Source organism: Cherax quadricarinatus, chromosome 96, assembly GCF_038502225.1.
Source record: "Cherax quadricarinatus isolate ZL_2023a chromosome 96, ASM3850222v1, whole genome shotgun sequence".
Lineage (NCBI taxonomy): Eukaryota > Metazoa > Arthropoda > Malacostraca > Decapoda > Parastacidae > Cherax > Cherax quadricarinatus.
In genome coordinates, this window is record NC_091387.1 from 6,569,093 (window position 1) to 6,641,181 (window position 72,089).

Genomic DNA, 72,089 nt, shown 5'->3' on the forward strand with positions numbered 1-72,089 from the left:
GGACCAAGTAAACCAAGTTCTAACCGATATAAGCTGGGAAGATATACTAAGCAACACAGACCCCAACTTATGCCTAGAACAGATTAACTTGGTGGCACTCGATGTATGCACAAGGCTTATTCCTCTAAGAAAAAGGAGTAGATGTAAAATAGAACGAGACAGGCGCTCCCTTTACAGGCGACGGAAAAGAATAACAGAGCGGCTAAAAAGAGGTCAATATATCTGAAATGCGTAGGGAGACACTGGTCAGAGAAATAGCAAGCATCGAACTTAAGCTAAAGGAATCTTATAGGAGTCAGGAATCGCGGGAAGAACTAAAAGCCATAAATGAAATCGAAAGAAACCCAAAGTATTTCTTCTCCTATGCCAAATCAAAGTCGAGAACAACGTCCAGTATTGGGCCCCTACTTAAACAAGATGGGTCCTACACAGATGACAGCTAGGAAATGAGTGAGCTACTCAAGTCCCAGTATGACTCAGTTTTTAGCAAGCCGCTAACCAGACTGAGAGTCGAAGATCGAAATGAATTTTTTATGAGAGAGCCACAGAATTTGGTTAACACAAGCCTATCCGATGTTATCCTGACGCCAAATGACTTCGAACGGGCGATAAATGACATGCCCATGCACTCTGCCCCCAGGGCCAGACTCATGGAACTTCGTGTTCATCAAGAACCGCAAGAAGCCCCTATCACGAGCCTTTACCATCCTATGGAGAGGGAGCATGGACACGGGGGTCATCCCACAGATACTAAAAACAACAGACATAGCCCCACTCCACAAAGGGGGCAGTAAAGCAACAGCAAAGAACTACAGACCGATAGCACTAACATCCCATATCATAAAAATCTTTGAAAGGGTCCTAAGAAGCAAGATCACCACCCATCTAGAAACCCATCAGTTACACAACCCAGGGCAACATGGGTTTAGAACAGGTCGCTCCTGTCTGTCTCAACTATTGGATCACTACGACAAGGTCCTAGATGCACTAGAAGACAAAAATAATGCAGATGTAATATATACAGACTTTGCAAAAGCCTTCGACAAGTGTGACCATGGCGTAATAGTGCACAAAATGCGTGCTAAAGGAATAACAGGAAAACTCGGTCGATGGATCTATAATTTCCTCACTAACAGAACACAGAGAGTAGTCGTCAACAAAGTCCGAGGCAGCTACGGTGAAAAGCTCTGTTCCACAAGGCACAGTACTCGCTCCCATCTTGTTCCTCATCCTCATATCTGACATAGACAAGGATGTCAGCCACAGCACCGTGTCTTCCTTTGCAGATGACACCCGAATCTGCATGACAGTGTCTTCCATTGCAGACACTGCAAGGCTCCAGGCGGACATCAACCAAATCTTTCAGTGGGCTGCAGAAAACAATATGAAGTTCAACGATGAGAAATTTCAATTACTCAGATATGGTAAACACGAGGAAATTAAATCTTCATCAGAGTACAAAACAAATTCTGGCCACAAAATAGAGCGAACCACCAACGTCAAAGACCTGGGAGTGATCATGTCGGAGGATCTCACCTTCAAGGACCATAACATTGTATCAATCGCATCTGCTAGAAAAATGACAGGATGGATAATGAGAACCTTCAAAACTAGGGAGGCCAAGCCCATGATGACACTCTTCAGGTCACTTGTTCTATCTAGGCTGGAATATTGCTGCACACTAACAGCACCTTTCAAGGCAGGTGAAATTGCTGACCTAGAAAATGTACAGAGAACCTTCACGGCGCGCATAACGGAGATAAAACACCTCAATTACTGGGAGCGCTTGAGGTTCCTAAACCTGTATTCCCTGGAATGCAGGCGGGAGAGATACATGATTATATACACCTGGAAAATCCTAGAGGGACTAGTACCGAACTTGCACACGAAAATCACTCACTACGAAAGCAAAAGACTTGGCAGACGATGCAACATCCCCCCAATGAAAAGCAGGGGTGTCACTAGCACGTTAAGAGACCATACAATAAGTGTCAGGGGCCCGAGACTGTTCAACTGCCTCCCAGCACACATAAGGGGGATTACCAACAGACCCCTGGCAGTCTTCAAGCTGGCACTGGACAAGCACCTAAAGTCGGTTCCTGACCAGCCGGGCTGTGGCGCGTACGTTGGTTTGCGTGCAGCCAGCAGTAACAGCCTGGTTGATCAGGCTCTGATCCACCAGGAGGCCTGGTCACAGACCATGTGAACCAAAGTAATAATAGCAGTGGTTTACAACCTTCACTGAAGAAGAGTAAACCCAGGCAAGAGAATAATAAAAACAGCCACAATACACAGAAACACAATACCATGACTGGAACAATATACTGTGAACAGTTGTGGAGGTTCGATCCTCCGTCCATGAGTGACACAGAAATGCTTCTGACCTTGTTGAAGGAATGGAATACCTCCCAGGGTCACACTGCTGGCTTAAATACACACTTTTAATCTCTTTCCTTCATAAATAATAAAATTCCCACTCACGTCTTCATAAATTTTGTCAAGGTTCCCTTACCTGAAAAATACTATTTAATTCTCTAAAAATGTTCTAAAAACATCCTTGATATGTATATTTTTAGTTTATAATGTCTACAACATTTTCTCGTGGTAATTTAATAAAGGAGAATTATTTGTTTTTATTTCTAAGCTCTTTCCAAGATGTAAAATAGCATAAAAATGTTTAAATAGGTCTTGTCACTAACCTTGTGCAAAATAGCGCAGTTACACCTACAATAGTTTGTTTACGTCTCACGGGCCTAAATATAATTATTTTTCCAGTACAATTTTATGAATCAATTCTCACTTTCCTCACCTCTTCTTTACGAACATTAGAAAAAAATTGTCTTAGCGATAACAACAATTCCGGAGAAACAATGGGATTGAGAGAAATATAAAAATTTGGAAGGTGGGAGCTATTGATATAATATTGGGTAGTAAATATCTGAATCAGTGTGTAATGAGGCGTTGGGGGGGAAGGTTGCACCTGCTCCTCTCCCACTGTCACAATAACCAGTCTTACCTCTGATCTAAGAATGTATTTCACAGCTTTGGTAAGCTGAGTGGAAAGCTGGAGATGCTGGAGTGACCTTGCTTGTGACCTTCAGATGTGACCTTGCTTGGTTTGACCTGTGACCTTGCTTACTTTGACCTTCTGATGTGATCTTGCTTGGTTTGACCTTCACATGTGACCTCGCTTGCTTTGACTCTCAGATGTGACCTCGTTTGCCTTGACCTTCAGATGTGACCTCGTTTGCTCTTTCAGATGTGACCTCGCTTGCTTTGGCCTTTAGATGTGACTTTGCTTGCTTTGACTCTCAGATGTGACCTCGCTTGCTTTGACCTTCAGATGTGACCTCGTTTGCTTCGACCTTCAGATGTGACTTCGTTTGCTTTGACTCTCAGATGTGACCTCGCTTGCTTTGACCTTTAGATGTGATTTTGCTTGCTCTGACCTTAAGACGTGACATCGCCGACTGTGACCCTCAGATGTGACCTCGTGACCTTCAGTAAGAGTGCAATGATTTGGGCAAAGGACTCATCTTCCAGAGAACTTAAGCTACGATCCTGTACCTCGAATCAAACTCATATCCTCTCATTAATCAGCCGCTGTGCAATCTCGATCACTACTACTGCTACTACTACTGCTACTACTACTGCTACTACTACTGCTACTACTGCTACTACTACTACTACTACTACTACTACTGCTATGCTGCTGCTGCTGCTACTGTATATATTTTCCAGAAATTCAGTATTTATATGTAAATAGATGGCCATACTGTATTTAATAATATTTGTCATAGAAAACGGAAAGCCTGCGTCTGCGCAGACGAGACTCGCCATCTTGGTTTTGAATTTTGTACAAACGTTGGTATAATGGGAAGAATTTTTCGTGCTCTAGAGGTTAAAATTGTGTTGACACCTCTCAAATAGGAGGCAAAATTGTTGGATGTGCATTGCTGCATAACTTGAGAAATCAGACGACTGGACAAGACAGCTCCAGGAACCTCAGATAAGCTCTCTAGATTTGTGTATAATTCTGGCCAGCATTATTTTCATAGATTTAGTTAGAGTGAGGTTTTCTGAGTGATACACATTAATCTCCAGTCAAATTGGCGAGTGATATTAAGATATATTTTCCTTCTGTTATGTAATTGTGTATATATATAACCATTTATTATTTTTAATAAACAGTCCACAAATTTATATATTTACCAACATTCCTGGTGATGTATATTTCATTTAATAATAGGTCCAGAGCAACTTGTGGATATGACAGTGGTAGGTATAGAAGGGGAACATTTTTTGCGACCTAGGTGTCCCAAATTCCTACTTGTCTAACTGATAAATAATAATTATCTTTGTTCATTTACTGTTATGTATATAATGATACATTCAGCTAAATGCAAATTTCCACAATACTAATTACTATTATGACAAGGTCCTGGATGTCCTAGAGGATAAACAAAACACAGATGTAGTATACAGAGACTTTGTGAAAGCCTCGACAAGTGTGACCATGGTGTAATAGCACACAAAATGTGTGATAAAGGAATAACAGGAAAAGTTGGTAGATGGATCTATAACTTCCTGACAAATACAACAGAGTAGTAAATAAAGTCTGAGGCGGCTACGGTGAAAAGCTCTGTTCCACAAGGTACAGTACTGGCTACCAGTGTTCCACAAGGTACAGTACTGGCTACCAGTGTTCCACAAGGTACAGTACTGGCTCCCAGTGTTCCACAAGGTACAGTACTGGCTACCAGTGTTCCACAAGGTACAGTACTGGCTCCCAGTGTTCCACAAGGTACAGTACTGGCTACCAGTGTTCCACAAGGTACAGTACTGGCTACCAGTGTTCCACAAGGTACAGTACTGGCTACCAGTGTTCCACAAGGTACAGTACTGGCTACCAGTGTTCCACAAGGTACAGTACTGGCTACCAGTGTTCCACAAGGTACAGTACTGGCTACCAGTGTTCTACAAGGTACAGTACTGGCTACCAGTGTTCTACAAGGTACAGTACTGGCTCCCAGTGTTCCACAAGGTACAGTACTGGCTACCAGTGTTCTACAAGGCACAGTACTGGCTACCAGTGTTCCACAAGGTACAGTACTGGCTCCCAGTGTTCCACAAGGCACAGTACTGGCTACCAGTGTTCCACAAGGCACAGTACTGGCTCCCAGTGTTCCACAAGGTACAGTACTGGCTACCAGTGTTCTACAAGGCACAGTACTGGCTACCAGTGTTCCACAAGGTGCAGTACTGGCTACCAGTGTTCCACAAGGTACAGTACTGGCTACCAGTGTTCTACAAGGTACAGTACTGGCTACCAGTGTTCCACAAGGTACAGTACTGGCTACCAGTGTTCCACAAGGTGCAGTACTGGCTACCAGTGTTCCACAAGGTACAGTACTGGCTACCAGTGTTCTACAAGGTACAGTACTGGCTACCAGTGTTCCACAAGGTACAGTACTGGCTACCAGTGTTCCACAAGGTACAGTACTGGCTACCAGTGTTCCACAAGGTACAGTACTGGCTCCCAATGTTCCACAAGGTACAATACTGGCTACCAGTGTTCCACAAGGTACAGTACTGGCTACCAATGTTCCACAAGGTACAATACTGGCTACCAGTGTTCCACAAGGTACAGTACTGGCTACCAGTGTTCCACAAGGTACAGTACTGGCTCCCAATGTTCCACAAGGTACAATACTGGCTACCAGTGTTCCACAAGGTACAGTACTGGCTACCAATGTTCCACAAGGCACAGTACTGGCTACCAGTGTTCCACAAGGTACAGTACTGGCTCCCAATGTTCCACAAGGTACAATACTGGCTACCAGTGTTCCACAAGGTACAGTACTGGCTACCAATGTTCCACAAGGCACAGTACTGGCTACCAGTGTTCCACAAGGTACAGTACTGGCTACCAGTGTTCCACAAGGTACAGTACTGGCTACCAGTGTTCCACAAGGCACAGTACTGGCTACCAGTGTTCCACAAGGTACAGTACTGGCTACCAGTGTTCCACAAGGTACAGTACTGTCTCCCAATGTTCCACAAGGTACAATACTGGCTACCAGTGTTCCACAAGGTACAGTACTGGCTACCAATGTTCCACAAGGCACAGTACTGGCTCCCAGTGTTCCACAAGGTACAGTACTGGCTCCCAATGTTCCACAAGGTACAGTACTGGCTCCCAGTGTTCCACAAGGTACAGTACTGGCTCCCAATGTTCCACAAGGTACAATACTGGCTACCAGTGTTCCACAAGGTACAGTACTGGCTCCCAATGTTCCACAAGGTACAGTACTGGCTCCCAGTGTTCCACAAGGTACAGTACTGGCTCCCAATGTTCCACAAGGTACAATACTGGCTACCAGTGTTCCACAAGGTACAGTACTGGCTCCCAATGTTCCACAAGGTACAGTACTGGCTACCAGTGTTCCACAAGGTACAGTACTGGCTCCCAGTGTTCCACAAGGTACAGTACTGGCTCCCAATGTTCCACAAGGTACAATACTGGCTACCAGTGTTCCACAAGGTACAGTACTGGCTCCCAATGTTCCACAAGGTACAGTACTGGCTACCAGTGTTCCACAAGGTACAGTACTGGCTCCCAATGTTCCACAAGGTACAATACTGGCTACCAGTGTTCCACAAGGTACAGTACTGGCTCCCAATGTTCCACAAGGTACAGTACTGGCTCCCAGTGTTCCACAAGGTACAGTACTGGCTCCCAATGTTCCACAAGGTACAATACTGGCTACCAGTGTTCCACAAGGTACAGTACTGGCTCCCAATGTTCCACAAGGTACAGTACTGGCTCCCAATGTTCCACAAGGTACAGTACTGGCTACCAATGTTCCACAAGGTACAATACTGGCTACCCCTGGCTGTCTTCAAGATCCCTGACTGTTTTCAAGGCCCCCGACTGTTTTCAAGACCCCTGACTGTTTTCAAGAAATCGCTGGACAGGCACCTAAAGTCAGTACCTGACCAGCCGGGCTGTGGTTCCTACGTTGGTTCACGTGCGACCAGCAGTAACAGCCTGGTTGATCAGGTCTTGATCCACCACGTTGATCCCCGAACCCCCCCCCATCCCTCCAGGTATTCCATGAGAGTACCCTGATTTGGGTAAAGGACGTATGATCCAAGGAACTAGAGCTACGAGCCAGTCCCTAAAATCAAATTGATATCCCCTCATTTACCAGCCACTGTGTAATCCCAAATACTACTACTACTAATACTAATACTACTACTACTACTAATAATAATAATAATAAGAATTTGAACAACTACAGACCCATACTATCCAAAATATTTGAGAAAATAATATAGAAGCGAATTTACTCCTACCTTACATCCAAGAACATAATTAACCTCTGCCAGTTTGGATTTAAACCCCCAAAATAAGTACGAACGGCAGTATTATAGAAATGCTTGACCTAATATACACAGCTCTCGATAAGAATGAATATCCTCTGGGGCTCTTTATCGACCTAAGAAAAGTGTTTGACACAGTTGACCACAATCTCTTGCACCTCTAACTAAATCATTACGGCATAAGAGGACATTCTCTTGACTACCTAAAATTCTATCTTAACGACAGACACCAGTATGTACATGCAAATGGAGTCAACACCGCTATCCAACCTATCCACCGCTATCCACCGGTGGCCCGGTGGTCTGGTGGCTAAAGCTCCCGCTTCACACACGGAGGGCCCGGGTTCGATTCCCGGCGGGTGGAAACATTTCGACACGTTTCCTTACACCTGTTGTCCTGTTCACCTAGCAGCAAATAGGTACCTGGGTGTTAGTCGACTGGTGTGGGTCGCATCCTGGGGGACAAGATTAAGGACCCCAATGGAAATAAGTTAGACAGTCCTCGATGACGCACTGACTTTCTTGGGTTATCCTGGGTGGCTAACCCTCCGGGGTTAAAAATCCGAACGAAATCTTATCTTATCTTAACCTGTAGCTGTAGGAGTACCCCAGGGTAGTGTCCTAGGCCCACTTCTCTTTCTCATCTGCATCAATGATCTCCCCAGTGCATCCCAACTCCTTACACCTGTTCTATTCGCAGATGACACTGATGTCTACTCCCATTCAGACTCAACTGTGTTTGAAAACACTTTAAACAATAAACTGCTAGAGATATATGTTTGGATGATGACCAACAAAGTCACACTTAACATAGACAAAGCTTACTTCATTCTGGTTCAGCCTGGTTGATGAGGCGCTGATCCACCAGGAGGCCTGGTCACAGACCGGGCCGCGGGGGCATTGACCCCCGAAACTCTCTCCAGGTAAACTCCAGGTAAGCCTCGAATATTCAACTCAACATACTGTTAAATGACTCACGAAATCGTAATGACACGATTGCAAACAAACCATACCACGGGCGGGATTTGAACCCGCGGTCAGAGAGTCTCAAAACTCCAGTGGCTAACGCGACGGTCTGGAGTTTTGAGACTCTCTGACCGCGGGTTCAATCCCGGCCGTGGTATGGTTTGTTTGCAATCGTGTCATACGATTTCGTGAGTTATGTTGACGGCAGTGAGGGGACTTGAGCTAGAGTTCGTCACGGCCACGCTAGCTGGAGATTCGTCTGTAAAAACTTGCATTTGTGGTCACAGTGGTGGCGTATGCTAACCTTCCTATGGTGTAGAAATATACCTAGTTGGAGGAATCTTATTGTGGCTAGCTGACCCAGTGGCTAACACGACGGTCTCGAGTTGTGAGACTCTCTGACCGCGAGTTCAAATCCCGAAAATTTCCAAATTAGTAGGAATCCTCTCGAAGATACGCTATTATATACCACAAACGACTCTCCTTACCTTGTACCACTCTCTAATATATCCTTACCTCACCTATGGTATCTGTGTCTGGGGCTCTACCACAGTCAACCACCTTAGACCCTTAATAATCCAACAAGCTGCTGGCCGGGTGATAACCAGCTCCTGGGCTAGACAACACACACTACTTTTCAGAAGACTCGACTTGCTAAATATACAAGATATACACTCTTATTATTGTACCTACTACATACACAGAACATTAAACTCCACTACAAACCCTTCCCTAAAACTACTCCTTAACAGTTACGACAGAATGCTGAGTCACAATACAAGGCATAAGGCACTTTTCAACATCCCTCGAGTCAGACTCTCACTATGCAACAACACTAGGCACATAAAAGGCCCAAAGGTCTGGAACTCGCTATCTGGTGGCCAGGTGGCCCGGTGGCCCGGTGGCCTGGTGGCCCGGTGGCCTGGTGGCCTGGTGGCCCGGTGGTCTGGTGGCTAAAGCTCCCGCTTCACACACGGAGGGCCCGGGTTCGATTCCCGGCGGGTGGAAACATTTCGACACGTTTCCTTACACCTGTTGTCCTGTTCAAGCACCTAAAGTCAGTTCCTGATGAGCCGGGCTGTGGCTCGTACGTTGGTTTGCGTGCAGCCAGCAGCAACAGCCTGGTTGATCAGGCTCTGATCCACCAGGAGGCCTGGTCACAGACCGGGCCGCGGGGGCGTTGACCTCCGGAACTCTCTCCAGGTAAACTCCAGGTTCACCTAGCAGCAAATAGGTACCTGGGTGTTAGTGGACTGGTGTGGGTGGCATCCTGGGGGACAAGATTAAGGACCACAATGGAAATAAGTTAGACAGTCCTCGATGACGCACTGACTTTCTTGGGTTATCCTGGATGGCTAACCCTCCGGGGTTAAAAACCCGAACGAAATCTTATCTTATCTCTTAACAGGTCAAGGATCCCCAGACAACTAAAAAATCATCTAATCTCACAATATGATCACGTGACCTCCTGGCTCTAAATTCTACCATAACTTTGTACTTAGAAAATCAAAATTCTAATTACACATCGTAATCTTTGCAAACAAATAGACTTTATTAATAATAATAATAATAATTATTGATAGAAAACGTAAATAATAGGACACTAACAGGGGTGACTAATAAATTTTTCGTCAAAAATTTTTTCGTTCAGAACGGTATAAGAAATCAGAAAAAAATGGCTTAAAAGATTCGTGAGAGCAGGAGGTCAGAGGTTCAAAGAACCATTGAAGGTTCTCTTTCTCCTGTGAGTGGAACCTGTTACTTCCCTGCTGGGAAGACCCTGTGACACTTGCACTCAGCTCACAACAGAGTCGACCTGATGTTCGATTCCCGGGCGGTGGAGGCGTATTGGTGGCACTTGTGATACCTGCTGCCACTGTTCACCTAGCAGTAAGTAGGTACCTGGGTGTTAGTTACCTTACACCTGCTGTCACTGTTCTCCTAGCAGTAAGTAGGTACCTGGGTGTTAGTTACCTTACACCTGCTGTCACTGTTCATCCTAGCAGTAAGTAGGTACCTGGGTGTTAGTTACCTTGCACCTAGCGTCACTGTTCTCTTAGCAGTAAGTAGGTACCTGGGTGTTAGTTACCTAGCAGTAAGAAGATACCTGGGTGTTAGTGGACTGGTGTGGGTGGCATCCTGGGTGTTAGTGGACTGGTGTGGGTGGCATCCTGGGTGTTAGTGGACTGGTGTGCGTGGCATCCTGGGTGTTAGTGGACTGGTGTGGGTGGCATCCTGGGTGTTAGTGGACTGGTGTGGGTGGCATCCTGGGTGTTAGTGGACTGGTGTGGGTGGCATCCTGGGTGTTAGTGGACTGGTGTGGGTGGCATCCTGGGTGTTAGTGGACTGGTGTGGGTGGCATCCTGGGTGTTAGTGGACTGGTGTGGGTGGCATCCTGGGTGTTAGTGGACTGGTGTGGGTGGCATCCTGGGTGTTAGTGGACTGGTGTGGGTGGCATCCTGGGTGTTAGTGGACTGGTGTGGGTGGCATCCTGGGTGTTAGTGGACTGGTGTGGGTGGCATCCTGGGTGTTAGTGGACTGGTGTGGGTGGCATCCTGGGTGTTAGTGGACTGGTGTGGGTGGCATCCTGGGTGTTAGTGGACTGGTGTGGGTGGCATCCTGGGTGTTAGTGGACTGGTGTGGGTGGCATCCTGGGTGTTAGTGGACTGGTGTGGGTGGCATCCTGGGTGTTAGTGGACTGGTGTGGGTGGCATCCTGGGTGTTAGTGGACTGGTGTGGGTGGCATCCTGGGTGTTAGTGGACTGGTGTGGGTGGCATCCTGGGTGTTAGTGGACTGGTGTGGGTGGCATCCTGGGTGTTAGTGGACTGGTGTGGGTGGCATCCTGGGTGTTAGTGGACTGGTGTGGGTGGCATCCTGGGTGTTAGTGGACTGGTGTGGGTGGCATCCTGGGTGTTAGTGGACTGGTGTGGGTGGCATCCTGGGTGTTAGTGGACTGGTGTGGGTGGCATCCTGGGTGTTAGTGGACTGGTGTGGGTGGCATCCTGGGTGTTAGTGGACTGGTGTGGGTGGCATCCTGGGTGACAAGACTGAAGGATCACAATGGAAATAAGACAGACAGTACTTGATGATGCACTGACTTTCCTGGGTTATCCTGGGTGGCTAACACTCCCTACCCTGGGTTATCCTGGGTGGCTAACACTCCCTACCCTGGGTTATCCTGGGTGGCTAACACTCCCTACCCTGGGTTATCCTGGGTGGCTAACACTCCCTACCCTGGGTTATCCTGGGTGGCTAACACTCCCTACCCTGGGTTATCCTGGGTGGCTAACACTCCCTACCCTGGGTTATCCTGGGTGGTTAACACTCCCTACCCTGGGTTATCCTGGGTGGCTAACACTCCCTACCCTGGGTTATCCTGGGTGACTAACACTCCCTACCCTGGGTTATCCTGGGTGGCTAACTCTCCCTACCCTGGGTTATCCTGGGTGGCTAACACTCCCTACCCTGGGTTATCCTGGGTGGCTAACACACCCTACCCTTGGTTATCCTGGGTGGCTAACACACCCTACCCTGGGTTATCCTGGGTGGCTAACACTCCCTACCCTGGGTTATCCTGGGTGGCTAACACTCCCTACCCTGGGTTATCCTGGGTGGCTAACACACCCTACCCTGGGTTATCCTGGGTGGCTAACACTCCCTACCCTGGGTTATCCTGGGTGGCTAACACTCCCTACCCTGGGTTATCCTGGGTGGCTAACACACCCTACCCTGGGTTATCCTGGGTGGCTAACACTCCCTACCCTGGGTTATCCTGGGTGGCTAACACTCCCTACCCTGGGTTATCCTGGGTGGCTAACACTCCCTACCCTGGGTTATCCTGGGTGGCTAACACTCCCTACCCTGGGTTATCCTGGGTGGCTAACACTCCCTACCCTGGGTTATCCTGGGTGGCTAACACTCCCTACCCTGGGTTATCCTGGGTGGCTAACACTCCCTACCCTGGGTTATCCTGGGTGGCTAACACTCCCTACCCTGGGTTATCCTGGGTGGCTAACACTCCCTACCCTGGGTTATCCTGGGTGGTTAACACTCCCTACCCTGGGTTATCCTGGGTGGCTAACACTCCCTACCCTGGGTTATCCTGGGTGACTAACACTCCCTACCCTGGGTTATCCTGGGTGGCTAACTCTCCCTACCCTGGGTTATCCTGGGTGGCTAACACTCCCTACCCTGGGTTATCCTGGGTGGCTAACACACCCTACCCTTGGTTATCCTGGGTGGCTAACACACCCTACCCTGGGTTATCCTGGGTGGCTAACACTCCCTACCCTGGGTTATCCTGGGTGGCTAACACTCCCTACCCTGGGTTATCCTGGGTGGCTAACACACCCTACCCTGGGTTATCCTGGGTGGCTAACACTCCCTACCCTGGGTTATCCTGGGTGGCTAACACTCCCTACCCTGGGTTATCCTGGGTGGCTAACACACCCTACCCTGGGTTATCCTGGGTGGCTAACACTCCCTACCCTGGGTTATCCTGGGTGGCTAACACTCCCTACCCTGGGTTATCCTGGGTGGCTAACACTCCCTACCCTGGGTTATCCTGGGTGGCTAACACTCCCTACCCTGGGTTATCCTGGGTGGCTAACACTCCCTACCCTGGGTTATCCTGGGTGGCTAACACTCCCTACCCTGGGTTATCCTGGGTGGCTAACACTCCCTACCCTGGGTTATCCTGGGTGGTTAACACTCCCTACCCTGGGTTATCCTGGGTGGCTAACACTCCCTACCCTGGGTTATCCTGGGTGACTAACACTCCCTACCCTGGGTTATCCTGGGTGGCTAACTCTCCCTACCCTGGGTTATCCTGGGTGGCTAACACTCCCTACCCTGGGTTATCCTGGGTGGCTAACACACCCTACCCTTGGTTATCCTGGGTGGCTAACACACCCTACCCTGGGTTATCCTGGGTGGCTAACACTCCCTACCCTGGGTTATCCTGGGTGGCTAACACTCCCTACCCTGGGTTATCCTGGGTGGCTAACACACCCTACCCTGGGTTATCCTGGGTGGCTAACACTCCCTACCCTGGGTTATCCTGGGTGGCTAACACTCCCTACCCTGGGTTATCCTGGGTGGCTAACACACCCTACCCTGGGTTATCCTGGGTGGCTAACACTCCCTACCCTGGGTTATCCTGGGTGGCTAACACTCCCTACCCTGGGTTATCCTGGGTGGCTAACACTCCCTACCCTGGGTTATCCTGGGTGGCTAACACTCCCTACCCTGGGTTATCCTGGGTGGCTAACACTCCCTACCCTGGGTTATCCTGGGGGCTAACACTCCCTACCCTGGGTTATCCTGGGATGCTAACACTACCTACCCTGGGTTATCCTGGGGGGCTAACACTCCCTACCCTGGGTTATCCTGGGTAGCTAACACTCCCTACCCTGGGTTATCCTGGGTGGCTAACACTCCCTACCCTGGGTTATCCTGGGTGGCTAACACTCCCTACCCTGGGTTATCCTGGGGGGCTAACACTCCCTACCCTGGGTTATCCTGGGTGGCTAACACTCCCTACCCTGGGTTATCCTGGGGGGCTAACACTCCCTACCCTGGGTTATCCTGGGGGGCTAACACTCCCTACCCTGGGTTATCCTGGGTGACTAACACTCCCTACCCTGGGTTATCCTGGGTGGCTAACACTCCCTACCCTGGGTTATCCTGGGTGGCTAACACTCCCTACCCTGGGCTATCCTGGGTGGCTAACACTCCCTACCCTGGATTATCCTGGGTGGCTAACACTCCCTACCCTGGGTTATCCTGGGTGGCTAACACTCCCTACCCTGGGTTATCCTGGGTGACTAACACTCCCTGCCCTGGGTTATCCTGGGTGGCTAACACTCCTTACCCTGGGTTATCCTGGGTGGCTAACACTCCCTACCCTGGGTTATCCTAGGTGGCTAACACTCCCTACCCTGGGTTATCCTGGGTGGCTAACACTCCTTACCCTGGGTTATCCTGGGTGGCTAACACTCCCTACCCTGGGTTATCCTAGGTGGCTAACACTCCCTACCCTGGGTTATCCTGGGTGGCTATCCCACGAGGGGGAGGGGGTTGAACCAGCGCCTCAATTATTGTAACCCACGAGGGAGGGTTGAACCAGCACCTCAATTACTGTAGCCCACGAGGGAGGGTTGAACCTGCGCCTCAATTATTGTAGCCCACGAGGGAGGGTTGAACCAGCGCCTCAATTATTGTAGCCCACGAGGGAGGGTTGAACCAGCACCTCAATTATTGTAATCCACGAGGGAGGGTTGAACCAGCACCTCAATTATTGTAGCCCACGAGGGAGGGTTGAACCAGCGCCTCAATTATTGTAGCCCACGAGGGAGGGTTGAACCAGCGCCTCAATTATTGTAGCCCACGAGGGAGGGTTGAACCAGCGTCTAAATTATTGTAGCCCACGAGGGAGGGTTGAACCAGCACCTCAATTATTGTAGCCCACGAGGGAGGGTTGAACCAGCGCCTCAATTATTGTAGCCCACGAGGGAGGGTTGAACCAGCACCTCAATTACTGTAGCCCACGAGGGAGGGTTGAACCAGCGCCTCAATTATTGTAGCCCACGAGGGGGGGGGGTTGAACCAGCACCTCAATTATTGTAACCCACGAGGGAGGGTTGAACCAGCACCTCAATTATTGTAGCCCACGAGGGAGGGTTGAACCAGCGTCTAAATTATTGTACCCCACGAGGGAGGGTTGAACCAGCACCTCAATTATTGTAACCCACGAGGGAGGGTTGAACCAGCACCTCAATTATTGTAGCCCACGAGGGGATGTTGAACCAGCGCCTCAATTATTGTAGCCCACGAGGGAGGGTTGAACCAACGTCTAAATTATTGTAGCCCACGAGGGAGGGTTGAACCAACACCTCAATTATTGTAGCCCACGAGGGAGGGTTGAACCAGCGCCTCAATTATTGTAGCCCACGAGGGAGGGTTGAACCAGCACCTCAATTACTGTAGCCCACGAGGGAGGGTTGAACCAGCGCCTCAATTATTGTAGCCCACGAGGGGGGGGGGGTTGAACCAGCACCTCAATTATTGTAACCCACGAGGGAGGGTTGAACCAGCACCTCAATTATTGTAGCCCACGAGGGAGGGTTGAACCAGCGTCTAAATTATTGTACCCCACGAGGGAGGGTTGAACCAGCACCTCAATTATTGTAACCCACGAGGGAGGGTTGAACCAGCACCTCAATTATTGTAACCCACGAGGGAGGGTTGAACCAGCACCTCAATTATTGTAACCCACGAGGGAGGGTTGAACCAGCACCTCAATTATTGTAGCCCACGAGGGGATGTTGAACCAGCACCTCAATTATTGTAGCCCACGAGGGAGGGTTGAACCAGCACCTCAATTATTGTAGCCCACGAGGGGATGTTGAACCAGCACCTCAATTATTGTAGCCCACGAGGGGATGTTGAACCAGCGCCTCAATTATTGTAGCCCACGAGGGAGGGTTGAACCAGCACCTCAATTATTGTAACCCACGAGGGAGGGTTGAACCAGCACCTCAATTATTGTAACCCACGAGGGAGGGTTGAACCAGCACCTCAATTATTGTAGCCCACGAGGGGATGTTGAACCAGCACCTCAATTATTGTAGCCCACGAGGGGATGTTGAACCAGCACCTCAATTATTGTAGCCCACGAGGGAGGGTTGAACCAGCACCTCAATTATTGTAGCCCACGAGGGGATGTTGAACCAGCACCTCAATTATTGTAGCCCACGAGGGGATGTTGAACCAGCGCCTCAATTATTGTAGCCCACGAGGGAGGGTTGAACCAGCACCTCAATTATTGTAACCCACGAGGGAGGGTTGAACCAGCACCTCAATTATTGTAACCCACGAGGGAGGGTTGAACCAGCACCTCAATTATTGTAGCCCACGAGGGGATGTTGAACCAGCACCTCAATTATTGTAGCCCACGAGGGGATGTTGAACCAGCACCTCAATTATTGTAGCCCACGAGGGAGGGTTGAACCAGCACCTCAATTATTGTAGCCCACGAGGGGATGTTGAACCAGCACCTCAATTATTGTAGCCCACGAGGGGATGTTGAACCAGCGCCTCAATTATTGTAGCCCACGAGGGAGGGTTGAACCAGCACCTCAATTATTGTAACCCACGAGGGAGGGTTGAACCAGCACCTCAATTATTGTAACCCACGAGGGAGGGTTGAACCAGCACCTCAATTATTGTAGCCCACGAGGGGATGTTGAACCAGCACCTCAATTATTGTAGCCCACGAGGGGATGTTGAACCAGCACCTCAATTATTGTAGCCCACGAGGGAGGGTTGAACCAGCACCTCAATTATTGTAGCCCACGAGGGGATGTTGAACCAGCACCTCAATTATTGTAGCCCACGAGGGGATGTTGAACCAGCGCCTCAATTATTGTAGCCCACGAGGGAGGGTTGAACCAGCGCCTCAATTATCGTAGCCCACGAGGGAGGGTTGAACCAGCGCCTCAATTATTGTAGCCCACGAGGGAGGGTTGAAGCAGCGCCTCAATTATTGTAGCCCACGAGGGAGGGTTGAACCAGCACCTCAATTATCATAGCCCACGAAGGAGGGTTGAACCAGCGTCTAAATTATTGTAGCCCACGAGGGAGGGTTGAACCAGCACCTCAATTATTGTAACCCACGAGGGAGGGTTGAACCAGCACCTCAATTATTGTAGCCCACGAGGGAGGGTTGAACCAGCGTCTTAATTAGCGTCCTGAAAAATGGATCAAAAGAAGGGATCGAACCACGGACCTGAATGTGAGAGGTGAGTGCGCTACCAACCCAGCCACGGGACACCAGTATAACTCACATCAAGTAAAGAATACAACAGTTATAGAATAGAGAAACAGGTAAGTAGGTCTTCTTATTAAGACACAGTTCCCTCAAAAATTCTTCAGTTGAATACAAATGCGAATGTGAACACATCAGAACTCTGAGGTGGTCAGTCCCTCAGCCTGGAGACGTGTTCAGGTTGAGAAATTTGATCTGTGGTCAAGTTCTCCATCACCCGCAGCTGTTGTGAAGGCAGATGTTACCATGGCAACTGGTTCATCTCCGGTATACTGTGAGAAGATTACCGGGGACACGGATCCCTGTGTATTACCATAAATATTGTTCACTGCTACATCTCCATTCAATGAGTCTTTATTCACTGCAGCTCCAGTCACTGCAGATTTATCCAGTCACTGCAGCTCCAGTCACTGCAGCTTTATCCAGTCACTGCAGCTTTATCCAGTCACTGCAGCTCCAGTCACTGCAGCTTTATCCAGTCACTGCAGCTTTATCCAGTCACTGCAGCTCCAGTCACTGCAGCTTTATCCAGTCACTACAGCTTTACCCAGTCACTGCAGCTTTATCCAGTCACTGCAGCTTTATCCAGTCACTACAGCTTTACCCAGTCACTGCAGCTCCAGTCACTGCAGCTTCATCCAGTCACTGCAGCTTTATCCAGTCACTGCAGCTTTATCCAGTCACTGCAGCATTATCCAGTCACTGCAGCTTTATCCAGTCACTACAGCTTTACCCAGTCACTGCAGCTCCAGTCACTGCAGCTTCATCCAGTCACTGCAGCTTTATCCAGCCACTGCAGCTTTATCCAGTCACTACAGCTTTACCCAGTCACTGAAGCTCCAGTCACTGCAGCTTCATCCAGTCACTGCAGCTTTATCCAGTCTCTGCAGCTTTATCCAGTCACTGCAGCTCCAGTCACTGCAGCTTCATCCAGTCACTACAGCTTTATCCAGACACTACAGCTCCAGTCACTGCAGCTTCATCCAGTCACTACAGCTTTATCCAGTCACTACAGCTTTATCCAGTCACTGCAGCTTTATCCAGTCACTACAGCTTTATCCAGTCACTGCAGCTTTATCCAGTCACTACAGCTTTATCCAGTCACTACAGCTTTATCCAGTCACTACAGCTTTATCCAGTCACTACAGCTTTATCCAGTCACTACAGCTTTATCCAGTCACTACAGCTTTATCCAGTCACTACAGCTTTATCCAGTCACTACAGCTTTATCCAGTCACTGCGAAGGTATATAAATCAAAGTTAAAGTTAAGTACTTTATTTTTGGCAGAATATACAAATAGATTTTTAATTTACATCAAATGACACAAGTTAAAACATCATTGAGCATAATAACGCCTCGTTAGCACCCACAAATATATATATATATATATATATATATATATATATATATATATATATATATGTCAAGATGGCCTCCTGCTGCTGCATCAAGATGGCCTCCTGCTGCTGCCTCAAGATGGCCTCCTGCTGCTGCATCAAGATGGCCTCCTGCTGCTGCATCAAGATGGCCTCCTGCTGCTGCCTCAAGATGGCCTCCTGCTGCTGCATCAAGATGGCCTCCTGCTGCTGCATCAAGATGGCCTCCTGCTGCTGCATCAAGATGGCCTCCTGCTGCTGCTAAGTTCAAACAAGATTTTTACTCAACAGAAATAAACTTATAATCAGAAACTGAAAAAAAATACATACTGGTAAATTTGTGCCCTATATATTACATTTAAGGAATGTTCATGAAGGATTTTTATAATACGAACAGAGAACCACAAAATTTTTGATCAATGTTTACGTATGGGATACAGACATAAATGGTTACATGTAGGCGACCAGCCTACTATTTTTGATATTGTTTACAGAATTTTTTCCAGTTTGTAAATGATCTCTGGTCATATAAAATAGCCAGAGATTATACTGTAAGATTATGTAAATGAATTAGAACAGTTATTACACATATTAGGAAAGTTTTTTTAAAATCTAATTATCAAAGTTTCTCGTCTATGTTTATCAAAATCACTGACGTGTGCAAGCAACATGATTTTCAAAGTCAAAATCACACGAATTTCTAATTCAAAACAGCACGATGAAACAGTCTGGTCATTATTATACAGTTTCCACACACGCAGGAACTGTGACTCGACCCCTGCAGCCACGAATAGGTGAGTCCACACACACAATTGGAAGTTGAAGACTCAGATGAGTCACAGGGATGTTAGGAAGTATTTCTTCAGCCACAGAGTTGTCAGGAAGTTGAACGATATGGAGAGTGATGTAGTGGAGGAAGGATCCATACATAGCTTTAAGAAGAGGTATGATAAAGCTAACGGAGCAGGGAGAAAGTGGACCTAGTAGTAACCAGTGAAGAGGCGGGGCCAGGAGCTATAAATCGACCTCTGCAACCACAATTAGGTGAGTACACAGGGTTGGAGTCACTCTGGTGGTAACCACAGGTGAACATACCCTGTAAGTGACCACCTTGTGCCTGGTAGTCTAGCATAACAGTGTGGCACTCACACTGAGTGACCACCTTGTGCCTGGTAGTCTAGCATAACAGTGTGGCACTCACACTGTGTGACAACCTTGTTCCTGGTAGTCTAGCATAACAGTGTGTGGCACTCACACTGAGTGACCACCTTGTACCTGGTAGTCTAACATAACAGTGTGGCACTCACACTGAGTGACCACCTTGTGCCTGGTAGTCTAGCATAACAGTGTGGCACTCACACTGAGTGACCACCTTGTACCTGGTAGTCTAACATAACAGTGTGGCACTCACACTGAGTGACCACCTTGTGCCTGGTAGTCTAACATAACAGTGTGGCACTCACACTGAGTGACCACCTTGTGCCTGGTAGTCTAGCATAACAGTGTGGCACTCACACTGTGTGACCACCTTGTGCCTGGTAGTCTAGCATAACAGTGTGTGGCACTCACACTGAGTGACCACCTTGTACCTGGTAGTCTAACATAACAGTGTGGCACTCACACTGAGTGACCACCTTGTGCCTGGTAGTCTAACATAACAGTGTGGCACTCACACTGAGTGACCACCTTGTACCTGGTAGTCTAGCATAACAGTGTGGCACTCACACTGAGTGACAACCTTGTGCCTGGTAGTCTAGCATAACAGTGTGGCACTCACACTGAGTGACAACCTTGTACCTGGTAGTCTAACATAACAGTGTGGCACTCACACTGAGTGACAACCTTGTTCCTGGTAGTCTAGCATAACAGTGTGGCACTCACACTGAGTGACAACCTTGTGCCTGGTAGTATAGCATAACAGTGTGGCACTCACACTGAGTGACAACCTTGTGCCTGGTAGTCTAGCATAACAGTGTGGCACTCACACTGAGTGACAACCTTGTGCCTGGTAGTATAGCATAACAGTGTGGCACTCACACTGAGTGACAACCTTGTGCCTGGTAGTCTAGCATAACAGTGTGTGGCACTCACACTGTGTGACCACCCTGTTCCTGGTAGTCTAGCATAACAGTGTGGCACTCACACTGAGTGACAACCTTGTACCTGGTAGTCTAGCATAACAGTGTGTGGCACTCACACTGTGTGACCACCCTGTTCCTGGTAGTCTAGTCACAACAGTACGTGGCACTCACACTAAGTGGGTGACCACCTTGTCTCTGGCAGTAAGTCTAGCCACAACAGTACGTGGGACTCACACTAAGTGGGTGACCACCTTGTCTCTGGCAGTAAGTCTAGCCACAACAGTACGTGGGACTCACACTAAGTGGGTGACCACCTTGTCTCTGGCAGTAAGTCTAGCCACAACAGTACGTGGGACTCACACTAAGTGAGTGACCACCTTGTCTCTGGCAGTAAGTCTAGCCACAACAGTACGTGGGACTCACACTAAGTGGGTGACCACCTTGTCTCTGGCAGTAAGTCTAGCCACAACAGTACGTGGCACTCACACTAAGTGAGTGACCACCTTGTCTCTGGCAGTAAGTCTAGCCACAACAGTACGTGGCACTCACACTAAGTGGGTGACCACCTTGTCTCTGGCAGTAAGTCTAGCCACAACAGTACGTGGGACTCACACTAAGTGAGTGACCACCTTGTCTCTGGCAGTAAGTCTAGCCACAACAGTACGTGGGACTCACACTAAGTGAGTGACCACCTTGTCTCTGGCAGTAAGTCTAGCCACAACAGTACGTGGGACTCACACTAAGTGAGTGACCACCTTGTCTCTGGCAGTAAGTCTAGCCACAACAGTACGTGGGACTCACACTAAGTGGGTGACCACCTTGTCTCTGGCAGTAAGTCTAGCCACAACAGTACGTGGGACTCACACTAAGTGAGTGACCACCTTGTCTCTGGCAGTAAGTCTAGCCACAACAGTACGTGGGACTCACACTAAGTGGGTGACCACCTTGTCTCTGGCAGTAAGTCTAGCCACAACAGTACGTGGCACTCACACTAAGTGAGTGACCACCTTGTCTCTGGCAGTAAGTCTAGCCACAACAGTACGTGGCACTCACACTAAGTGGGTGACCACCTTGTCTCTGGCAGTAAGTCTAGCCACAACAGTACGTGGGACTCACACTAAGTGAGTGACCACCTTGTCTCTGGCAGTAAGTCTAGCCACAACAGTACGTGGGACTCACACTAAGTGAGTGACCACCTTGTCTCTGGCAGTAAGTCTAGCCACAACAGTACGTGGGACTCACACTAAGTGAGTGACCACCTTGTCTCTGGCAGTAAGTCTAGCCACAACAGTACGTGGCACTCACACTAAGTGAGTGACCACCTTGTCTCTGGCAGTAAATCTAGCCACAGCAGTACGTGGGACTCACACTAAGTGAGTGACCACCTTGTCTCTGGCAGTAAGTCTAGCCACAACAGTACGTGGGACTCACACTAAGTGAGTGACCACCTTGTCTCTGGCAGTAAGTCTAGCCACAACAGTACGTGGCACTCACACTAAGTGAGTGACCACCTTGTCTCTGGCAGTAAGTCTAGCCACAACAGTACGTGGGACTCACACTAAGTGAGTGACCACCTTGTCTCTGGCAGTAAGTCTAGCCACAACAGTACGTGGCACTCACACTAAGTGAGTGACCACCTTGTCTCTGGCAGTAAGTCTAGCCACAACAGTACGTGGGACTCACACTAAGTGGGTGACCACCTTGTCTCTGGCAGTAAGTCTAGCCACAACAGTACGTGGGACTCACACTAAGTGAGTGACCACCTTGTCTCTGGCAGTAAGTCTAGCCACAACAGTACGTGGCACTCACACTAAGTGAGTGACCACCTTGTCTCTGGCAGTAAGTCTAGCCACAACAGTACGTGGGACTCACACTAAGTGAGTGACCACCTTGTCTCTGGCAGTAAGTCTAGCCACAACAGTACGTGGGACTCACACTACGTGGGTGACCACCTTGTCTCTGGCAGTAAGTCTAGCCACAACAGTACGTGGGACTCACACTAAGTGAGTGACCACCTTGTCTCTGGCAGTAAGTCTAGCCACAACAGTACGTGGCACTCACACTAAGTGGGTGACCACCTTGTCTCTGGCAGTAAGTCTAGCCACAACAGTACGTGGGACTCACACTAAGTGAGTGACCACCTTGTCTCTGGCAGTAAGTCTAGCCACAACAGTACGTGGGACTCACACTAAGTGAGTGACCACCTTGTCTCTGGCAGTAAGTCTAGCCACAACAGTACGTGGGACTCACACTAAGTGAGTGACCACCTTGTCTCTGGCAGTAAGTCTAGCCACAACAGTACGTGGCACTCACACTAAGTGAGTGACCACCTTGTCTCTGGCAGTAAGTCTAGCCACAACAGTACGTGGGACTCACACTAAGTGAGTGACCACCTTGTCTCTGGCAGTAAGTCTAGCCACAACAGTACGTGGGACTCACACTAAGTGAGTGACCACCTTGTCTCTGGCAGTAAGTCTAGCCACAACAGTACGTGGGACTCACACTAAGTGAGTGACCACCTTGTCTCTGGCAGTAAGTCTAGCCACAACAGTACGTGGCACTCACACTAAGTGAGTGACCACCTTGTCTCTGGCAGTAAGTCTAGCCACAACAGTACGTGGGACTCACACTAAGTGAGTGACCACCTTGTCTCTGGCAGTAAGTCTAGCCACAACAGTACGTGGCACTCACACTAAGTGAGTGACCACCTTGTCTCTGGCAGTAAGTCTAGCCACAACAGTACGTGGGACTCACACTAAGTGAGTGACCACCTTGTCTCTGGCAGTAAGTCTAGCCACAACAGTGGGTCTATGGGACCTTGACAGCCGCGTCTGCCACAAGCGACAAGTCAACAGATCACAGGAGGAGGTGCGGAACTTACGACTCATGAAAGTATACAGAATGGGATTAACAGCAGAATTAGCATACATGAGGAGGAATGTAACTGGAGTGAGGATATAGGAGGCGTGAGAGTTGTGGTTATAATTGCTCCAGTAATACTGGAGCATTTTGCGTGTGTGGAAGGGCAGGGAACACGCAGCAAAACTTACTACGACAACTACCAGCATGTTTATGACCTTGCGACGCGCCCTTAGGACTAAGGGAGAAGGGTGGAGGTGTAGGGTACGTCTGGGTATTCTCTGAGAGGCGCCCCTCCTGCTTCTACCCGCACCATCTACCCGCATGTTGGATAGCGGGGTTAGAGGGATGACATCCGGTGCTGGCTGGTGGATGCGCGACCCTTCATCTCTCACCGAAGCGATGGAGACGTACGTTGACATGATGGACTTGACGGAGCCTCGAGTGACATGAATCTTCTTTTCTCTGCCTTGGTTTATCACAGGGCTGCCTCCACCTCCCCCCTCCACTCCAGCACCTGCCACTCCCCCGCTACTGGAGGTGGAGCTGACGGAGGCTGTGTGCTGCGTCTTGAAGGCCCCGTACTCCACAGCCGCTGTCACCTCTGCGGCGTGAGGTGATGTGGCAGCCGCCAGAAGACGCCCAGAGCGCCACAGAGTGTGAGCGATGCGGGCGTAGAGCAGTGACAGCAGAACCAGGGGCAGGAGGTACAGTAAAGTCAGACTGGCCACGTCCCAAATGCGGGTATCGAACTGGTCCCTCCGTAGCAGACACATAGCTTCTGTACGCCCTCCTTCCACTGGGTATTCCTGCACCTGCAACACACCACAATGTACTGACGACAGAACATTATGTGCTCTCTGATAACGAGTCAGTCTTTACGCTAGAAGACGGTGGATCAAGCCTGCAACACTACCAGTGTTCTGTGACACACACATGGACGGTGGATCAAGCCTGCAACACTACCAGTGTTCTGTGACACACACATGGACGGTGTATCAAGCCTGAAACACTATCAGTGTTGTACAACACACTCATGGACGGTGTATCAAGCCTGCAACACTATCAGTGTTGTACAACACACTCATGGACGGTGTATCAAGCCTGCAACACTACCAGTGTTGTACAACACACTCATGGACGGTGTATCAAGCCTGCAACACTACCAGTGTTGTACAACACACTCATGGACGGTGTATCAAGCCTGCAACACTACCAGTGTTGTACAACACACTCATGGACGGTGTATCAAGCCTGCAACACTACCAGTGTTGTACAACACACTCATGGACGGTGTATCAAGCCTGCAACACTACCAGTGTTGTACAACACACTCATGGACGGTGTGACTTAAGAAATCGTAATGACACGATTGCAAATAAACCATACCCCCGGCCGGGATTGAACCCGCGGTCATAGAGTCTCAAAACTCCAGCCCGTCGCGCTAGCCACTAGACCAGCTAGCCACAATAAGATTCATCCAACTAGGTATATTTCTACACCATAGGAAAGTTAGCACAGGCACCTCTGTGACCACAAATGCAAGTTTTTACAGACGAATCTCCAGCTAGCGTGGCCGTGACGAACTCTAGCTCAAGTCCCTTCACTGCCGTCAACAGTCATGTTGACGGAAGTGAAGGGACTTGAGCTAGAGTTCGTCACGGCCACGCTAGCTGGAGATTCGTCTGTAAAAACTTGCATTTGTGGTCACAGAGGTGCCTGTGCTAACTTTCCTATGGTGTAGAAATATACCTAGTTGGATGAATCTTATTGTGGCTAGCTGGTCTAGTGGCTAGCGCGACGGGCTGGAGTTTTGAGACTCTATGACCGCGGGTTCAATCCCGGCCGGGGGTATGGTTTATGGACGGTGTATCAAGCCTGCAACACTACCAGTGGTGTGTGACACACACGTGGACGGTGTATCAAGCCTGCAACACTACCAGTGTTGTGTGATACACACATGGACAGTGTATCAAGCCTGCAACACCACCAGTGTTGTGTGACACACACACACATGGACAGTGTATCAAGCCTGCAACACTACCAGTGTTGCGTGACACACACATGGACGGTGTATCAAGCCTGCAACACTACCAGTGTTGTGTGACACACTCATGGACGGTGTATCAAGCCTGCAACACTACCAGTGTTGTGTGACACACACGTGGACGGTGTATCAAGCCTGCAACACTACCAGTGTTGTGTGATACACTCATGAACGGTGTATCAAGCCTGCAACACTACCAGTGTTGTGTGATACACTCATGAATGGTGTATCAAGCCTGCAACACTACCAGTGTTGTGTGATACACACACATGGACAGTGTATCAAGCCTGCAACACTACCAGTGTTGCGTGACACACACATGGACGGTGTATCAAGCCTGCAACACCACCAGTGTTGTGTGACACACACACATGGACAGTGTATCAAGCCTGCAACACTACCAGTGTTGCGTGACACACACATGGACGGTGTATCAAGCCTGCAACACTACCAGTGTTGTGTGACGCACACATGGACGGTGTATCAAGACTGCAACACTACCAGTGTTGTGTGACACACACATGGACAGTGTATCAAGCCTGCAACACTAAAAGTGTTGTGTGACACACACAGACGGTGTATCAAGCCTGCAACACTACCAATGTTGCGTAACACACACAGACAGTGTATCAAGCCTGCAACACTACCAATGTTGTGTAACACACACAGACGGTGTATCAAGCCTGAAACACTACCAGTGTTGTGTAACACACACACAGGCAGTGTACAAAGTATGCAACACTGACCAGTGTTGTGCAACACTGACCAGCGTTGTGCAACACTCCCAGACAGTGCATCAAGCCTGCAACACTACCAGTGTTTTGCAACACACACCCAGTGTACCAAGCCTGCAACACTACCAGTGTTGTGCAACACACCCAGACAGTGTACCAAGCCTGCAACACTACCAGTGTTGTGCAACACACACCCAGACAGTGTACCAAGCCTGCAACACTACCAGTGTTGTGCAACACCCAGACAGTGTACCAAGCCTGCAACACTACCAGTGTCGTGCAACACACACCCAGACAGTGTACCAAGCCTGCAACACTACCAGTGTCGTGCAACACACACCCAGACAGTGTACCAAGCCTGCAACACTACCAGTGTCGTGCAACACACACCCAGACAGTGTACCAAGCCTGCAACACTACCAGTGTCGTGCAACACACACCCAGACAGTGTACCAAGCCTGCAACACTACCAGTGTCGTGCAACACACACCCAGACAGTGTACCAAGCCTGCAACACTACCAGTGTCGTGCAACACACACCCAGACAGTGTATCAAGCCTGCAACACTACCAGTGTTGTGCAACACCCAGACAGTGTACCAAGCCTGCAACACTACCAGTGTCGTGCAACACACACCCAGACAGTGTACCAAGCCTGCAACACTACCAGTGTTGTGCAACACCCAGACAGTGTACCAAGCCTGCAACACTACCAGTGTCGTGCAACACCCAGACAGTGTACCAAGCCTGCAACACTACCAGTGTTGTGCAACACCCAGACAGTGTACCAAGCCTGCAACACTACCAGTGTCGTGCAACACACACCCAGACAGTGTACCAAGCCTGCAACACTACCAGTGTCGTGCAACACACACCCAGACAGTGTACCAAGCCTGCAACACTACCAGTGTTGTGCAACACACACCCAGACAGTGTACCAAGCCTGCAACACTACCAGTGTTGTGCAACACACACCCAGACAGTGTACCAAGCCTGCAACACTACCAGTGTTGTGCAACACTACCAGTGTTGTGCGACACACACCCAGACAGTGTACCAAGCCTGCAACACTACCAGTGTTGTGCAACACCCAGACAGTGTACCAAGCCTGCAACACTACCAGTGTTGTGCAACACACACCCAGACAGTGTATCAAGCCTGCAACACTACCAGTGTCGTGCAACACACACCCAGACAGTGTACCAAGCCTGCAACACTACCAGTGTCGTGCAACACCCAGACAGTGTACCAAGCCTGCAACACTACCAGTGTTGTGCAACACCCAGACAGTGTACCAAGCCTGCAACATTACCAGTGTCGTGCAACACACACCCAGACAGTGTACCAAGCCTGCAACACTACCAGTGTCGTGCAACACACACCCAGACAGTGTACCAAGCCTGCAACACTACCAGTGTTGTGCAACACACACCCAGACAGTGTACCATGCCTGCAACACTACCAGTGTCGTGCAACACACACCCAGTGTACCAAGCCTGCAACACTACCAGTGTTGTGCAACACCCAGACAGTGTACCAAGCCTGCAACACTACCAGTGTTGTGCAACACACACCCAGTGTACCAAGCCTGCAACACTACCAGTGTTGTGCAACACACACCCAGACAGTGTACCAAGCCTGTAACACTACCAGTGTTGTGCAACACCCAGACAGTGTACCAAGCCTGCAACACTACCAGTGTTGTGCAACACACACCCAGTGTACCAAGCCTGCAACACCCAGACAGTGTACCAAGCCTGCAACACTACCAGTGTTGTGCAACACCCAGACAGTGTACCAAGCCTGCAACACTACCAGTGTTGTGCAACACACACCCAGTGTACCAAGCCTGCAACACTACCAGTGTTGTGCAACACCCAGACAGTGTACCAAGCCTGCAACACTACCAGTGTTGTGCAACACACACCCAGACAGTGTACCAAGCCTGCAACACTACCAGTGTCGTGCAACACACACCCAGTGTACCAAGCCTGCAACACTACCAGTGTCGTGCAACACACACCCAGTGTACCAAGCCTGCAACACTACCAGTGTCGTGCAACACACACCCAGTGTACCAAGCCTGCAACACTACCAGTGTTGTGCAACACACACCCAGTGTACCAAGCCTGCAACACTATCAGTGTTGTGCAACACACGCCCAGTGTACCAAGCCTGCAACACTACCAGTGTTGTGCAACACACACCCAGACAGTGTACCAAGCCTGCAACACTACCAGTGTCGTGCAACACACACCCAGTGTACCAAGCCTGCAACACTACCAGTGTCGTGCAACACACACCCAGTGTACCAAGCCTGCAACACTACCAGTGTTGTGCAACACCCAGACAGTGTACCAAGCCTGCAACACTACCAGTGTTGTGCAACACACACCCAGACAGTGTACCAAGCCTGCAACACTACCAGTGTTGTGCAACACACACCCAGACAGTGTACCAAGCCTGCAACACTACCAGTGTCGTGCAACACACACCCAGTGTACCAATCCTGCAACACTACCAGTGTCGTGCAACACACACCCAGTGTACCAATCCTGCAACACTACCAGTGTCGTGCAACACACACCCAGTGTACCAAGCCTGCAACACTACCAGTGTCGTGCAACACACACCCAGTGTACCAAGCCTGCAACACTACCAGTGTCGTGCAACACAGGAGGATACAGGATAAATAATTAACTGACCACCTCCAATCTGCCGGAAATATTGCAAGATGACGTGACTGTTGAGCAATGTGCAACACCGTCAACATTATGAAAAGTATAACGTATGTGCAAGACTTAAGTTCCTTTCTTGCTGTAAAGTATCGCCTACTTAGTAGGTTTCTTCAGTCGAGATTTAATTTACAGGTGATCAGTCCCCGAGCCTTGATAGATGGTCAGTCCCTTAAGTTTGATTAAGGGACAACTTCCCATGGTCTATCAAGGTAAGGTAACCCAAAAATAAGAAAAACACATTTACCATCTTTCTTACAATGGGTGTCTTGCCAGAAGTGTTGAAAATACGTATAACTGGGAAGGACTTACTGTGAAATAGAGAAGCCTGGGGCAGGAGTACAGAGCCGAGAATACCCATACTAGCACCATCGTAACCTGGAACGCAAGATAACATATGATAACAGAAGATTTTATTAGGATTTTTAGCCCTAGAGGGTTAGCCACCCAGGATAACCCAGGGTAGGGAGTGTTAGTCACCCAGGATAACCCAGGGTAGGGAGTGTTAGCCACCCAGGATAACCCAGGGTAGGGAGTGTTAGTCACCCAGGATAACCCAGGGTAGGGAGTGTTAGCCACCCAGGATAACCCAGGGTAGGGAGGGTTAGCCACCCAGGATAACCCAGGGTAGGGTGTGTTAGCCACCCAGGATAACCCAGGGTAGGGAGTGTTAGCCACCCAGAATAACCCAGGGTAGGGAGTGTTAGCCACCCAGGATAACCCAGGGAAGGGAGTGTTAGTCACCCAGGGTAACCCAGGGTAGGGAGTGTTAGCCACCCAGAATAACCCAGGGTAGGGAGTGTTAGCCACCCAGGATAACCCAGGGTAGGGAGTGTTAGCCACCCAGGATAACCCAGGGTAGGGAGTGTTAGTCACCCAGGATAACCCAGGGTAGGGAGTGTTAGCCACCCAGGATAACCCAGGGTAGGGAGTGTTAGCCACCCAGGATAACCCAGGGTAGGGAGTGTTAGCCACCCAGGATAACCCAGAGTAGGGAGTGTTAGCCACCCAGGATAACCCAGGGTAGGGAGTGTTAGTCACCCAGGATAACCCAGGGTAGGGAGTGTTAGCCACCCAGGATAACCCAGGGTAGGGAGTGTTAGCCACCCAGGATAACCCAGGGTAGGGAGTGTTAGCGACCCAGGATAACCCAGGGTAGGGAGTGTTAGCCACCCAGGATAACCCAGGGTAGGGAGTGTTAGTCACCCAGGATAACCCAGGGTAGGGAGTGTTAGCCACCCAGGATAACCCAGGGTAGGGAGTGTTAGCCACCCAGGATAACCCACGGTAGGGAGTGTTAGCCACCCAGGATAACCCAGGGTAGGGAGTGTTAGCCACCCAGAATAACCCAGGGTAGGGAGTGTTAGCCACCCAGGATAACCCAGGGTGGGGAGTGTTAGCCACCCAGGATAACCCAGGGTAGGGAGTGTTAGCCACCCAGGATAACCCAGGGTAGGGAGTGTTAGCCACCCAGGATAACCCAGGGTAGGGAGTGTTAGCCACCCAGGATAACCCAGGGTTGGGAGTGTTAGCCACCCAGGATAACCCAGGGTAGGGAGTGTTAGCCACCCAGGATAACCCAGGGTAGGGAGTGTTAGCTACCCAGGATAACCCAGGGTAGGGAGTGTTAGCCACCCAGGATAACCCAGGGTAGGGAGTGTTAGCCACCCAGGATAACCCAGGGTAGGGAGTGTTAGTCACCCAGGATAACCCAGGGTAGGGAGTGTTAGCCACCCAGGATATCCCAGGGTAGGGAGTGTTAGCCACCCAGGATAACCCAGGGTAGGGAGTGTTAGCTACCCAGGATAACCCAGGGTAGGGAGTGTTAGCCACCCAGGATAACCCAGGGTAGGGAGTGTTAGCCACCCAGGATAACCAAGGGTAGGGAGTGTTAGCCACCCAGAATAACCCAGGGTAGGGAGTGTTAGCCACCCAGAATAACCCAGGGTAGGGAGTGTTAGCCACCCAGGATAACCCAGGGTAGGGAGTGTTAGCCACCCAGGATAACCCAGGGTAGGGAGTGTTAGCCACCCAGGATAACCCAGGGTAGGGAGTGTTAGCCACCCAGGATAACCCAGGGTAGGGAGTGTTAGCCACCCAGGATAACCCAGGGTAGGGAGTGTTAGTCACCCAGGATAACCCAGGGTAGGGAGTGTTAGTCACCCAGGATAACCCAGGGTAGGGAGTGTTAGCCACCCAGGATAACCCAGGGTAGGGAGTGTTAGCCACCCAGGATAACCCAGGGTAGGGAGTGTTAGTCACCCAGGATAACCCAGGGCAGGGAGTGCTAGTCACCCAGGATAACCCAGGGCAGGGAGTGTTAGTCACCCAGGATAACCCAGGGCAGGGAGTGTTAGCCACCCAGGATAACCCAGGGCAGGGAGTGTTAGCCACCCAGGATAACCCAGGGCAGGGAGTGTTAGCCACCCAGGATAACCCAGGGCAGGGAGTGTTAGCCACCCAGGATAACCCAGGGTAGGGAGTGTTAGCCACCCAGGATAACCCAGGGCAGGGAGTGTTAGCCACCCAGGATAACCCAGGGTAGGGAGTGTTAGCCACCCAGGATAACCCAGGGTAGGGAGTGTTAGCCACCCAGGATAACCCAGGGTAGGGAGTGTTAGCCATCCAGGATAACCCAGGGTAGGGAGTGTTAGCCACCCAGGATAACCCAGGGTAGGGAGTGTTAGCCAGGATGCGACGCACACCAGTCCACTAACACACAGGTATATATATATATATATATAATATACATATATATATGTATAATATACATATATATATTTATAATATATATATATATATATATATATATATGTCGTGCCGAATATGTAAAACTGGTCAATTAGCAAGAACTCATTTAAAATTAAGTCCTTTCTAAAATTTTCTCTTATACGTTTAAAGATATATTTTTTTCATTAATGTTAATGTTAAAATTTATAATTTTGCACCAAAAGAATCTTAGAAAACTTACCTAACCTTATTATAACAAGAACAATTTATTTTAGCCTAACCCAACTAAATATATTTTAGATTTGTTTACAGTAATTTAATACTAAACAAACACAGTGAAATATATTTTTTTCGTTAGGTTCAGAATGATTTTGGCGAAATTATTGCATACACAAATTTTCACTTGACCTATATGGCAAGATGAACGTTGCTATTTAAGCCAAGATCGCAAGTTCTGCCTATTCGGCACCACACACACACACACACACATATATATATATATATATATATATATATATATATATATATATATATATATATATATATATATATATATATCACAGGAAACAATAGAGAGATTAAATCGTGATTCCATTGTTGAGTCTCCGGGGTACATATGGCTTGTGTGTACTCACCGATTTCTGTTTACGTGGTCGAGGTTTAGTTCCTGGCCCCGCCTTGTAGACTACTGTTATCGATAACATTGATTTCTGGCTTGTTAAACATTATCATATCTACTCTTGAAGCTGCGTCTCGAGTTTGCCTACACCACTACCTCATCCAAGTCATTCCACTTGTCAACCCGCTTGAGGCTAAAGATACTCTTCTTAACATTCCTATGGCTCATCCTGGTCCCTTGATCCTGGTCCCTTGATCCTGGTCCCTTGATCCTGGTCCCTTGATCCTGGTCCCTTGATTCTGGTCCCTTGATCCTGGTCCCTTGATCCTGGTCCCTTGATCCTGGTCCCTTGATCCTGGTCCCTTGATTCTGGTCCCTTGATCCTGGTCCCTTGATCCTGGTACCTTGATCCTGGTCCCTTGATCCTGGTCCCTTGATCCTGGTCCCTTGATCCTGATCCCTTGATCCTGGTCCCTTGATCCTGGTCCCTTGATCCTGGTCCCTTGATCCTGGTCCCTTGATCCTGATCCCTTGATCCTGGTCCCTTGATCCTGGTCCCTTGATCCTGATCCCTTGATCCTGGTCCCTTAATCCTGGTCCCTTGATCCTGGTCCCTTGATCCTGGTCCCTTGATCCTGGTCCCTTGATCCTGGTCCCTTGATCCTGGTCCCTTGATCCTGGTCCCTTGATCCTGGTCCCTTGATCCTGATACCTTGATTCTGGTCCCTTGATCCTGGTCCCTTGATCCTGGTCCCTTGATCCTGGTCCCTTGATCCTGATCCCTTGATTCTGGTCCCTTGATCCTGGTCCCTTGATCCTGGTCCCTTGATCCTGGTCCCTTGATCCTGATCCCTTCATCCTGGTCCTGTTAATTCAGTGTGTCCCTATCTGCCTTTAAAAATTTCTCTGACGATTTTTTACGTTCTAATCAAGTCTCCCCTTGTTCCTCCCTGCTCCAGGGTCGTTAGGTCGTGTGTGTGTGGGGGGGGGGGTGAGTGTGTACACACCTAATTCACTTAACTGTGGTTTCAGGAGTCGGGTCATAGCTCCTGTCCCCGCCTCTTCACTAGTCGCTGCTAGGTCACTCTTCCTGCTCCATGAGCTTTATCATACCTCTTCTTAAAGCTATGTATGGATCCTGCCTCTGCAACATCACTCTCCAGATTGTTCCACTTTCTGACTACTCTGTGACAGAAGAAATACTTCCTAACATCCCTGTGACTCATCTGAGTCTTCAACTTCCAGTTGTGACCCCTTGTTGCTGTGTCCCCTTGTTGTTGTGTCCCCTTGTTGCTGTGTCCCCTTGTTGCTGTGTCCCCTTGTTGCTGTGTCCCCTTGTTGCTGTGTCCCCTTGTTGTTGTGTCCCCTTGTTGTTGTGTCCCCTTGTTGCTGTGTCCCCTTGCTGTTGTGTCCCCTTGTTGCTGTGTCCCCTTGTTGCTGTGTCCCCTTGTTGTTGTGTCCCCTTGTTGCTGTGTCCCCTTGTTACTGTGGCCCCTTGCTGTTGTGTCCCCTTGTTACTGTGGCCCCTTGCTGTTGTGTCCCCTTGTTGCTGTGTCTCCTTGTTGGTGTGACCCCTTGTTGCTGTGACCCCTTGTTGCTGTGTCCCCTTGTTGCTGTGTCTCCTTGTTGCTGTGACCCCTTGTTGCTGTGACCCCTTGTTGCTGTGTCCCCTTGTTGCTGTGTCTCCTTGTTGCTGTGTCCCCTTGTTGTTGTGTCCTCTTGTTGCTGTGTCCCCTTGTTGCTGTGTCTCCTTGTTGTTGTGACCCCTTGTTGCTGTGTCCCCTTGTTGCTGTGTCTCCTTGTTGTTGTGACCCCTTGTTGCTGTGACCCCTTGTTGCTGTGTCTCCTTGTTGTTGTGACCCCTTGTTGCTGTGTCCCCATGTTGCTGTGTCCCCTTGTTGCTGTGTCTCCTTGTTGTTGTGACCCCTTGTTGCTGTGTCCCCCTGTTGCTGTGTCTCCTTGTTGTTGTGTCCCCTTGTTGCTGTGTCTCCTTGTTGCTGTGTCCCCTTGTTGCTGTGTCCCTTGTTGCTGTGTCCCCTTGTTGCTGTGTCCCCTTGTTACTGTGGCCCCTTGCTGTTGTGTCCCATTGTTACTGTGGCCCCTTGCTGTTGTGTCCCCTTGTTGCTGTGTCTCCTTGTTGGTGTGACCCCTTGTTGCTGTGACCCCTTGTTGCTGTGTCCCCTTGTTGCTGTGTCTCCTTGTTGCTGTGACCCCTTGTTGCTGTGACCCCTTGTTGCTGTGTCCCCTTGTTGCTGTGTCTCCTTGTTGCTGTGTCCCCTTGTTGTTGTGTCCTCTTGTTGCTGTGTCCCCTTGTTGCTGTGTCTCCTTGTTGTTGTGACCCCTTGTTGCTGTGTCCCCTTGTTGCTGTGTCTCCTTGTTGTTGTGACCCCTTGTTGCTGTGTCCCCTTGTTGCTGTGACCCCTTGTTGCTGTGTCTCCTTGTTGTTGTGACCCCTTGTTGCTGTGTCCCCATGTTGCTGTGTCCCCTTGTTGCTGTGTCTCCTTGTTGTTGTGACCCCTTGTTGCTGTGTCCCCCTGTTGCTGTGTCTCCTTGTTGTTGTGTTCCCTTGTTGCTGTGTCCCCTTGTTGCTGTGTCCCCTTGTTACTGTGTCCCCTTGTTGCAGTGTCCAGTTATTGCTGTGTCCCCTTGTTACTGTGTCCCCTTGCTGTTGTGTCCCCTTGTTGCTGTGTCTCCGTGTTGCTGTGTCCCCTTGTTGCTGTGTCCCCTTGTTGCTGTGTCTCGTTGTTGCTGTGTCCCCTTGTTGTTGTGTCCCTTTGTTGCTGTGTCCCCTTGTTGTTGTGTCCCCTTGTTGCTGTGTCCCCTTGTTGCTATGTCCCCTTGTTACTGTGTCCCCTTGTTGTTGTGTCCCCTAGTTGCTGTGTCCCCTTGTTGCTGTGTCCCCTTGTGCTGTGTCCCCTTGTTGTTGTGTCCCTTTGTTGCTGTGTCCCCTTGTTGTTGTGTCCCCTTGTTGCTGTGACCCCTTGTTGCTGTGTCTCCTTGTTGCTGTGTCCCCTCGTTGCTGTGTCCCCTTGTTGCTGTGTCCCCTTGTTACTGTGTCCCCTTGTTGCAGTGTCCAGTTATTGCTGTGTCCCCTTGTTGCTATGTCCCCTTGTTACTGTGTACCCTTGCTGTTGTGTCCCCTTGTTGCTGTGTCTCCTTGTTGCTGTGTCCCCTTGTTGCTGTGTCCCTTGTTGCTGTGTCCCCTTGTTGCTGTGTCCCCTTGTTGCTGTATCCCCTTGTTACTGTGTCCCTTTGTTGCAGTGTCCAGTTATTGCTGTGTCCCCTTGTTACTGTGTCCCCTTGCTGTTGTGTCCCCTTGTTGCTGTGTCTCCTTGTTGCTGTGTCCCCTTGTTGTTGTGTCCCCTTGTTGCTGTGTCTCTTTGTTGCTGTGTCCCCTTGTTGCTGTGTCCCCTTGTTGCTGTGTCCCTTGTTGCTGTGTCCCCTTGTTGCTGTGTCCCCTTGTTACTGTGTCCCCTTGTTACTGTGTCCCCTTGTTGCTGTGTCACCTTGTTGTTGTGTCCCCTTGTTGCTGTGTCTCCTTGTTGCTGTGACCTCTTGTTGCTGTGTCCCATTGTTGCTGTGTCCAGTTATTGCTGTGTCCCCTTGTTGCTGCGTCCCCTTGTTGCTGTGTCCCCTTGTTGTTGCGTCCCTTGTTGTTGCGTCCCCTTGTTGCTGTGTCCCCTTGCTGTTGTGTTCCTTTGTTACTGTGTCCCCTTGCTGTTGTGTCCCCTTGTTGCTGTGTCCCCTTGTTGTTGTGTCCCTTTGTTGCTGTGTCCCCTTGTTGCTGTGTCCCCTTGTTGCTGTGTCCCCTTGTTGCTATGTCCCCTTGTTGCTGTGTCCCCTTGTTGCTGTGTCCCATTGATGCTGTGTCCCATCTCTGGAACATGCTGTTCCTGTCCACCATGTCGATTCCTCTCAGTATTTTACAGGTCGTTATCATATCCCTCCTGTCCTCAAGTGTCGTCAGGTTGATTTCCCTTAACCTCTCCTCGTAGGACAATCCCCTTAACTCCGGGACTAGTCTTGTTGCAAACCTTTGCACTTTCTCTAATTTCTTGACTTCTAGAATAATGCACAGTAGTATACTACCATAATAAATAGTAATATACCACTATGATAGTCATTTCTGCCTGTTGGCTTCCTAGATATTGCCGTACCCACTCCTCAAGCTGTGCTAAGAATTTCCAGTCGACATTGTGGGTTAGGTGGAAAACCCATTCACATTAATCGCTTCTTTTTATATAACAATTACAAATAATATTATTAATAAAACTAAAATAATAATAATAATAATAATAATAATAATAATAATAATAATAATAATAATAATAATAATAATAATAACTGAGTAAGTGTGGGTGTCACATTTACGAAATGAGAGCTCATTAAGGAGACTTGTGGGAAATTCTACCTTGTGAAGTCTGGTAATATATTTATGTGGTGAAAAGGTACACACACACACACACACACACACACACCCACACACACACACACACACACACACACACACACACACACACACACACACACACACACAAAATACTGAGAGGAATTGACAAGGTGGACAAAGACAGGATGTTCCAGAGATTGGACACAGTAACAAGGGGACACAGTTGGAAGCTGAAGACACAAATGAATCACAGGGATGTTAGGAAGTATTTCTTCAGCCACAGAGTAGCCAGTAAGTGGAATAGTTTGGGAAGCGATGTAGTGGAGGCAGGATCCATACATAGCTTTAAGCAGAGGTATGATAAAGCTCACGGCTCAGGGAGAGTGACCTAGTAGCGATCAGTGAAGAGGCGGGGCCAGGAGCTCGGACTCGACCCCCGCAACCTCAACTAGGTGAGTACAACTAGGTGAGTACACACACACACACACACACACACACACACACACATACACACACACACAGGGTGCAGAGACACTGTGTGTGCCACTAACAACAATCTTCAACACATCCCTTGAAACTGGACAACTACCTGAGGTATGGAAGATGGCAAATGTAGTTCCCGTTTTTAAGAGACAGAAACGAGGCACTAAACTACAAACCTGTGTCTCTGACATGTATAGTATGTAAAGTCATGGAGAAGATTATCAGGAGGAGAGTGGTGGAGCACCTGGAACGGAACAAGATTAACAACAACCAGCACGGATTCATGGAAGGCAAATCCTGTGTTACAACTCTTCTGGAGTTTTATGACAAGGTAACAGAAGTAAGACATGAGAGAGAGGGCTGGGTTGATTGCATTTTCTTGGACTGCAGGAAGGCCTTCGACACAGTTCCTCACAAGAGATTGGTGCAGAAGCTAGAGGATCAGGTGCGTATAACAGGAAGGGCACTGCAATGGATCAGAAAATACCTGACAGTGGGCGCCTGTGACGAGCGGGGTCCCACAGGGGTCACTCCTAGGATCAGTGCTATTCTTGGTATATGTGAATGACATGATGGAAGGGATAGACTCAGAAGTGTCCTTGTTTGTAGATGATGTGAAGTTAATGAGAAGAATTAAATCAGATGAGGACCAGACAGGTCTACAAAGAGACCTGGACAGACTGGACACCTGGTCCAGCAACTGGCTTCTCGAATTCAACCCCGCCAAATGCAAAGTCATGAAGATTGGGGAGGGGCAAAGAAGACCGCAGACAGAGTATAGACTAGGTGGACAAAGACTGCAAACCTCACTCAGGGAGAAAGATCTTGGGGTGAGTATAACACCGAGCATGTCTCCGGAAGCACACATTAACTAGATAACCGCTGCAGCATACGGGCGCCTGGCAAACCTGAGAATAGCGTTCCGATACCTTAATAAGGAATCGTTCAAGACACTGTACACTGTGTACGTCAGGCCCATACTGGAGTATGCAGCACCTGTTTGGAACCCACACCTGGTCAAGCACGTCGAGAAATTAGAGAAAGTACAAAGGTTTGCAACAACGTTAGTTCCAGAGCTCAGGGGAATGTCCTACGATGAAAGGTTGAGGGAAATCGGACTGACGACACTGGAGGATAGGAGGGTCAAAGGAGACATGATAACGATATACAAAATACTGCGTGGAATAAATAAGGTGGACAGAGACAGGATGTTCCAGAGAGGGGACACAGGGACAAGGGGTCACAACTGGAAGTTGAAGACTCAGACGAGTCACAGGGACGTTAGGAAGTATTTCTTCAGTCATAAGAGTGGTCAAGAAGTGGAATAGTCTAACAAGTGATGTAGTGAAGGCAGGAACCATACATAGCTTTATGACGAGGTATGACAAAGCTCAAGAAGCAGAGAGAGGACCTAGTAGCGATCAGTGAAGAGGCGGGGCCAGGAGCTGAGTCTCGACCCCTGCAACCACAATTAGGTGAGTACAATTAAGTGAGTACACACACACAAACACATAGACATCCCGAGTTCAAACCTAATTACCCCCCATAACATGTTGAAGACAAAACCCAATATCCGTTTACCTTCTGAAGAGGACCCCAGGTGAGGACAGACACATACAGCGTCTCACAGTTTATGTGGACTATGTCTTTTGGGTTTACTTAAGCTCTTACAAGAGTTTCTTTCTCCTTATAGTTTAAACTACCAGAGATTTGTGCGTTTAAAGGTAAGCTTAATATAAGTGTGGTAAGTGTAGGTGTGGGAGCACTGCAGGTGTATGGGAATTACAGGTGTGTGGGTATAACAGGTGTGCTGGAATGGAAGATGGTGGTTAGTCAGTCAACTCTTGAGGGACTGACCACCTACCATCAAGACTGAGGGACTGACCACCTACCATCAAGACAGAGGAACTGACCACCTACCATCAAGACTGAGGGACTGACCACCTACCATCAAGACTGAGGGACTGACCACCTACCATCAAGACTGAGGGACTGACCACCTACCATCAAGACAGAGGGACAGACCACCTACCATCAAGACAGAGGGACAGACCACCTACCATCAAGACAGAGGGACAGACCACCTACCATCAAGACTGAGGAACTGACCACCTACCATCAAGACTGAGGGACTGACCACCTACCATCAAGACTGAGGGACTGACCACCTACCATCAAGACAGAGGGACAGACCACCTACCATCAAGACAGAGGGACAGACCACCTACCATCAAGACAGAGGGACAGACCACCTACCATCAAGACAGAGGGACTGACCACCTACCATCAAGACAGAGGAACTGACCACCTACCATCAAGACTGAGGGACTGACCACCTACCATCAAGACAGAGGGACAGACCACCTACCATCAAGACTGAGGGACTGACCACCTACCATCAAGACTGAGGGACTGACCACCTACCATCAAGACAGAGGGACAGACCACCTACCATCAAGACTGAGGGACTGACCACCTACCATCAAGACTGAGGGACTGACCACCTACCATCAAGACTGAGGGACTGACCACCTACCATCAAGACAGAGGGACAGACCACCTACCATCAAGACTGAGGGACTGACCACCTACCATCAAGACTGAGGGACTGACCACCTACCATCAAGACTGAGGGACTGACCACCTACCATCAAGACAGAGGGACAGACCACCTACCATCAAGACTGAGGGACTGACCACCTACCGTCAAGACAGAGGGACTGACCACCTACCATCAAGACTGAGGGTCTGACCACCTACCATCAAGACAGAGGGACTGACCACCTACCATCAAGACTGAGGGACTGACCACCTACCATCAAGACAGAGGGACTGACCACCTACCATCAAGACTGAGGGTCTGACCACCTACCATCAAGACAGAGGGACTGACCACCTACCATCAAGACTGAGGGACTGACCACCTACCATCAAGACTGAGGGACTGACCACCTACCATCAAGACAGAGGGACTGACCACCTACCATCAAGACTGAGGGACTGGCCACCTACCATCAAGACTGAGGGACTGACCACCTACCATCAAGACTGAGGGACTGACCACCTACCATCAACACAGAGGGACTGACCACCTACCATCAAGACTGAGGGACTGACCACCTACCATCAAGACAGAGGGACTGACCACCTACCATCAAGACTGAGGGACTGACCACCTACCATCAAGACAGAGGGACTGACCACCTACCATCAAGACAGAAGGACTGACCACCTACCATCAAGACAGAGCGACTGACCTAGAGAAGTGTGTCAGTATACTAGACATGTCAGCATAACAGGTGTGAGACACAGGTGTAGCACCAATAATGCACAGAGAGAGAGCGAGAGAGAGAGAGAGAGAGAGAGAGAGAGAGAGAGAGAGAGAGAGAGAGAGAGAGAGAGAGAGAGATATACTTACTATCATATTCCTGCGTGTAAGTAGCGTCTTGGCCTTGAGAGGTTCAACAATGGCCAGGTATCTTTCTCCACTGACCACCACCAGGATGATCACGGATGCTGTGTAACTCAGCTGGTTGACGAACTGGTACATCAAGCACAGGAACTCACCGAAGTACCAGCTGTAACACAACAATGACATCTTAATACTTCACAAATACCAGCTGGGAGGTGCGACAGACATCCTAAGAGATGTTTTGGTACCTGAGAAGCTCAGGAGTACCAACTGTAACACAAGAATGACATCTTAGAAGGCGATTCGAAACTACAATTTAGGATTAGAAATTACAATTTAGGATTAGAAACTACAATTTAGGATTAGAGACTACAATTTAGGATTAGAAACTACAATTTAGGATTAGAAACTACAATTTAGGATTAGAAACTACAATTCAGGATTAGAAATTACAATTCAGAATTAGAAACTACAACTCAGAATTAGAAACTACAATTTAGGATTAGAAACTACAATTCAGAATTAGAAACTACAATTTAGGATTAGAAACTACAATTTAGGATTAGAAACTACAATTCAGGATTAGAAACTACAATTCAGGATTAGAAACTACAATTCAGGATTAGAAACTACAATTCAGAATTAGAAACTACAATTCAGGATTAGAAACTACAATTTAGGATTAGAAACTACAATTCAGGATTAGAAACTACAATTTAGGATTAGAAACTACAATTCAGAATTAGAAACTACAATTCAGGATTAGAAACTACAATTTAGGATTAGAAACTACAATTCAGGATTAGAAACTACAATTTAGGATTAGAAACTACAATTCAGGATTAGAAACTACAATTCAGTGTTAGAAACTACAATTCAGGATTAGAAACTACAATTCAGGATTAGAAACTACAATTCAGGATTAGAAACTACAATTTAGGATTAGAAACTACAATTCAGGATTAGAAACTACAATTCAGTGTTAGAAACTACAATTCAGGATTAGAAACTACAATTCAGGATTAGAAACTACAATTGAGAATTAGAAACTATAATTGAGGATTGGAAACTATAAGTGAGGATTGGAAACTATAATTGAGAATTAGAAACTATAATTGAGGATTAGGAACTATGACTGAGGATTAGGAACTAAAATTGACAGTTGCAATTAAGGATTGGAAACTGTACTAAAAGAGTTGGAAACTGTTGTAAGAGGATTGGAAACGGATCTTGGACGATTGGAAACTGTTCTAAAAGTATAATAATGGTTCTAAGAGTATTAGAAATGCTCCTAAGGAGATTGGAAACTGTACTAATAGGATTAGAGACAGTTCTAAAAGGACTCTAAACTGTTGTAAAAGCATTGCAACGCTCTAAGAGGATTAGAAAAGCTCCTAAGAGGATTGGAAACTGTTCTAATAGGATTACAAACAGTTGTAAGAGGATTGGAACCAGTTGTAAGTGGATTGGAACCAGTTGTAAGACAATTGAAACCAGTTGTAAGTGGATTGGAACCAGTTGTAAGTGGACTGGAACCAGTTGTAAGAGGACTGGAACCAGTTGTAAGTGGACTGGAACCAGTTGTAAGACAATTGAAATCAGTTGTAAGTGGGTTGGAACCAGTTGTAAGAGGATTGGAACCAATTGTAAGTGGATTGGAACCAGTTATAAGAGGATTGGAACCAGTTGTAAAACAATTGGAACCAGTTGTAAGAGGATTGGAATCAGTTGTAAAACAATTGGAACCAGTTGTAAAAAGATTGGAACAGTTCTAAGAGGATTGGTACCAGTTCTAAGATGATTGGTACCAGTTCTAAGATGATTGGAACCAGTTCTAAGAGGATTGGAACCAGTTGTAAGACAATTGGAACTAGTTGTAAGACAATTAGAACCAGTTGTAAAAAGATTGCAACAGTTCTAAGAGGATTGGTAAAAGTTCTAAGAGGATTGGAACCAGTTGTAAGAGAACTGGAACCAGTTGTAAGAGGACTGGAACCAGTTCTAAGAGGATTGGAACCAGTTCTAAGAGGACTGGAACCAGTTCTAAGAGGACTGGAATCAGTTCTAAGTTGACTGGAACCAGTTCTAAGAGGACTGGAACCAGTTCTAAGAGAATTGGAACCAGTTCTAAGAGGACTGGAATCAGTTCTAAGTTGACTGGAACCAGTTCTAAGAGGACTGGAACCAGTTCTAAGAGGACTGGAACCGGTTCTAAGAGGGCTGGAACCAGTTCTAAGAGGACTGGAACCAGTTCTAAGAGGACTGGAACCAGTTCTAAGTTGACTGGAACCAGTTCTAAGAGGACTGGAACCAGTTCTAAGAGGACTGGAACCAGTTCTAAGTTGACTGGAACCAGTTCTAAGAGGACTGGAACCAGTTCTAAGAGGATTGGAACCAGTTCTAAGTTGACTGGAACCAGTTCTAAGAGGACTGGAACCAGTTCTAAGAGGACTGGAACCAGTTCTAAGAGGACTGGAACCAGTTCTAAGAGGACTGGAACCAGTTCTAAGAGGACTGGAACCAGTTCTAAGAGGACTGGAACCAGTTCTAAGAGGACTGGCACCAGTTCTAAGAGGACTGGAACCAGTTCTAAGAGGACTGGAACCAGTTCTAAGAGGACTGGAACCAGTTCTAAGAGGACTGGAACCAGTTCTAAGAGGACTGGAACCAGTTCTAAGAGGACTGGAACCAGTTCTAAGAGGACTGGAACCAGTTCTAAGAGGACTGGCACCAGTTCTAAGAGGACTGGAACCAGTTCTAAGAGGACTGGAACCAGTTCTAAGAGGACTGGAACCAGTTCTAAGAGGACTGGAACCAGTTTTAAGAGGACTGGAACCAGTTTTAAGAGATTAGAACCAGCTGTAAATGGGTACTCACTCCTTAATAACATACAAAGCGAAGTTTTGGTAGATACAGAAGACAGCAACACAGAGATCTGCAACTGCCAGGTTCGTCAGGAAGAAGTTGGTGTGGCTCCTCATTCTTCGATGTAACACCATCACTAACACCACCAGCAGGTTACCTGAGGGAGGGGGAGAGGTGTTAGCATCACCACTGTCACTATCAGCATCACTAACACCACCAGCAGGTTACCTGAGGGAGGGGGAGAGGTGTTAGCACCCCTACTATCACTATCAGCGTCACTAACACCACCAGCAGGTTACCTGAGGGAGGGGGAGAGGTGTTAGCACCACCACTGTCACTATCAGCATCACTAACACCACCAACTGTAGAGTTAGTAAGAAAATATATTATATATATATATATATATATATATATATATATATATATATATATATATATATATATATATATATGCAAAACAACCACTCTGAAAGAATAGAGAAATTCCAAGCGCTTTCGTGACTACTCACATTATCAAGGAACTATGAAAGTGAAGCATCCAAGGAAGCTATATAAGGGGTCGGCCAGCACCTCACTATCAGATCCCACAACGGTTAAACACGTGACGCGCGGCGAGCCAACTTGGATAGGTCCTTTGCAAAACTCACCCCCAAGCTATTTATTTGTCCAGTGTATTATTAAATTCTTCCCAAATTCTATTAATTATAAATGGATCTAATTTATATAAACCAAAGGAAATATTCATATTATTGTCAAAACTGCTTTTTATGAGACAAGATTCAATTATATTCCTGTCGACCATGGACTTGCTTGATACTACTTTCTCAACTTTTTGAAAATCAATTGGATGGTTAAAATCTCTTACATGAATAAATAGAGCATTGGAATCTTGTCCAGTTCTAATGCTATATTTATGTTGTTTTAATCTTAGTTCGAGATTTTTACCAGTTTGACCGTAATAAACTTTATCGCAAATTTTACAAGGAATCTTATAGACACATCCATCAGCATTTTGGGGGGAATTCTTTATCAAAAGTTTTTTTACTGTATCAAGATTTTTTAATACAACTTTAATATTAAAAGTCTTAAGAAGAGAAGGTATATCAACCAAGTTTTGATGGTAAGGGAGAACCAACATATTTTTAGTTGAATAAGGCTGGTTGTCCCTTTTTGGATTATAAAAAGTGTTCCTAGCAACTTTAAAAGATTTATCAATTACATTTCTTGGGTATTTTAAATCATTACCTATTTCATAAATTTTGGATATTTCCTCATCTATGAACTCAGGACTACAAATTCGTAAAGCTCTCAAAAACATTGATGAGAAAACAGACAGTTTGACTCTATCTTGATGCGAGGAATAATAGTGGACATAGGAACAGTTATTTGTAGGTTTTCTGTAAATTTTAAATTTGAATTCATTATTACCCTTAATAATTAAAACATCTAGAAAAGGCAATGAGTTATTTTCTTCAAACTCAACAGTAAAGTTTATAGAATGGGCTAAGCTATTTAATTTTTCAAGAAAATGGAATTGGAATTTCTCTATTCTTTCAGAGTGGTTGTTTTGCATATTTTGAAATCACCTGTTTACTGTGATCTTATTGCATATATATATATATACATATATATATATATATATATATATATATATATATATATATATATATATATATATATAGATAGATAGATAGAGAGAGAGAGAGAGAGAGAGAGAGAGAGAGAGAGAACATACAAACTGTCAGTCAGCCAACTAGCCAGGGAGCCAGCAAGCCAACTAGCCAGTGAGCCAACCAGCCAGCCAACTAGCCAGGGAGCCAGCCAGGCAGGCAGCCAGCCAGCCAGCCAACTAGCCAGGGAACCAGCCAGTCAACTAGCCAGGGAGCCATCCAGCCAACTAGCCAGGGGGCCAGCCAGCCAGCCAGCCAGCCAGCCAGCCAGCCAGCCAGCCAACTAACCAGGGAGCCAGCCAGGCAGCCAACCAGCCAGCCAACTAGCCAGGGAGCCAGCCAACCAGCCAGCCAACTGGTCAGGGAGCCAGCCAGCCAACTAGCCAGGGAGCCAGGTAGCCAGCCAGCCAACGAGCCAGGGAGCCAGCCAGGCAGCCAACCATCCAGCCAATTAGCCAGGGAGCCAGCCAACTCGCCAGGGAGCCAGCCAACTTGCCAGGGAGCCAGCCAGCCAAGTAGCCAGGGAGCCAGCCAGGCGGCCAGCCAGCCAGCCAACTAGCCAGGCAGCCAGCCAGGTAGCCAACCAGCTAGCCAACTAGCCAGGAAGCCAGCCAGCCAACTAGCCAGGCAGCCAACCAGGCAGCCAACCAGCCAGCCAACTGGCCAGGTAGCCAGCCAGCCAACTAGCCAGGCAGCCAGCCAGACAGCCAACCAGCCAGCCAACTAGCCAGGGAGTCAGCCAGGCAGCCAACCAGCCAGTCAGCCAGGCAGGGAGCCAGCCAGATTATTCCCCTTCACTAGATTCAAAATAAATGACCCGGTCATGACGGTGAGAGAGGTCATTAGTGCCAGGAAGTGTACAGAGCTTAGACCAGAAATCCTACAACGTTCCACTGTACACAAGTCTGCACAAACAGGCTGCTTGATCTATAAAGAAAAATAATACGACCATTCACTGCCAGCAGGAAGCTGGGGCAATAAAAAGCTCTAGTCTCTGGGAAGAGCTGAAACAGATTAATAAGCTTTTATTGACACAGTGTTTCACTCTGTGAAGAGCTTTATCAAGTTATGTTTCACTCTGTGTAGAGCTTTATCAAGTTATGTTTCACTCAGTGTAGAGCTTTATCAAGTTATGTTTCACTCTGTGTAGAGCTTTATCAAGTTATGTTTCACTCAGTGTAGAGCTTTATCAAGTTATGTTTCACTCTGTGTAGAGCTTTATCAAGTTATGTTTCACTCAGTGTAGAGCTTTATCAAGTTATGTTTCACTCAGTGTAGAGCTTTATCAAGTTATGTTTCACTCAGTGTAGAGCTTTATCAAGTTATGTTTCACTCTGTGTAGAGCTTTATCAAGTTATGTTTCACTCAGTGTAGAGCTTTATCAAGTTATGTTTCACTCTGTGTAGAGCTTTATCAAGTTATGTTTCACTCAGTGTAGAGCTTTATCAAGTTATGTTTCACTCAGTGTAGAGCTTTATCAAGTTATGTTTCACTCAGTGTAGAGCTTTATCAAGTTATGTTTCACTCAGTGTAGAGCTTTATCAAGTTATGTTTCACTCTGTGTAGAGCTTTATCAAGTTATGTTTCACTCAGTGTAGAGCTTTATCAAGTTAAGTTTCACTCAGTGTAGAGCTTTATCAAGTTATGTTTCACTCAGTGTAGAGCTTTATCAAGTTATGTTTCACTCAGTGTAGAGCTTTATCAAGTTACGTTTCACTCAGTGTAGAGCTTTATCAAGTTATGTTTCACTGTGTAGAGCTTTATCAAGTTATGTTTCACTCAGTGTAGAGCTTTATCAAGTTATGTTTCACTCAGTGTAGAGCTTTATCAAGTTACGTTTCAGTCAGTGTAGAGCTTCATCACGTCATGTGTCACATAATTAGAGTTCAACATAGGCTCCGCCAATAGTAAACGAAACACGGGTAGCAGCCACCGCAGACTTTCCCAACATTGTAAGTGAAACCTGGGTAGTTCACCCCGTAGACTTTCTTATGTTGTACGGCAAATGTATGTGGTCTTCACCGTACACTCTCCCCGTTAGTAAGTGGACTCTGGGTAATGTTGATAATAATAATAATAACCTTTATTTACAACCAGTATATGTACAAGGTATACAAGTACATGTACAAGGTATACCAGTACATGTACAAGGTATACAAGTACATGTACAAGGTATACTAGTACATGTACAAGGTATACCAGTACATGTACAAGGTATACCAGTACATGTACAAGGTATACAAGTACATGTACAAGGTATACCAGTACATGTACAAGGTATACCAGTACATGTACAAAGTATACAAGTACATGTACAAGGTATACCAGTACATGTACAAGGTATACAAGTACATGTACAAGGTATACCAGTACATGAACATGGTATACAAGTACATGTACAAGGTATACCAGTATATGTACAAGGTATACAAGTACATGTACAAGGTATACAAGTACATGTACAAGGTATACCAGTACATGTACAAGGTATACAAGTACATGTACAAGGTATACAAGTACATGTACAAGGTATACCAGTACATGTACAATGTATACCAGTACATGTACAAGGTATACAGATCATAGCTGACATCAGTGACATACTACTATATAGAAAGTTGCTTGTTATGCTGAGCATTTCCCGCAAATTATGTCAGTTTTGTCCCAGGATGCCACCCACACCAGTCCACTAACACCCAGGATGCCACCCACACCAGTCCACTAACACCCAGGATGCCACCCACACCAGTCCACTAACACCCAGGATGCCACCCACACCAGTCCACTAACACCCAGGATGCCACCCACACCAGTCCACTAACACCCAGGATGCCACCCACACCAGTCCACTAACACCCAGGATGCCACCCACACCAGTCCACTAACATCCAGGATGCCACCCACACCAGTCCACTAACACCCAGGATGCCACCCACACCAGTCCACTAACACCCAGGATGCCACCCACACCAGTCCACTAACACCCAGGATGCCACCCACACCAGTCCACTAACACCCAGGATGCCACCCACACCAGTCCACTAACACCCAGCATGCCACCCACACCAGTCCACTAACACCCAGGATGCCACCCACACCAGTCCACTAACACCCAGGATGCCACCCACACCAGTCCACTAACACCCAGGTACCCATTTTACTGATGGGTGAACATAGACAACCGGTGCAAGGAAACACGCAAAATGTTTCAACCCTCGCTGGGAACCAAACCCGGACTTAACCATGTTAAGCGAGAGTTTTGCCACCAGATAGAATTTTTAAGCCGATAAACGTAATTTCACAATTATAAATATTACACTTCTGCCCATATATTTCCGGTGTTCACCTGGCAGAAATATTTTTATACCTAGATAATTTAATATAATGAGAACGTCGCGTAACGTATACCATGTCGTGTCGAATAGGTAAAATTGGTCAATTAACAGGAACTCATTTAAAATTTGGTACTTTCTAATATTTTCTCTTATACGTTTAAGGATATATTTTTTCATTTATGTTAATGTAAAAATTAATAATTTTGTACCAAAAGAACCTTAGGAAACTTACCTGACCTTATTATAACCGCAATTTAGCCTAATTCAACTTAATATATTTTAGATAAGTTTACAATAATTTAATAATAAACAAACACAATGAAATATATTTTTTTTGTTAAGTTCAGTATGAGTTTTGCGAAATTATTCCATACACAAATTTTCGCTTGTCTTATTCGGCAAGAAGAGCATTGCTGTCTAAGAAAAAAATCGCAAGTTTTACCTATTCTCAATTGACATAGAGTTGAGATTAGGTCCATCATTTTGAAACACCTTGTGGGTTCCTGACGCTGTCTTTAAAACCGTGTTGCCATAGACACGACCAGTGATGGTAATGGTAGTGTGAGAGACTTGTCTAATTCATCATGAACTTTGACAAGGTTTGACAAGTTGTGAGAGTTGAAAACCCAGACTCAAAGTTGTTTAGAAAAGATTGAAGTTGAGAGAGAGTCGAGGTGGTGATCGATTGTGGTGGTGGCGTAGAAGGTGATCGATTGTGGTGGTGGCGTAGGTGATCGATTGTGGTGGTGGCGTAGAAGGTGATCGATTGTGGTGGTGGCGTAGAAGGTGATCGATTGTGGTGGTGGCGTAGAAGGTGATCGATTGTGGTGGTGGCATAGAAGGTGATCGATTGTGGTGGTGGCATAGAAGGTGATCGATTGTGGTGGTGGCGTACAAGGTGATCGATTGTGGTGGTGGCATAGAAGGTGATCGATTGTGGTGGTGGCATAGAAGGTGATCGATTGTGGTGGTGGCGTAGAAGGTGATCGATTGTGGTGGTGGCGTAGGTGATCGATTGTGGTGGTGGCGTAGAAGGTGATCGATTGTGGTGGTGGCGTAGAAGGTGATCGATTGTGGTGGTGGCGTAGAAGGTGATCGATTGTGGTGGTGGCGTAGAAGGTGATCGATTGTGGTGGTGGCGTAGAAGGTGATCGATTGTGGTGGTGGCGTAGAAGGTGATCGATTGTGGTGGTGGCGTAGAAGGTGATCGATTGTGGTGGTGGCGTAGAAGGTGATCGATTGTGGTGGTGGCGTAGAAGGTGATCGATTGTGGTGGTGGCGTAGAAGGTGATCGATTGTGGTGGTGGCGTAGAAGGTGATCGATTGTGGTGGTGGCGTAGAAGGTGATCGATTGTGGTGGTGGCATAGAAGGTGATCGATTGTGGTGGTGGCGTAGAAGGTGATCGATTGTGGTGGTGGCGTAGAAGGTGATCGATTGTGGTGGTGGCATAGAAGGTGATCGATTGTGGTGGTGGCATAGAAGGTGATCGATTGTGGTGGTGGCGTAGAAGGTGATCGATTGTGGTGGTGGCGTAGAAGGTGATCGATTGTGGTGGTGGCGTAGAAGGTGATCGATTGTGGTGGTGGCGTAGAAGGTGATCGATTGTGGTGGTGGCGTAGAAGGTGATCGATTGTGGTGGTGGCGTAGAAGGTGATCGATTGTGGTGGTGGCGTAGAAGGTGATCGATTGTGGTGGTGGCGTAGAAGGTGATCGATTGTGGTGGTGGCGTAGGTGATCGATTGTGGTGGTGGCGTAGAAGGTGATCGATTGTGGTGGTGGCGTAGAAGGTGATCGATTGTGGTGGTGGCGTAGAAGGTGATCGAAGGTGATCGATTGTGGTGGTGGCGTAGAAGGTGATCGATTGTGGTGGTGGCGTAGAAGGTGATCGATTGTGGTGGTGGCGTAGAAGGTGATCGATTGTGGTGGTGGCGTAGAAGGTGATCGATTGTGGTGGTGGCGTAGAAGGTGATCGATTGTGGTGGTGGCAGAAGGTGATCGATTGTGGTGGTGGCGTAGAAGGTGATCGATTGTGGTGGTGGCGTAGAAGGTGATCGATTGTGGTGGTGGCGTAGAAGGTGATCGATTGTGGTGGTGGCGTAGGTGATCGATTGTGGTGGTGGCGTAGAAGGTGATCGATTGTGGTGGTGGCGTAGAAGGTGATCGATTGTTGTGGTGGCGTAGAAGGTGATCGATTGTTGTGGTGGCGTAGAAGGTGATCGATTGTGGTGGTGGCGTAGAAGGTGATCGATTGTGGTGGTGGCGTAGAAGGTGATCGATTGTGGTGGTGGCATAGAAGGTGATCGATTGTGGTGGTGGCATAGAAGGTGATCGATTGTTGTGGTGGCATAGAAGGTGATCGATTGTGGTGGTGGCATAGAAGGTGATCGATTGTGGTGGTGGCGTAGAAGGTGATCGATTGTGGTGGTGGCGTAGAAGGTGATCGATTGTGGTGGTGGCGTAGAAGGTGATCGATTGTGGTGGTGGCGTAGAAGGTGATCGATTGTGGTGGTGGCGTAGAAGGTGATCGATTGTGGTGGTGGCGTAGAAGGTGATCGATTGTGGTGGTGGCATAGAAGGTGATCGATTGTGGTGGTGGCATAGAAGGTGATCGATTGTTGTGGTGGCGTAGAAGGTGATCGATTGTGGTGGTGGCGTAGAAGGTGATCGATTGTGGTGGTGGCGTAGAAGGTGATCGATTGTGGTGGTGGCGTAGAAGGTGATCGATTGTGGTGGTGGCGTAGGTGATCGATTGTGGTGGTGGCGTAGAAGGTGATCGATTGTGGTGGTGGCGTAGAAGGTGATCGATTGTGGTGGTGGCGTAGAAGGTGATCGATTGTGGTGGTGGCGTAGAAGGTGATCGATTGTGGTGGTGGCGTAGGTGATCGATTGTGGTGGTGGCGTAGAAGGTGATCGATTGTGGTGGTGGCGTAGAAGGTGATCGATTGTGGTGGTGGCGTAGAAGGTGATCGATTGTGGTGGTGGCGTAGGTGATCGATTGTGGTGGTGGCGTAGAAGGTGATCGATTGTGGTGGTGGCATAGAAGGTGATCGATTGTGGTGGTGGCGTAGAAGGTGATCGATTGTGGTGGTGGCGTAGAAGGTGATCGATTGTGGTGGTGGCATAGAAGGTGATCGATTGTGGTGGTGGCGTAGAAGGTGATCGATTGTGGTGGTGGCGTAGAAGGTGATCGATTGTGGTGGTGGCATAGAAGGTGATCGATTGTGGTGGTGGCATAGAAGGTGATCGATTGTGGTGGTGGCGTAGAAGGTGATCGATTGTGGTGGTGGCGTAGAAGGTGATCGATTGTGGTGGTGGCGTAGGTGATCGATTGTGGTGGTGGCGTAGAAGGGTGATCGATTGTGGTGGTGGCGTAGAAGGTGATCGATTGTGGTGGTGGCGTAGAAGGTGATCGATTGTGGTGGTGGCGTAGAAGGTGATCGATTGTGGTGGTGGCGTAGGTGATCGATTGTGGTGGTGGCGTAGAAGGTGATCGATTGTGGTGGTGGCGTAGAAGGTGATCGATTGTGGTGGTGGCGTAGAAGGTGATCGATTGTGGTGGTGGCGTAGAAGGTGATCGATTGTGGTGGTGGCGTAGAAGGTGATCGATTGTGGTGGTGGCATAGAAGGTGATCGATTGTGGTGGTGGCGTAGAAGGTGATCGATTGTGGTGGTGGCGTAGAAGGTGATCGATTGTGGTGGTGGCATAGAAGGTGATCGATTGTGGTGGTGGCATAGAAGGTGATCGATTGTTGTGGTGGCATAGAAGGTGATCGATTGTGGTGGTGGCATAGAAGGTGATCGATTGTGGTGGTGGCGTAGAAGGTGATCGATTGTGGTGGTGGCGTAGAAGGTGATCGATTGTGGTGGTGGCGTAGAAGGTGATCGATTGTGGTGGTGGCGTAGAAGGTGATCGATTGTGGTGGTGGCGTAGAAGGTGATCGATTGTGGTGGTGGCGTAGAAGGTGATCGATTGTGGTGGTGGCATAGAAGGTGATCGATTGTGGTGGTGGCATAGAAGGTGATCGATTGTTGTGGTGGCGTAGAAGGTGATCGATTGTGGTGGTGGCGTAGAAGGTGATCGATTGTGGTGGTGGCGTAGAAGGTGATCGATTGTGGTGGTGGCGTAGAAGGTGATCGATTGTGGTGGTGGCGTAGGTGATCGATTGTGGTGGTGGCGTAGAAGGTGATCGATTGTGGTGGTGGCGTAGAAGGTGATCGATTGTGGTGGTGGCGTAGAAGGTGATCGATTGTGGTGGTGGCGTAGGTGATCGATTGTGGTGGTGGCGTAGAAGGTGATCGATTGTGGTGGTGGCATAGAAGGTGATCGATTGTGGTGGTGGCATAGAAGGTGATCGATTGTTGTGGTGGCATAGAAGGTGATCGATTGTGGTGGTGGCGTAGAAGGTGATCGATTGTGGTGGTGGCGTAGAAGGTGATCGATTGTGGTGGTGGCGTAGAAGGTGATCGATTGTGGTGGTGGCGTAGAAGGTGATCGATTGTGGTGGTGGCGTAGAAGGTGATCGATTGTGGTGGTGGCGTAGAAGGTGATCGATTGTGGTGGTGGCATAGAAGGTGATCGATTGTGGTGGTGGCATAGAAGGTGATCGATTGTTGTGGTGGCATAGAAGGTGATCGATTGTGGTGGTGGCGTAGAAGGTGATCGATTGTGGTGGTGGCATAGAAGGTGATCGATTGTGGTGGTGGCGTAGAAGGTGATCGATTGTGGTGGTGGCGTAGAAGGTGATCGATTGTGGTGGTGGCATAGAAGGTGATCGATTGTGGTGGTGGCATAGAAGGTGATCGATTGTGGTGGTGGCGTAGAAGGTGATCGATTGTGGTGGTGGCATAGAAGGTGATCGATTGTGGTGGTGGCGTAGAAGGTGATCGATTGTGGTGGTGGCATAGAAGGTGATCGATTGTGGTGGTGGCATAGAAGGTGATCGATTGTGGTGGTGGCGTAGAAGGTGATCGATTGTGGTGGTGGCATAGAAGGTGATCGATTGTGGTGGTGGCGTAGATTGTGGTGGTGGCGTAGAAGGTGATCGATTGTGGTGGTGGCGTAGAAGGTGATCGATTGTGAGAAGGTCGATTGTGGTGGTGGCGTAGAAGGTGATCGATTGTGGTGGTGGCGTAGAAGGTGATCGATTGTGGTGGTGGCGTAGAAGGTGATCGATTGTGGTGGTGGCGTAGGTGATCGATTGTGGTGGTGGCGTAGAAGGTGATCGATTGTGGTGGTGGCGTAGGTGATCGATTGTGGTGGTGGCGTAGAAGGTGATCGATTGTGGTGGTGGCGTAGGTGATCGATTGTGGTGGTGGCATAGAAGGTGATCGATTGTGGTGGTGGCGTAGGTGATCGATTGTGGTGGTGGCGTAGAAGGTGATCGATTGTGGTGGTGGCGTAGAAGGTGATCGATTGTGGTGGTGGCGTAGAAGGTGATCGATTGTGGTGGTGGCGTAGAAGGTGATCGATTGTGGTGGTGGCATAGAAGGTGATCGATTGTCGTGGTGGCATAGAAGGTGATCGATTGTGGTGGTGGCGTAGAAGGTGATCGATTGTGGTGGTGGCGTAGAAGGTGATCGATTGTGGTGGTGGCGTAGAAGGTGATCGATTGTCGTGGTGGCGTAAAGATGATCGATTGTGGTGGTGGCGTAGAAGGTGATCGATTGTGGTGGTGGCATAGAAGGTGATCGATTGTGGTGGTGGCGTAGAAGGTGATCGATTGTGGTGGTGGCGTAGAAGGTGATCGATTGTGGTGGTGGCATAGAAGGTGATCGATTGTTGTGGTGGCATAGAAGGTGATCGATTGTGGTGGTGGCATAGAAGGTGATCGATTGTGGTGGTGGCATAGAAGGTGATCGATTGTGGTGGTGGCGTAGAAGGTGATCGATTGTGGTGGTGGCATAGAAGGTGATCGATTGTGGTGGTGGCGTAGAAGGTGATCGATTGTGGTGGTGGCATAGAAGGTGATCGATTGTGGTGGTGGCGTAGAAGGTGATCGATTGTGGTGGTGGCATAGAAGGTGATCGATTGTGGTGGTGGCGTAGAAGGTGATCGATTGTGGTGGTGGCGTAGAAGGTGATCGATTGTGGTGGTGGCGTAGAAGGTGATCGATTGTGGTGGTGGCATAGAAGGTGATCGATTGTGGTGGTGGCGTAGAAGGTGATCGATTGTGGTGGTGGCATAGAAGGTGATCGATTGTGGTGGTGGCATAGAAGGTGATCGATTGTTGTGGTGGCATAGAAGGTGATCGATTGTGGTGGTGGCGTAGAAGGTGATCGATTGTGGTGGTGGCGTAGAAGGTGATCGATTGTGGTGGTGGCGTAGAAGGTGATCGATTGTGGTGGTGGCATAGAAGGTGATCGATTGTTGTGGTGGCATAGAAGGTGATCGATTGTGGTGGTGGCGTAGAAGGTGATCGATTGTGGTGCTGGCGTAGAAGGTGATCGATTGTGGTGGTGGCGTAGAAGGTGATCGATTGTGGTGGTGGCGTAGAAGGTGATCTATTGTGGTGGTGGCGTAGAAGGTGATCGATTGTTGTGGTGGCATAGAAGGTGATCGATTGTGGTGGTGGCGTAGAAGGTGATCGATTGTGGTGGTGGCGTAGAAGGTGATCGATTGTTGTGGTGGCATAGAAGGTGATCGATTGTGGTGGTGGCATAGAAGGTGATCGATTGTGGTGGTGGCGTAGAAGGTGATCGATTGTGGTGGTGGCGTAGAAGGTGATCGATTGTGGTGGTGGCATAGAAGGTGATCGATTGTTGTGGTGGCATAGAAGGTGATCGATTGTGGTGGTGGCGTAGAAGGTGATCGATTGTGGTGGTGGCATAGAAGGTGATCGATTGTTGTGGTGGCATAGAAGGTGATCGATTGTGGTGGTGGCGTAGAAGGTGATCGATTGTGGTGGTGGCGTAGAAGGTGATCGATTGTGGTGGTGGCATAGAAGGTGATCGATTGTGGTGGTGGCGTAGAAGGTGATCGATTGTGGTGGTGGCGTAGAAGGTGATCGATTGTTGTGGTGGCATAGAAGGTGATCGATTGTGGTGGTGGCGTAGAAGGTGATCGATTGTTGTGGTGGCATAGAAGGTGATCGATTGTGGTGGTGGCGTAGAAGGTGATCGATTGTGGTGGTGGCATAGAAGGTGATCGATTGTGGTGGTGGCGTAGAAGGTGATCGATTGTGGTGGTGGCGTAGAAGGTGATCGATTGTTGTGGTGGCATAGAAGGTGATCGATTGTGGTGGTGGCGTAGAAGGTGATCGACTGTGGTGGTGGCGTAGAAGGTGATCGATTGTGGTGGTGGCATAGAAGGTGATCGATTGTTGTGGTGGCATAGAAGGTGATCGATTGTGGTGGTGGCGTAGAAGGTGATCGATTGTGGTGGTGGCATAGAAGGTGATCGATTGTGGTGGTGGCGTAGAAGGTGATCGATTGTGGTGGTGGCGTAGGTGATCGATTGTGGTGGTGGCATAGAAGGTGATCGATTGTTGTGGTGGCATAGAAGGTGATCGATTGTGGTGGTGGCATAGAAGGTGATCGATTGTGGTGGTGGCATAGAAGGTGATCGATTGTTGTGGTGGCATAGAAGGTGATCGATTGTGGTGGTGGCATAGAAGGTGATCGATTGTGGTGGTGGCATAGAAGGTGATCGATTGTGGTGGTGGCGTAGAAGGTGATCGATTGTGGTGGTGGCATAGAAGGTGATCGATTGTTGTGGTGGCATAGAAGGTGATCGATTGTGGTGGTGGCATAGAAGGTGATCGATTGTGGTGGTGGCATAGAAGGTGATCGATTGTGGTGGTGGCGTAGAAGGTGATCGATTGTGGTGGTGGCATAGAAGGTGATCGATTGTTGTGGTGGCATAGAAGGTGATCGATTGTGGTGGTGGCGTAGAAGGTGATCGATTGTGGTGGTGGCATAGAAGGTGATCGATTGTTGTGGTGGCATAGAAGGTGATCGATTGTGGTGGTGGCGTAGAAGGTGATCGATTGTGGTGGTAGCGTAGAAGGTGATCGATTGTTGTGGTGGCATAGAAGGTGATCGATTGTGGTGGTGGCGTAGAAGGTGATCGATTGTGGTGGTGGCGTAGAAGGTGATCGATTGTGGTGGTGGCGTAGAAGGTGATCGATTGTCATGGTGGCATAGAAGGTGATCGATTGTTGTGGTGGCATAGAAGGTGATCGATTGTGGTGGTGGCGTAGAAGGTGATCGATTGTGGTGGTGGCATAGAAGGTGATCGATTGTTGTGGTGGCATAGAAGGTGATCGATTGTGGTGGTGGCATAGAAGGTGATCGATTGTGGTGGTGGCGTAGAAGGTGATCGATTGTGGTGGTGGCGTAGAAGGTGATCGATTGTGGTGGTGGCGTAGAAGGTGATCGATTGTGGTGGTGGCATAGAAGGTGATCGATTGTTGTGGTGGCATAGAAGGTGATCGATTGTGGTGGTGGCGTAGAAGGTGATCGATTGTGGTGGTGGCGTAGAAGGTGATCGATTGTGGTGGTGGCGTAGAAGGTGATCGATTGTGGTGGTGGCGTAGAAGGTGATCGATTGTGGTGGTGGCATAGAAGGTGATCGATTGTGGTGGTGGCATAGAAGGTGATCGATTGTGGTGGTGGCGTAAAGGTGATCGATTGTGGTGGTGGCGTAGGTGATCGATTGTGGTGGTGGCATAGAAGGTGATCGATTGTGGTGGTGGCGTAAAGGTGATCGATTGTGGTGGTGGCGTAGGTGATCGATTGTGGTGGTGGCATAGAAGGTGATCGATTGTGGTGGTGGCGTAAAGGTGATCGATTGTGGTGGTGGCGTAAAGGTGATCGATTGTGGTGGTGGCATAGAAGGTGATCGATTGTGGTGGTGGCATAGAAGGTGATCGATTGTGGTGGTGGCGTAGAAGGTGATCGATTGTGGTGCTGGCATAGAAGGTGATCGATTGTGGTGGTGGCATAGAAGGTGATCGATTGTGGTGGTGGCGTAGAAGGTGATCGATTGTCGTGGTGGCGTAGAAGGTGATCGATTGTCGTGGTGGCGTAGAAGGTGATCGATTGTGGTGGTGGCGTAGAAGGTGATCGATTGTTGTGGTGGCGTAGAAGGTGATCGATTGTGGTGGTGGCATAGAAGGTGATCGATTGTGGTGGTGGCATAGAAGGTGATCGATTGTGGTGGTGGCATAGAAGGTGATCGATTGTGGTGGTGGCATAGAAGGTGATCGATTGTGGTGGTGGCGTAAAGGTGATCGATTGTGGTGGTGGCGTAGGTGATCGATTGTGGTGGTGGCGTAAAGGTGATCGATTGTGGTGGTGGCGTAAAGGTGATCGATTGTGGTGGTGGCATAGAAGGTGATCGATTGTGGTGGTGGCGTAGAAGGTGATCGATTGTCGTGGTGGCGTAAAGGTGATCGATTGTGGTGGTGGCGTAGAAGGTGATCGATTGTGGTGGTGGCGTAGAAGGTGATCGATTGTCGTGGTGGCGTAGAAGGTGATCGATTGTCGTGGTGGCGTAGAAGGTGATCGATTGTGGTGATGGCGTAGAAGGTGATCGATTGTTGTGGTGGCATAGAAGGTGATCGATTGTGGTGGTGGCATAGAAGGTGATCGATTGTCGTGGTGGCGTAAAGGTGATCGATTGTGGTGGTGGCGTAGAAGGTGATCGATTGTGGTGGTGGCATAGAAGGTGATCGATTGTGGTGGTGGCGTAGAAGGTGATCGATTGTGGTGGTGGCATAGAAGGTGATCGATTGTCGTGGTGGCGTAAAGGTGATCGATTGTGGTGGTGGCGTAGAAGGTGATCGATTGTGGTGGTGGCGTAGAAGGTGATCGATTGTGGTGGTGGCGTAGAAGGTGATCGATTGTGGTGATGGCGTAGAAGGTGATCGATTGTGGTGGTGGCGTAGAAGGTGATCGATTGTGGTGGTGGCATAGAAGGTGATCGATTGTGGTGGTGGCATAGAAGGTGATCGATTGTGGTGGTGGCATAGAAGGTGATCGATTGTCGTGGTGGCGTAAAGGTGATCGATTGTGGTGGTGGCGTAGAAGGTGATCGATTGTGGTGGTGGCGTAGAAGGTGATCGATTGTGGTGGTGGCGTAGAAGGTGATCGATTGTGGTGGTGGCGTAGAAGGTGATCGATTGTGGTGGTGGCGTAGAAGGTGATCGATTGTGGTGGTGGCGTAGAAGGTGATCGATTGTGGTGGTGGCGTAGAAGGTGATCGATTGTGGTGGTGGCATAGAAGGTGATCGATTGTGGTGGTGGCATAGAAGGTGATCGATTGTGGTGGTGGCGTAGAAGGTGATCGATTGTGGTGGTGGCGTAGAAGGTGATCGATTGTGGTGGTGGCGTAGAAGGTGATCGATTGTGGTGGTGGCGTAGAAGGTGATCGATTGTGGTGGTGGCGTAGAAGGTGATCGATTGTGGTGGTGGCATAGAAGGTGATCGATTGTGGTGGTGGCGTAGAAGGTGATCGATTGTGGTGGTGGCGTAGAAGGTGATCGATTGTGGTGGTGGCGTAGAAGGTGATCGATTGTGGTGGTGGCGTAGAAGGTGATCGATTGTGGTGGTGGCGTAGAAGGTGATCGATTGTGGTGGTGGCGTAGAAGGTGATCGATTGTGGTGGTGGCGTAGAAGGTGATCGATTGTGGTGGTGGCATAGAAGGTGATCGATTGTCGTGGTGGCGTAGAAGGTGATCGATTGTGGTGGTGGCGTAGAAGGTGATCGATTGTGGTGGTGGCGTAGAAGGTGATCGATTGTGGTGGTGGCATAGAAGGTGATCGATTGTCGTGGTGGCGTAAAGGTGATCGATTGTGGTGGTGGCGTAGAAGGTGATCGATTGTGGTGGTGGCGTAGAAGGTGATCGATTGTCGTGGTGGCGTAAAGGTGATCGATTGTGGTGGTGGCGTAGAAGGTGATCGATTGTGGTGGTGGCGTAGAAGGTGATCGATTGTCGTGGTGGCGTAAAGGTGATCGATTGTGGTGGTGGCGTAAAGGTGATCGATTGTGGTGGTGGCGTAGAAGGTGATCGATTGTCGTGGTGGCGTAGAAGGTGATCGATTGTGGTGGTGGCGTAAAGGTGATCGATTGTGGTGGTGGCGTAGAAGGTGATCGATTGTCGTGGTGGCGTAAAGGTGATCGATTGTGGTGGTGGCGTAGAAGGTGATCGATTGTCGTGGTGGCGTAAAGGTGATCGATTGTGGTGGTGGCGTAGAAGGTGATCGATTGTGGTGGTGGCATAGAAGGTGATCGATTGTGGTGGTGGCATAGAAGGTGATCGATTGTGGTGGTGGCATAGAAGGTGATCGATTGTCGTGGTGGCGTAAAGGTGATCGATTGTGGTGGTGGCGTAGAAGGTGATCGATTGTGGTGGTGGCGTAAAGGTGATCGATTGTGGTGGTGGCGTAGAAGGTGATCGATTGTGGTGGTGGCGTAGAAGGTGATCGATTGTGGTGGTGGCGTAGAAGGTGATCGATTGTGGTGGTGGCGTAGAAGGTGATCGATTGTGGTGGTGGCGTAAAGGTGATCGATTGTGGTGGTGGCATGGAAGGTGATCGATTGTCGTGGTGGCGTAAAGGTGATCGATTGTGGTGGTGGCGTAAAGGTGATCGATTGTGGTGGTGGCATAGAAGGTGATCGATTGTCGTGGTGGCGTAAAGGTGATCGATTGTGGTGGTGGCGTAGAAGGTGATCGATTGTGGTGGTGGCATAGAAGGTGATCGATTGTGGTGGTGGCGTAGAAGGTGATCGATTGTCGTGGTGGCGTAGAAGGTGATCGATTGTGGTGGTGGCGTAGAAGGTGATCGATTGTGGTGGTGGCATAGAAGGTGATCGATTGTCGTGGTGGCGTAAAGGTGATCGATTGTGGTGGTGGCGTAGAAGGTGATCGATTGTGGTGGTGGCATAGAAGGTGATCGATTGTGGTGGTGGCGTAGAAGGTGATCGATTGTGGTGGTGGCGTAGAAGGTGATCGATTGTGGTGGTGGCATAGAAGGTGATCGATTGTCGTGGTGGCGTAGAAGGTGATCGATTGTGGTGGTGGCATAGAAGGTGATCGATTGTCGTGGTGGCGTAGAAGGTGATCGATTGTGGTGGTGGCGTAGAAGGTGATCGATTGTGGTGGTGGCGTAGAAGGTGATCGATTGTGGTGGTGGCATAGAAGGTGATCGATTGTGGTGGTGGCGTAGAAGGTGATCGATTGTTGTGGTGGCGTAGAAGGTGATCGATTGTGGTGGTGGCGTAGAAGGTGATCGATTGTGGTGGTGGCGTAAAGGTGATCGATTGTCGTGGTGGCGTAGAAGGTGATCGATTGTGGTGGTGGCGTAGAAGGTGATCGATTGTGGTGGTGGCATAGAAGGTGATCGATTGTCGTGGTGGCGTAGAAGGTGATCGATTGTGGTGGTGGCATAGAAGGTGATCGATTGTGGTGGTGGCGTAAAGGTGATCGATTGTCGTGGTGGCGTAGAAGGTGATCGATTGTGGTGGTGGCGTAGAAGGTGATCGATTGTGGTGGTGGCATAGAAGGTGATCGATTGTCGTGGTGGCGTAGAAGGTGATCGATTGTGGTGGTGGCATAGAAGGTGATCGATTGTCGTGGTGGCGTAGAAGGTGATCGATTGTCGTGGTGGCATAGAAGGTGATCGATTGTCGTGGTGGCGTAAAGGTGATCGATTGTGGTGGTGGCGTAGAAGGTGATCGATTGTGGTGGTGGCGTAGAAGGTGATCGATTGTGGTGGTGGCATAGAAGGTGATCGATTGTGGTGGTGGCATAGAAGGTGATCGATTGTCGTGGTGGCGTAAAGGTGATCGATTGTGGTGGTGGCATAGAAGGTGATCGATTGTCGTGGTGGCGTAAAGGTGATCGATTGTGGTGGTGGCGTAAAGGTGATCGATTGTGGTGGTGGCGTAGAAGGTGATCGATTGTCGTGGTGGCGTAAAGGTGATCGATTGTGGTGGTGGCGTAGAAGGTGATCGATTGTGGTGGTGGCGTAGAAGGTGATCGATTGTGGTGGTGGCGTAGAAGGTGATCGATTGTGGTGGTGGCGTAGAAGGTGATCGATTGTGGTGGTGGCATAGAAGGTGATCGATTGTGTTGATGGCGTAGAAGGTGATCGATTGTCGTGGTGGCGTAGAAGGTGATCGATAGTGGTGGTGGCATAGAAGGTGATCGATTGTGTTGATGGCGTAGAAGGTGATCGATTGTGGTGGTGGCGTAGAAGGTGATCGATTGTGGTGGTGGCATAGAAGGTGATCGATTGTGGTGGTGGCGTAGAAGGTGATCGATTGTGGTGGTGGCGTAGAAGGTGATCGATTGTGGTGGTGGCATAGAAGGTGATCGATTGTGTTGATGGCGTAGAAGGTGATCGATTGTCGTGGTGGCGTAAAGGTGATCGATTGTGGTGGTGGCGTAGAAGGTGATCGATTGTGGTGGTGGCATAGAAGGTGATCGATTGTGGTGGTGGCGTAGAAGGTGATCGATTGTGGTGGCGTAGAAGGTGATCGATTGTGGTGGTGGCGTAGAAGGTGATCGATTGTGGTGGTGGCATAGAAGGTGATCGATTGTGGTGGTGGCATAGAAGGTGATCGATTGTGGTGGTGGCATAGAAGGTGATCGATTGTGGTGGTGGCATAGAAGGTGATCGATTGTGGTGGTGGCGTAGAAGGTGATCGATTGTTGTGGTGGCGTAGAAGGTGATCGATTGTGGTGGTGGCGTAGAAGGTGATCGATTGTGGTGGTGGCATAGAAGGTGATCGATTGTGGTGGTGGCGTAGAAGGTGATCGATTGTGGTGGTGGCGTAGAAGGTGATCGATTGTGGTGGTGGCATAGAAGGTGATCGATTGTGGTGGTGGCATAGAAGGTGATCGATTGTGGTGGTGGCGTAGAAGGTGATCGATTGTGGTGGTGGCATAGAAGGTGATCGATTGTGGTGGTGGCGTAGAAGGTGATCGATTGTGGTGGTGGCATAGAAGGTGATCGATTGTGGTGGTGGCATAGAAGGTGATCGATTGTGGTGGTGGCGTAGAAGGTGATCGATTGTGGTGGTGGCATAGAAGGTGATCGATTGTGGTGGTGGCGTAGAAGGTGATCGATTGTGGTGGTGGCAGGTGATCGATTGTGGTGGTGGCATAGAAGGTGATCGATTGTGGTGGTGGCGTAGAAGGTGATCGATTGTGGTGGTGGCGTAGAAGGTGATCGATTGTGGTGGTGGCGTAGAAGGTGATCGATTGTGGTGGTGGCATAGAAGGTGATCGATTGTGGTGGTGGCGTAGAAGGTGATCGATTGTGGTGGTGGCATAGAAGGTGATCGATTGTGGTGGTGGCATAGAAGGTGATCGATTGTGGTGGTGGCGTAGAAGGTGATCGATTGTGGTGGTGGCATAGAAGGTGATCGATTGTGGTGGTGGCGTAGAAGGTGATCGATTGTGGTGGTGGCATAGAAGGTGATCGATTGTGGTGGTGGCATAGAAGGTGATCGATTGTGGTGGTGGCGTAGAAGGTGATCGATTGTGGTGGTGGCGTAGAAGGTGATCGATTGTGGTGGTGGCGTAGAAGGTGATCGATTGTGGTGGTGGCATAGAAGGTGATCGATTGTGGTGGTGGCGTAGAAGGTGATCGATTGTGGTGGTGGCATAGAAGGTGATCGATTGTGGTGGTGGCATAGAAGGTGATCGATTGTGGTGGTGGCGTAGAAGGTGATCGATTGTGGTGGTGGCATAGAAGGTGATCGATTGTGGTGGTGGCGTAGAAGGTGATCGATTGTGGTGGTGGCATAGAAGGTGATCGATTGTGGTGGTGGCATAGAAGGCGATCGATTGTGGTGGTGGCGTAGAAGGTGATCGATTGTGGTGGTGGCGTAGAAGGTGATCGATTGTGGTGGTGGCGTAGAAGGTGATCGATTGTGGTGGTGGCATAGAAGGTGATCGATTGTGGTGGTGGCGTAGAAGGTGATCGATTGTGGTGGTGGCATAGAAGGTGATCGATTGTGGTGGTGGCATAGAAGGTGATCGATTGTGGTGGTGGCGTAGAAGGTGATCGATTGTGGTGGTGGCATAGAAGGTGATCGATTGTGGTGGTGGCGTAGAAGGTGATCGATTGTGGTGGTGGCATAGAAGGTGATCGATTGTGGTGGTGGCATAGAAGGTGATCGATTGTGGTGGTGGCGTAGAAGGTGATCGATTGTGGTGGTGGCGTAGAAGGTGATCGATTGTTGTGGTGGCATAGGTGATCGATTGTGGTGGTGGCATAGGTGATCGATTGTGGTGGTGGCATAGGTGATCGATTGTGGTGGTGGCGTAGAAGGTGATCGATTGTGGTGGTGGCATAGAAGGTGATCGATTGTGGTGGTGGCATAGAAGGTGATCGATTGTGGTGGTGGCGTAGAAGGTGATCGATTGTTGTGGTGGCATAGGTGATCGATTGTTGTGGTGGCATAGGTGATCGATTGTGGTGGTGGCATAGGTGATCGATTGTGGTGGTGGCATAGGTGATCGATTGTGGTGGTGGCATAGAAGGTGATCGATTGTGGTGGTGGCATAGAAGGTGATCGATTGTTGTGGTGGCATAGGTGATCGATTGTGGTGGTGGCATAGGTGATCGATTGTGGTGGTGGCATAGGTGATCGATTGTGGTGGTGGCGTAGAAGGTGATCGATTGTGGTGGTGGCATAGAAGGTGATCGATTGTTGTGGTGGCATAGGTGATCGATTGTGGTGGTGGCATAGAAGGTGATCGATTGTGGTGGTGGCGTAGAAGGTGATCGATTGTGGTGGTGGCATAGAAGGTGATCGATTGTGGTGGTGGCGTAGAAGGTGATCGATTGTGGTGGTGGCGTAGAAGGTGATCGATTGTGGTGGTGGCATAGAAGGTGATCGATTGTGGTGGTGGCGTAGAAGGTGATCGATTGTGGTGGTGGCATAGAAGGTGATCGATTGTTGTGGTGGCATAGGTGATCGATTGTGGTGGTGGCATAGGTGATCGATTGTGGTGGTGGCATAGGTGATCGATTGTGGTGGTGGCGTAGAAGGTGATCGATTGTTGTGGTGGCATAGGTGATCGATTGTGGTGGTGGCATAGAAGGTGATCGATTGTGGTGGTGGCGTAGAAGGTGATCGATTGTGGTGGTGGCATAGAAGGTGATCGATTGTTGTGGTGGCATAGGTGATCGATTGTGGTGGTGGCATAGAAGGTGATCGATTGTGGTGGTGGCGTAGAAGGTGATCGATTGTGGTGGTGGCATAGAAGGTGATCGATTGTGGTGGTGGCGTAGAAGGTGATCGATTGTGGTGGTGGCGTAGAAGGTGATCGATTGTGGTGGTGGCATAGAAGGTGATCGATTGTGGTGGTGGCGTAGAAGGTGATCGATTGTGGTGGTGGCGTAGAAGGTGATCGATTGTGGTGGTGGCGTAGAAGGTGATCGATTGTGGTGGTGGCATAGAAGGTGATCGATTGTGGTGGTGGCATAGAAGGTGATCGATTGTTGTGGTGGCATAGGTGATCGATTGTGGTGGTGGCGTAGAATGTGATCGATTGTGGTGGTGGCGTAGAAGGTGATCGATTGTGGTGGTGGCATAGAAGGTGATCGATTGTGGTGGTGGCGTATAAGGTGATCGATTGTGGTGGTGGCATAGAAGGTGATCGATTGTGGTGGTGGCATAGAAGGTGATCGATTGTTGTGGTGGCATAGGTGATCGATTGTGGTGGTGGCGTAGAAGGTGATCGATTGTGGTGGTGGCATAGAAGGTGATCGATTGTGGTGGTGGCATAGAAGGTGATCGATTGTTGTGGTGGCATAGGTGATCGATTGTGGTGGTGGCGTAGGTGATCGATTGTGGTGGTGGCATAGAAGGTGATCGATTGTGGTGGTGGCGTAGAAGGTGATCGATTGTGGTGGTGGCATAGAAGGTGATCGATTGTGGTGGTGGCGTAGAAGGTGATCGATTGTGGTGGTGGCATAGAAGGTGATCGATTGTGGTGGTGGCGTAGAAGGTGATCGATTGTGGTGGTGGCATAGAAGGTGATCGATTGTGGTGGTGGCATAGAAGGTGATCGATTGTGGTGGTGGCGTAGAAGGTGATCGATTGTGGTGGTGGCATAGGTGATCGATTGTGGTGGTGGCATAGGTGATCGATTGTGGTGGTGGCATAGGTGATCGATTGTGGTGGTGGCGTAGAAGGTGATCGATTGTGGTGGTGGCATAGAAGGTGATCGATTGTGGTGGTGGCGTAGAAGGTGATCGATTGTTGTGGTGGCATAGGTGATCGATTGTGGTGGTGGCATAGGTGATCGATTGTGGTGGTGGCGTAGAAGGTGATCGATTGTGGTGGTGGCATAGAAGGTGATCGATTGTGGTGGTGGCGTAGAAGGTGATCGATTGTTGTGGTGGCATAGGTGATCGATTGTTGTGGTGGCATAGGTGATCGATTGTGGTGGTGGCGTAGAAGGTGATCGATTGTGGTGGTGGCATAGGTGATCGATTGTGGTGGTGGCGTAGAAGGTGATCGATTGTGGTGGTGGCGTAGAAGGTGATCGATTGTGGTGGTGGCATAGGTGATCGATTGTGGTGGTGGCGTAGAAGGTGATCGATTGTGGTGGTGGCATAGAAGGTGATCGATTGTGGTGGTGGCATAGGTGATCGATTGTGGTGGTGGCGTAGAAGGTGATCGATTGTGGTGGTGGCGTAGGTGATCGATTGTGGTGGTGGCGTAGAAGGTGATCGATTGTGGTGGTGGCGTAGAAGGTGATCGATTGTGGTGGTGGCGTAGAAGGTGATCGATTGTGGTGGTGGCATAGAAGGTGATCGATTGTGGTGGTGGCATAGAAGGTGATCGATTGTGGTGGTGGCATAGAAGGTGATCGATTGTTGTTGTGGCATAGGTGATCGATTGTGGTGGTGGCGTAGAAGGTGATCGATTGTGGTGGTGGCGTAGGTGATCGATTGTGGTGGTGGCATAGAAGGTGATCGATTGTGGTGGTGGCATAGAAGGTGATCGATTGTGGTGGTGGCATAGAAGGTGATCGATTGTCGTGGTGGCGTGGAAGGTGATCGATTGTGGTGGTGGCATAGAAGGTGATCGATTGTTGTGGTGGCATAGGTGATCGATTGTGGTGGTGGCATAGAAGGTGATCGATTGTGGTGGTGGCGTAGAAGGTGATCGATTGTGGTGGTGGCATAGAAGGTGATCGATTGTGGTGGTGGCGTAGAAGGTGATCGATTGTGGTGGTGGCATAGAAGGTGATCGATTGTTGTGGTGGCATAGGTGATCGATTGTGGTGGTGGCAAAGGTGATCGATTGTGGTGGTGGCATAGAAGGTGATCGATTGTGGTGGTGGCGTAGAAGGTGATCGATTGTGGTGGTGGCGTAGAAGGTGATCGATTGTGGTGGTGGCATAGAAGGTGATCGATTGTGGTGGTGGCGTAGAAGGTGATCGATTGTGGTGGTGGCGTAGGTGATCGATTGTGGTGGTGGCGTAGAAGGTGATCGATTGTGGTGGTGGCATAGAAGGTGATCGATTGTGTTGGTGGCGTAGAAGGTAATCGATTGTCGTGGTGGCATAGAAGGTGATCGATTGTTGTGGTGGCATAGAAGGTGATCGATTGTGGTGGTGGCGTAGAAGGTGATCGATTGTCGTGGTGGCATAGAAGGTGATCGATTGTTGTGGTGGCATAGGTGATCGATTGTGGTGGTGGCATAGGTGATCGATTGTGGTGGTGGCGTAGAAGGTGATCGATTGTGGTGGTGGCGTAGAAGGTGATCGATTGTGGTGGTGGCGTAGAAGGTGATCGATTGTGGTGGTGGCATAGAAGGTGATCGATTGTTGTGGTGGCATAGGTGATCGATTGTGGTGGTTGCGTAGAAGGTGATCGATTGTGGTGGTGGCGTAGAAGGTGATCGATTGTGGTGGTGGCATAGAAGGTGATTGATTGTGGTGGTGGCGTAGAAGGTGATCGATTGTGGTGGTGGCATAGAAGGTGATCGATTGTGGTGGTGGCGTAGAAGGTGATCGATTGTGTTGATGGCGTAGAAGGTGATCGATTGTGGTGGTGGCGTAGAAGGTGATCGATTGTGGTGGTGGCATAGAAGGTGATCGATTGTGGTGGTGGCGTAGGTGATCGATTGTGGTGGTGGCGTAGAAAGTGATCGATTGTGGTGGTGGCGTAGAAGGTGATCGATTGTTGTGGTGGCATAGAAGGTGATCGATTGTGGTGGTGGCGTAGAAGGTGATCGATTGTCGTGGTGGCATAGGTGATCGATTGTTGTGGTGGCATAGGTGATCGATTGTGGTGGTGGCATAGAAGGTGATCGATTGTGGTGGTGGCGTAGAAGGTGATCGATTGTGGTGGTGGCATAGAAGGTGATCGATTGTGGTGGTGGCGTAGAAGGTGATCGATTGTGGTGGTGGCATAGAAGGTGATCGATTGTTGTGGTGGCATAGGTGATCGATTGTGGTGGTGGCGTAGAAGGTGATCGATTGTGGTGGTGGCGTAGAAGGTGATCGATTGTGGTGGTGGCATAGAAGGTGATCGATTGTGGTGGTGGCGTAGAAGGTGATCGATTGTGGTGGTGGCATAGAAGGTGATCGATTGTGGTGGTGGCGTAGAAGGTGATCGATTGTGTTGATGGCGTAGAAGGTGATCGATTGTGGTGGTGGCGTAGAAGGTGATCGATTGTGGTGGTGGCATAGAAGGTGATCGATTGTGGTGGTGGCGTAGGTGATCGATTGTGGTGGTGGCGTAGAAGGTGATCGATTGTGGTGGTGGCGTAGAAGGTGATCGATTGTGGTGGTGGCGTAGAAGGTGATCGATTGTGGTGGTGGCGTAGAAGGTGATCGATTGTGGTGGTGGCGTAGAAGGTGATCGATTGTGGTGGTGGCGTAGAAGGTGATCGATTGTGGTGGTGGCGTAGGTGATCGATTGTGGTGGTGGCGTAGAAGGTGATCGATTGTGGTGGTGGCGTAGAAGGTGATCGATTGTGGTGGTGGCATAGAAGGTGATCGATTGTGGTGGTGGCGTAGGTGATCGATTGTGGTGGTGGCGTAGAAGGTGATCGATTGTGGTGGTGGCGTAGAAGGTGATCGATTGTGGTGGTGGCGTAGAAGGTGATCGATTGTGGTGGTGGCGTTGGTGATCGATTGTGGTGGTGGCGTAGAAGGTGATCGATTGTGGTGGTGGCGTAGAAGGTGATCGATTGTGGTGGTGGCATAGAAGGTGATCGATTGTGGTGGTGGCGTAGGTGATCGATTGTGGTGGTGGCGTAGAAGGTGATCGATTGTGGTGGTGGCGTAGAAGGTGATCGATTGTGGTGGTGGCGTAGAAGGTGATCGATTGTGGTGGTGGCGTAGAAGGTGATCGATTGTGGTGGTGGCGTAGAAGGTGATCGATTGTGGTGGTGGCGTAGGTGATCGGTTGTGGTGGTGGCGTAGAAGGTGATCGATTGTGGTGGTGGCGTAGGTGATCGATTGTGGTGGTGGCGTAGAAGGTGATCGATTGTGGTGGTGGCGTAGAAGGTGATCGATTGTGGTGGTGGCGTAGAAGGTGATCGACTGTGGTGGTGGCGTAGAAGGTGATCGATTGTGGTGGTGGCATAGAAGGTGATCGATTGTGGTGGTGGCATAGAAGGTGATCGATTGTTGTGGTGGCATAGAAGGTGATCAATTGTGGTGGTGGCATAGAAGGTGATCGATTGTGGTGGTGGCGTAGAAGGTGATCGATTGTTGTGGTGGCATAGAAGGTGATCGATTGTGGTGGTGGCATAGAAGGTGATCGATTGTGGTGGTGGCATAGAAGGTGATCGATTGTGGTGGTGGCGTAGAAGGTGATCGATTGTGTTGATGGCGTAGAAGGTGATCGATTGTGGTGGTGGCATAGAAGGTGATCGATTGTGGTGGTGGCATAGAAGGTGATCGATTGTGGTGGTGGCGTAGAAGGTGATCGATTGTGGTGGTGGCGTAGAAGGTGATCGATTGTGTTGATGGCGTAGAAGGTGATCGATTGTGGTGGTGGCATAGAAGGTGATTGATTGTGTTGATGGCGTAGAAGGTGATCGATTGTGGTGGTGGCATAGAAGGTGATCGATTGTGGTGGTGGCGTAGAAGGTGATCGATTGTGGTGGTGGCATAGAAGGTGATCGATTGTGGTGGTGGCATAGAAGGTGATCGATTGTGGTGGTGGCATAGAAGGTGATCGATTGTGTTGGTGGCGTAGAAGGTGATCGATTGTGGTGGTGGCATAGATGGTGATCGATTGTGGTGGTGGCATAGGTGATCGATTGTGTTGATGGCGTAGAAGGTGATCGATTGTGGTGGTGGCATAGAAGGTGATCGATTGTGTTGATGGCGTAGAAGGTGATCGATTGTGGTGGTGGCATAGAAGGTGATCGATTGTGGTGGTGGCATAGAAGGTGATCGATTGTGTTGATGGCGTAGAAGGTGATCGATTGTGGTGGTGGCGTAGAAGGTGATCGATTGTGTTGATGGCGTAGAAGGTGATCGATTGTGGTGGTGGCATAGAAGGTGATCGATTGTGGTGGTGGCGTAGAAGGTGATCGATTGTGTTGATGGCGTAGAAGGTGATCGATTGTGGTGGTGGCGTAGAAGGTGATCGATTGTGGTGGTGGCATAGAAGGTGATCGATTGTGTTGATGGCGTAGAAGGTGATCGATTGTGGTGGTGGCGTAGAAGGTGATCGATTGTTGTGGTGGCATAGAAGGTGATCGATTGTGGTGGTGGCATAGAAGGTGATCGATTGTGGTGGTGGCATAGAAGGTGATCGATTGTGGTGGTGGCATAGGTGATCGATTGTGTTGATGGCGTAGAAGGTGATCGATTGTGGTGGTGGCATAGGTGATCGATTGTGGTGGTGGCATAGAAGGTGATCGATTGTGGTGGTGGCATAGAAGGTGATCGATTGTGGTGGTGGCATAGAAGGTGATCGATTGTGGTGGTGGCGTAGAAGGTGATCGATTGTGGTGGTGGCATAGAAGGTGATCGATTGTGGTGGTGGCGTAGAAGGTGATCGATTGTGGTGGTGGCATAGAAGGTGATCGATTGTGGTGGTGGCGTAGAAGGTGATCGATTGTGGTGGTGGCATAGAAGGTGATCGATTGTGGTGGTGGCGTAGAAGGTGATCGATTGTGGTGGTGGCATAGAAGGTGATCGATTGTGGTGGTGGCGTAGAAGGTGATCGATTGTGGTGGTGGCGTAGAAGGTGATCGATTGTGGTGGTGGCGTAGAAGGTGATCGATTGTGGTGGTGGCATAGAAGGTGATCGATTGTGGTGGTGGCATAGAAGGTGATCGATTGTGGTGGTGGCATAGAAGGTGATCGATTGTGGTGGTGGCATAGAAGGTGATCGATTGTGGTGGTGGCGTAGAAGGTGATCGATTGTGGTGGTGGCATAGAAGGTGATCGATTGTGGTGGTGGCATAGAAGGTGATCGATTGTGGTGGTGGCGTAGAAGGTGATCGATTGTGGTGGTGGCATAGAAGGTGATCGATTGTCGTGGTGGCATAGAAGGTGATCGATTGTGGTGGTGGCGTAGAAGGTGATCGATTGTGGTGGTGGCGTAGAAGGTGATCGATTGTGGTGGTGGCATAGAAGGTGATCGATTGTGGTGGTGGCATAGAAGGTGATCGATTGTGTTGATGGCGTAGAAGGTGATCGATTGTGGTGGTGGCGTAGAAGGTGATCGATTGTTGTGGTGGCATAGAAGGTGATCGATTGTGGTGGTGGCATAGAAGGTGATCGATTGTGGTGGTGGCGTAGGTGATCGATTGTGTTGATGGCGTAGAAGGTGATCGATTGTGGTGGTGGCGTAGAAGGTGATCGATTGTGGTGGTGGCATAGAAGGTGATCGATTGTGGTGGTGGCATAGAAGGTGATCGATTGTGGTGGTGGCATAGAAGGTGATCGATTGTGGTGGTGGCGTAGAAGGTGATCGATTGTGGTGGTGGCATAGAAGGTGATCGATTGTGGTGGTGGCGTAGAAGGTGATCGATTGTGTTGATGGCGTAGAAGGTGATCGATTGTGGTGGTGGCATAGAAGGTGATCGATTGTGGTGGTGGCGTAGAAGGTGATCGATTGTGGTGGTGGCATAGAAGGTGATCGATTGTGGTGGTGGCGTAGAAGGTGATCGATTGTTGTGGTGGCATAGAAGGTGATCGATTGTGGTGGTGGCATAGAAGGTGATCGATTGTGTTGATGGCGTAGAAGGTGATCGATTGTGGTGGTGGCATAGAAGGTGATCGATTGTGGTGGTGGCATAGAAGGTGATCGATTGTGGTGGTGGCGTAGAAGGTGATCGATTGTTGTGGTGGCATAGAAGGTGATCGATTGTGGTGGTGGCATAGAAGGTGATCGATTGTGGTGGTGGCGTAGAAGGTGATCGATTGTTGTGGTGGCATAGAAGGTGATCGATTGTGGTGGTGGCATAGAAGGTGATCGATTGTGTTGATGGCGTAGAAGGTGATCGATTGTGGTGGTGGCGTAGAAGGTGATCGATTGTTGTGGTGGCATAGAAGGTGATCGATTGTGGTGGTGGCATAGAAGGTGATCGATTGTGGTGGTGGCATAGAAGGTGATCGATTGTGGTGGT

The 72,089-nt window shown here is 49.0% G+C and overlaps 1 protein-coding gene across 1 annotated transcript; it reads right to left on the reverse strand.

The window, feature by feature from the left end:
- Positions 1 to 23,388: 23,388 nt before the first annotated feature.
- TrissinR (Trissin receptor) lies at positions 23,389 to 43,663 on the reverse strand. Its single transcript, XM_053795675.2, has 4 exons — positions 43,524 to 43,663; positions 40,653 to 40,812; positions 29,325 to 29,390; positions 23,389 to 24,312 (listed from the first exon to the last, which is right to left on the reverse strand). The coding sequence occupies exons 1-4, from the start codon at positions 43,643 to 43,645 to the stop codon at positions 23,389 to 23,391; spliced, it is 1,272 nt and encodes a 423-aa protein (XP_053651650.2). The 5' UTR covers positions 43,646 to 43,663.
- Positions 43,664 to 72,089: the final 28,426 nt, after the last annotated feature.

Bases quoted from the DNA above. Each gene is read 5' to 3' on its own strand.
- TrissinR (XM_053795675.2), bottom strand. From the start codon at position 43,645: ATGGTGTTACATCGAAGAATGAGGAGCCACACCAACTTCTTCCTGACG. The intron at 29,391-40,652 runs GTAAGTATATCT...CTTGCGTTCCAG, and splicing joins TTACACGCAGGAATATGATA to GTTACGATGGTGCTAGTATG. The intron at 24,313-29,324 runs GTAAGTCCTTCC...GGTGTGTTGCAG, and splicing joins CCAGGCTTCTCTATTTCACA to GTGCAGGAATACCCAGTGGA.